Genomic DNA, 67,086 nt, shown 5'->3' on the forward strand with positions numbered 1-67,086 from the left:
TTACCCATAGAGGTGAGGCCCCCACTCTCCCGGCCTTTAGAAGGGGAGTTAAGACCTGGCTTTGCCACTTCCGTGGGGCAAGAGGGGGGACAGTTGATTGTGGAGGTGGCTAGCACCGTGATGTGGCCCCGGGAAATTCCATCATGACCATCTTGGATTTTATATTTAAATGTTATATTTTACGTTTTATATTTTCTATTTATTTATATTATATCAGATAAAAGAATAAAAATTCATTATACATCGTAAGCCACACAGAGTCATCACTGAATGAGATTGGGAAGTGGATAAACTTAATAAATACATACATACATACATACATACATACATACGTACATACATACCAGAGGGAGATCCCAGGCCCATCCAACTGCAGCCGGGGGCAGGCTAGATGGAGGCCCCGACGTGCTTAACCTGGGGGCTGAATCCATCCAGGTGCAGGCTCTGCACGGTGCAGCGAACCACGAATGAAGCAGAATTCACACAACGTGCTCCTAACCATGGACAGCCTCAAGCCAGCTCCCCGCTGGGGCAGACCCATCAGCAGGGGTCCGACTCCTGTGCACGTGCCATGGGAAGACAGTGCTCCAAGATCCAAACCAAAGGCCCGATGCCCCTACTTTGAGTCAAGCAGGGGCCTTGGCCGGAGGCCCCTGGGCAAACCGTCCTTCAGCCCCTCACCCTTAAACACAGCCCTCACAGCTGCCAGGGCAGAAGCCCAGGCCACACAGAGCACCTGCCAGGAGGCCACCCAGGAATGGCCATGCCAGAGAGCCAGCAAGGCAGGCCAGAGCGTGTGCCCCAGCTAGGGCGCTCCTGGCCTGCCCCCTCCCAGCCCCAAGCAGAAGCAGCTGGGCTCCCTCCCGGAGGGGCTCCTGCTGCGGACCCCAGGCCAGGCAGAGGCCAAAGCTGCTCAAGGCACCCCGAGGCCCTGCCCTGCCCCCCCTCCACCTGGGGAGGGCAGACGCACCTCCAGCTCCACCAGACACCTCCCCCCAAGCCCTCCTTCCCGGCTGGTTCTCTGAAGCCACCCACAAGCATCCTTCAGCTCAGACGGCCTCTCTGGAAGGCAAAGGGAGGCTGTGCTCAGACACATGAGCACATGGTGGCAGGGTCAACTGGCATTCAGGACAGTATCTTTGAAAAAGCACTGGCTGAGTTCACCCGAAGCACATCTCCTCCTGCAAACAAGGCAGCTCAGGCTTTGTGGGGAAGGGCTGGGCCACAGGAGATCACACACCTCCCCCAGGAACCGAGGACTCCCCCACCCGCAGGATGGGGGGCTGGGCCCCACCACGCGGATCTCCCCAGCAGCCTGCTGGTTGAAGCAAAGTGCAGGCAGGCTGGCCGGGCAACCTCTCGGCCAAGGCGGGGAAGCTGAGCCATCGAGGGGCGCGTTTCAGAGGACCAGGTTGCCCGGAGGGACTCCTGACTGGAATACGCAGCACGGGCCATCGGAGTCATCAGTCGGCGGCTGGTTTAGATGCCTGGCAGCTGCCAGACCCAAGGAGGGCAAATGAAATCCGCCCGTGATCCGCATCTCACCCCGCTCGCAACTGGCTGGAGCAGGCGCTGTGCTGGCCTTTGGCCAGAAGGACCGGCCAGCCTCGCGGGGAAGCCCGGAGCTGGGCTGCCGCACTCAGTCCTACTGCCCCTGACGCTGTAGGCTCTGGAGCCTCTCCAAACTGGCCGCCGTCAGCAGCCTTCTCCCCACCTCCCTTTCAAAACCCTCCGAACAGCCTCTGCAAGAAGCGGCCCGTCCTCCTTCGGCTGCCCGCGGCTTGGCAACGCCGCCACGGGGCTGACGACGGGGCTCGGCGGGCCTTCTGGGGGCAGCTCGCCCGGGCCAAGCCGGCCGCTCGGGAACCGCGCCCCTCTCGCCCTCCGCCGGCGCGGGGAAGAGGGCGAGGGCCCGTGCCCGCGCCGAGATTTGGCCGGCCGCCGGCGACGGAAGTCTGGCCGCGCCCGGCCCCGCTCTGCCCTGCGCCGCCGCCGCCGCCGCCGCCGCCGCCGCGAAGGGGAGCCGCTGCCCTGCAGCCCCGCGACAGCCACCGGGCACGTGCACCCGCGCCGCCGCTTTCTGGACGCCTCTCTCCCTGGTGCGCATGCGCGCCCGTCTCCGGCTCGCCCCCGGAACTCCGCGCACCTCGCCCGCCCCAGGGATGCTCCAGGGGGCCGGCCTGAGCGAAGCGGGCTGCACCTGGCAAGCCGCGGGGCTCGTCCCCCGCAGTCCCCGAGGAGCAGCGGCGGCTCGCGGAAGGATGCCGGGGCGGCGCTCGGCCTCCCGCCGCCGGCTTCCGGGGCGCCGCCACGTGGTGCCAACCGGGATGAGACTCGCCCTCCCCGCCCGGCCGCCAGAGAGGGGCGGGGCGGGGCGCCGGGGATTCGCGAGGGGCCGGGAATGTCAGGCTAGCCCCTCCGGCCTGCCCGGGCTTGATGCGCTCGCCGCCCCCGCAGCTGCGCTCCCGACGCGGGGCCAGCCGGGCTCCGGGCTCCAAGCCGCGCGCCGCGCTCCGGGCTGCTGCCGGCGGGGAGAGGCGCCCGCTGGCTTGGGGGCTCCTGGAGGACGAGGGGCGCGCGGCCTCGGCGGCTCCGGCGGGAGGCCCGCGGGCAGGAGAGGGTTACAGGCGCACCAGGGGGCCGGACCCGCTCGGGGTGTGGGCAGATGAATCAGCATCCGCTCGCTCGGCGCGCCTGCGGCGGGAGCACCACCTGGCCGCCTCCCTAAGCCGCGTCGGGCCAGATCGGGACGTCGAGGGCCGCCCGGGGGCCGCAGGGAGAGGCCGGGCGGAAAGCGGGGCTGCTCGCCCGCCGCGGGGGCGGTCCCACGCGCTCTCCGCCTCTGCCCCCGCAGGCCCCGCGCTGCTGCCCGGGAACTGACCGGCCTCGGACCGCCGCCCAGAGCCCACCATGCACCCAGCCCAGCATGGAGCCTGCCGGGAGCCTCCTGCGCGGCAAGCCCTTCTACTGCCGGGAGTGGGCGCTGGGCCGGCTGGCGCTCAGCCTGGAGCGGGGCGGCGGGGTGCTGGTCACCGGGGGGCCCGGCAGCGGCAAGACGGCGCTGTGCACCGAAGCCCTGTGGCCCACCTCTGAGCCGGGCCTTCGCGTGGGTCTGGGCGACTCTGCCCTGGCTTGGCACTTTTGCCAGGCGCACGATGCCACTACCTGCACTCCCCAGGGCTTTCTGATCCGGCTGGTGGGACAGATCGAGCGCTGCCCTCTGCTGCCCGGCTACGCTGAGCGCCTCTGCCGGGTCAGGGGCCGCCACGCCTTAGAGCCGGCCATGTGCAAGGACCCGGACGACATCTTCCGCAGGTAAGGAGCACCCCCGCTCCCCTTGCCTGCCCCCCCCTCCACCTGAGAACGATCTTGCAGCCTTTGCGGGGAGAGGGGCAGCTGCACCGCCTGAGGAAGTGAGGTCCAGGCACAGCCCCTCTAGCTGGCTCTGGCTTCCTTCCTGGGCCTCATTAGGGGCGGAAGCCGGGCATGGCCCCCACCAGCCGAGAGCAGGGAGGGCAACCCCGCCCACCTCTGGCCATCCAAACTTTTTGGCCGCTTGGGATCCCAGGCGCTTTACTTTGTTGCCCTGCAGCACTGGAAGGTATAGGGATGGCTGCCAGTGAGGGGCGGGGGGGCAGTTGCAGAGAGTGGAGGTCTTCCTGGCCATTGGCGACCCCCAGCGACACAAGCAGCACCAGTGCCGCCAGCCTCAAAAGACCCCACCCAGGTGCTTCGGGGGTTGCCTGATCAAGGCGGTGCTGGACTTCCTGGAGGAGCACAGCTGATGCAGGAGCATTTCCTGCGTCCATTTCCACCAACGGTCCTGGGCTGGCTCCTCTTTCCTGCTCAGCTCTGCCTCTGCCATGTGCTCTGCCTGGAATGCTAGAAGCCTCTGTTGGTGGACCGCTGGCCAGAGCAGGGGCCTTCAGTCACAGGACAGCCGTGCTTAGTCTCAGTCCCTTTCTTCAGCCCGGCGCTGAAGGCTGCCTGTCCCTTTAAGGAAGCTGCCAGGCGGCAGGTCTGCAGAGCCAGCCTGCCCAGTGGGGGCTGCGTCCAGGGTCCCCCCTCTGGCTCCCCAGGTTCTACAGTTGTTCTGCTGGCAGGGCTTTCTCAGAAAGGAGATTGAAGCATGTCTGTTCACGCAATGGTTGTACTAATTGGTGGGCGTTTTATTGGTTTTACCCAGTTGGCTCTCTTTGCTTTTAATTGCGTTTTAATTCACCGGCTGGTGATAGGCGTTCTCTCATTGTTCACTATGTCCGAATGCCAATTCCTTTCCTCCAAAATAGGCCAGAAATCTACAGAGCGAACAGAGAAAGGAAGCTACAAGGTCCTGAGGCTGGTGGCCAGGGCGCAGGTTGTGCCTGGCCTAGACCAGCTGGCGCCAGCTGCAGAGCACTTTGGGGTCCCCTGCGCTGGGCATTTGGTGATGCTGCTGCCTGCCCCCAATGAATGCTGCGTGGGTCCGTGGGAGACCGTCAACTTTCCCCCTTCTCCCCCCAGAGCAGTGCTGCTGCCCTTGCTGGACCTGCCACCCCCCGTAAAGCCTCTGCTGATGGTGGTGGATGCGCTGGATGTGGGCAAGAGAGACCGGGAGGAGGAGGACGACGAGGAGAGGGGCCCCGCTCCAGGGCCCAGCCAGTCCATTGCCCAACTTCTGGGAAGCCACCTGCGGCTGCTGCCCCCCTGGCTGCTCCTGATCTGCAGCGCCCGCTCTCACAGCAAGGGGGTGCTGCGCCTCTTTCCTGGTGAGGAGGGCCCTTGGGGTGGGGGGGGCAGGGCTTAAGGCTCTTGCAGCTGCCAGTTGTATGCTGCAGCTACCTGGAGCAGGTTCTGAGCAGAGCTTTCCAAGGAGGGGGTCCTTGGACCGTTCACAGCTAGGGGTGGGGGGACCAGAAGAGCAAACAGGAGAGGCCTCTGTACCCAGATGCAACGCACAGTCCAGCTAACCCTGGTGCATTTTGGGAGCAGCTTGCCTGTGATACAGGGGCAAGCCATCTCTCCCTTGAGAACAGGCGCCCAATGCATTTTGCTTGCCCTTTGGGGTGGGAAGGGTGGGCATTAGGTTGCCGAGTGCTATTTCCTTGCTGAGGTGTGTCACCTTCCTCCTCTGCCACTGCTGAGGGAGGGGGTTTGGGGCTGACCCTTCTCTCATCCCACCTCTTCCTGCACAGGGTTCCGACAGCTGTGCCTCGATGACCTCCGGAGGGAACCCGTTGTCGGTGACGTTCAGCAATACATCCTCGCCCGGCTGGATCGGGAGGAAGCACTCCGACAGCACTTCGCCCCGGACACAACTGGAGCCCTGAGCCAGCTGCACATTAAGAGCAACGGGTGCCTCCTGTACCTGGAGCGGGTGTTAGACGGAGTGGCGGAAGAGCTGGTCGCCCTGCGTGAAGTCTGCCACATCCCAGGGACGCTCTGCGGACTCTACCTTTGGCTGTGCCAGCGCCTCTTCGCCCACAACCAGTTTGCCCTGGTCCGCCCTCTGCTAGAGGCCCTGCTGGCAGCGCCTCGCCCGCTGAGGCCTCGTGAGCTTCATGCTGCCGTCTGGACGTGCCATCCGGTGTCCTGGGAGGGCTTTGAGGACCGTCTGGCAGCCTTAGCCGGACTCCTTCAAAAGGGCCCAGGGGACACTTGTGTTTTCTTCCACACCAGCTTTGCCGAGTGGCTGTGTGACATCAAGCATTGTACACAGAAGTACCTCTGCTGCCCAGCCTGTGGGCATGCCCTGCTCGCCATAAGTGCCTCCTGCCGGGCACCAGAACTGAGCCCAGAAGAAGTGATCGAACTGGCCCGACACTTGCTGGCGGCCAAGCTCAGCCTGGAGGGCTGGCAGCTGGCACTGTGGCTGGTGTGGTGCAGGGTGCCCGTGGAGCGCTGCTTGGAGTCGGAGCTGCTGACGCCACTGGAGCCAGCCGTGGTGGAGCTCCTGGTGCTGGCAGGGGCTCGCTTGGGGGACCGAGGGCCAGCCCCCCCCCTCCGGTACGCCCTGGAACGCGAAGACTCTGTGCGGCTGTCGCTAGGAAACGGCACCAGCGTCAACCAGCAGGACGGGGACGGGTGCACTTTGCTGGCCAGCGCTGCCCACAGTGGCAACCATGAAGTGGTTGGGCTGCTCTTGACTCACGGGGCGCGGCCTGAAGCCCCCGATCAGCACGGACAGACGCCCATGACCTTGGCTGCCCGCCAGGGGCACACAAAGGTCCTGCTTTGCCTGCTGGCCCACAGGGCCAACGTCGATTGCTCAGACCACAAAGGCTGGACCGCTCTGCGGGCAGCTGCCTGGGGGGGTCACAGCGAGGCTGTGGATGTGTTGCTGCGAGCCGGGGCCAGCGTGGATTGCGCCGACACAGAGGGGAGAACGGCACTGAGGGCGGCTGCCTGGGGTGGCCACGAGGACATCGTGGCCACCCTGTTGGGACGTGGGGCAGATGTCAACCTGGCTGATTCTGAGGGGCGCACTCCGCTCATTGCTGCTGCCTACATGGGACAGGGAGGGATTGTGGCTGTACTGCTGGCCCGTGGGGCTCATGTTGACCATGCTGACGTGGACGGGCGCACAGCCCTCTCCGTGGCAGCTTTATGCATTCCAGCAAGCCGCGGCTGTGCCAAGGTGGTAGAGCTTCTCTTGGATCATGGTGCTTCCCCAGGGCACGCTGACTGGGACAACGTGACCCCCTTGCTGGTAGCTGCCTACGAAGGCCGGGCGGACGTTGTTGAGCTCTTGTTGGAAGCCGGGGCTGATGTGGATGCGGCTGATTCCAGGGGCTGCACCCCACTCTTGGCTGCTTCTGCAACAGGTCACAGGGCAGTCGTAGAGACCTTGCTGCTTTGGGGCGCAGCCACGGACACGCTGGACAGCGAGGGCCGGACTGCTCTGGGCATTGCAGCTGGACAGGGCAGCGAAGCCGTTGTCCGGGCTCTGCTAAAGCGGGGCTTGGATGAGAATCACCGGGATGGGATGGGCTGGACCCCATTGCACCTAGCTGCCTGGCAGGGCCACCACAAGACTTGTGCGGCCCTCCTGGAGGCTGGAGCCCGCGTAGGCGAGCCAAATCAGGATGGACGGGTCCCACTGATGCTGGCAGCCCAGGAGGGGAATGCTGATACTGTGCAGCTCTTGCTTGCGCACTGCTCCCCTATCGACCACCAGGGGTACGATGGGCTTTCTGCCTTGGCTTTGGCTATGCTAGGTGGGCGCCGCAGCACTGCTGAGCTGCTTCTGCGCAAGGGGGCAGATGTCAACTTGTCCGACTCTGAGGGTCGCCCCATGCTCTACCTCCTGATGCTGGAGGGGTGCGTGGAGATGGCCGAATTGTTACTGGAGAACGGGGCCAGCTTGGAGGGGTGCGACGCCCAGGGCCGCACTGCGTTGCACGTCACGTGCTGGCAGGGGCAAGTGGAGGCCGCTCAGCTGCTGCTGAGCTATGGTGCCGACGTGGATGCCCTCGATAAGGAACGCCGCTCAGCCTTGCACCTGGCTGCCTGGCAGGGCCACAGGAGGATTGCACACCTGTTGTTGGAGCAAGGAGCGCAGCCCAACCACAGTTGCAACCAAGGGGCCACAGCCCTGGGTGTGGCAGCGCAGGAAGGCCGAGCTGATTTGGTGAGGGTTTTGTTGGCACATGGTGCCAGCCCCAATGTCCGGGACAAGGCCGGGCGCACCCCCAGGCGGATGGCAGCCAAGCAGGGCCACCAGGTGGTGCTTAAGCTGCTGGAGGGCTACGGGACTTTGCCCATGCCCGCCTCTCCCCAGCCGGGCTCCTCCAGCAGCTCAGCCAGCAGCCCTGCCCCGCCAGGCCAGCAGGACGACTCTCCCTCAGCCTTGCTGGGTTCCACCGGCGAGCCCTGCAAGTCGCAGGCTTCCCGTGGCTCTTCAGCCGCCGCATCCACTTTTCACTCTCTCACTACCCTCCAGACAGTTCCGACCGACATGCTCGCTGGGGCGCAGCAGGTACAGCCGCGCTCCCCAACCCATCGGCACCAGCCAGGCCTCTTGGCACTTCCACCCTCTGTAGCGCAGGATGGGCGTAGCCGGGAATTGGGGAGGCCCCTGATCGCCACTGACACCCTGGCCCCCCACCTGCACCTTAAGGCAGCCATCAAGTTGCAGTTTGAGGGCCCCACTTGTAGTTATCACTATAAGCAGGAAACTCCCCTTTGAACGGTGGGGGCAAATCTCTGCAGGTATCCTCGCAATGCCAGCATGGCAGGTCTGCCAGGGTGCTCTCCTTGGCATGGTGTGCTTTGGCACTCAGGGCTGCCTCTCTGGCAGGCTAGGAATGCCAGTGGGGCTTCCTAGGACACTTCGGGGCCGCCTCCACTGCCCACTCCAATGACCTGCTGCAGGTGCACAGTTGGAAGGATGGGCCCCCTCCAAGGAGGGGGCATTGGGGGTGCCACGATGGTGTCGGGGGGGCATTGCATCCTCCCTGTTCTTCCAGGTCTGCTGAAGCCTGGCGGTGTGGGGGCAGCGCTCTTCCCAGCAGCTGAGAGCCCTCCCCCAGGAAAGGGAGCCGCTGACCCCCAGCTGCCAACGGCTTGCCACACAGCTGCCAGTTAGAAAAGGCAACCTGTGTCGTGGCTGGCTTTGAGCAGCGCGCTAGGCCTAAAGCTAGTTAACCACACACAATGCCTGCACGCGCACAAAATCTGCTATGCACAAAAAGAAAAAAAAATCACAGGTTAGCCTGACGGCCTTGCTCACACTGTGCTGGATCACCTGTTACGCTGGTCTGTTGTCTCATGTGAATCCAACTGCTGTGTCTGGGCTCGTGGCAGATGCTGGAAGTGAAGCATCCGCAGGTGTCTTCGGGTGTCGGAAGGGCTATTGTGCAGGGGATGGCTCAGGGCTGCTGCAGAAGACCGGTCAAGAAACAGGCTTGGATCGCAAGGAACTCAATTTGACTTGACATCGGGAAGCTATTCAAGGGCAGACAGGCTGGTGCTGGGGGCAGCCATCTCTCAGGGAGGCTGCGGTGAAGGGTTCCTGCACGGGGCAAGAGTTCAACTAGGTGATCTCTATTTGATCCCTTTCAGGTCTATGGACAAAGCGCTGCTAAACCTGAAGAGGGCTGGAGAAGAGAGAAATCCCCCGCTTTGTCAGGGTTTCAGGATGGGAAGGAAGGGTGTCCTTCCTGGCACTGTGGCTGACCCATCGTCCACCTGGCAAAAAGCAAATGGCCCAGACCGGGCGGGTCGCCCTTGTCCCCCTGACCCCAAGCCCCCTTAAACTTTACTACCTCCAGCTGCAATCGGGAAGGACACTGGGGAGAAGGGGTAAGGCTGCTTCCGCTTAACGCTTTTCTGCCAAGCAGTCTCCAGAGGCGGTGAAGCAGCCCCCACAAGAGCCCCAGCCGGTCACCCCAGGCTCTGCTGGCTGGAAATGATGGGGATTGGGTGCACAAGGGGGGAGAAAGGGCCGGATGCTGGGTCCTCCCCCCTTTGCACACGTCCACGCCCGGTTCTGTCTGAGTGGCAGAGCCTTGCGGGGGCTGGCAGGCTGGAACCAGGAACCCCTGCAGCATTCTCTGCTCTGTGTAGTCCCAACCACCCATCCCCTGGGTTGGGCCCCAGTTCACCCCCTGCCTTCAGAGCGAGCCGTAGCCCTCCACGCCTGCTTTGGATCAGTCACCCAAGTGAAGTGACTTTGGAACAACTTGATACCAAAACTGCATGTGTGTGTGTGTCTGCGTCTGCCCTTGGGCATTTTCAGCCAGCTGCCTTGGGAGCCAGTCACTCACCCTGCTGTTCCAGACGAGGCCACCCTCCCTTTACCTTGCTGGGGGAGGAGGGGAGCAGGAAAGGCAGCAATTGTACTGCACTGAGATGTGGAAAAGCAGTCTTCAATAAAGGTTCGATTCTGGTGTTCCCGTCTTACTGTGTTGGGGGTGCTCAGGAGGGAGGAAGGAAGGAAGGATTGCCACAGACCAGAATCCCTGAATGGTCTGGAGAAGGTTGGGTGGGCACAACCTCTATGCACACAGGCACACACGCACACGCACCACCCCCACCCCGTGCAAAGGCCCACCAGGAGGCCGGTGGGAACTCACTCCAGCCTTAGATTAACAATTCAGAATAAATGTAAATCAGATGAAAGCTTCCAAACCAAATCAGCAATTCAGGAGTTTTTGGTTCAGATTAAATGGATTTTCTTGATGGACCATCCTAGTTCAAATCACTTGAGTCAAACTGATTTCCTCAATTGAATCATACAACCTGAAAACCAGTCCTGCATGCCTGCTGAGGGCTTTAGATGGGCCCCAAGCACCCCCAGCCCCCCTCCTTCATTTCCATCCCTCTGATTTTCCCAGGGACAGAGAACCCTCAGACCTCAAATCTTTCTGGAGCACCTGCCAGGGTTTCACTTTGCAGTAAGCCCAGCCACCTTGGAGAAGGTGGGGAAAGGGTGCTGCCTCCCCAGCGGCACCTGAGCAAGGGGAGCCACAGGCCAACTGATGGGAGTGCAATGGAGCAGGTAGCAGAGGCAGAGGTCCCAGAGGGTGGACCGGAAAGAAAATTGTTTCCTTTGTGGGGTCAAATGTGTGACACACAATTTTGGGAGGAACCAAAGAGGTGTTCTTTGTGATCAGGCCAGTGGCCATTTGGTGTATCCAGCCATCTTGAGGTGGTGCTCGCCACGGTTTCTTGAGTTTCTGAAGGTTCCTTGGCTCTCCCTGCTGGAGCCAGCCTGGGAATGGGGGCAATCTGATCTGGCAAGCTGGGTCCAGGTTGTCCTCTGTGCCAAGATGTCCCCCCTCCTCTCCAGGACCTAACAGGCCTTCCCATCGCTTGGGACTTGAACCTCCTTTCCTGGCAATGCCACCCTGGAATGGCCTGTGGGTGGTTGGCTGGCTTGCGTGAGCCTCATGTCCTTGAGAGGGCAGGAAAGCAGAACAAAGGGGGGGGGGCAAAAGCCAGAGATGAAAATACAGCTGAGGCTTGGGGCCAGGAAAGCAGAATGCAGAGGAAGAAACAGGAGGCTGCAACCAAGAGGCCCTAAGTGGTGCCACTCAAGTCCTTGGCTGTTTCTGCACCGGGGCACAGACTGTGTAAAGTAAACAAGGCGAATGAAGAGCTTCTAACTCAGGAGGACAATTAACACAGGCTGAACAAGCAGAAAATGCAAGCTTCTTTATCAGTTGACCAGTCTCCCCAACAGGCATGCTGTAGTGATAAGGGGGGAGGCAGTTTCCTGACAATTGCTGGGAATCTAACTCTACCTAAAGTCTTAAGTCCAGCAAAGTGTTGTCTTCAGCCATGAACAACTTTGTCAGAAGACGGGGCAGAGAGGAAGAGGATTTGCTAGCCTGACCAACAGGGAAGAATGGGTTGAGGAAGGGAACCTGACACTGAGGAAAGTGATGCTATCTGTAAGGGGGAAAGTGCCCAGGAAGGATGAGAAACCCTCTCCCTCCAGAACGGGATCCAGAAGACCCCGTCGCAGTACCTCGGCTCCTTGTTTGCCTCTGTCTCCTCTCAGAAGGGGAATGGAGCCTCACCGGGAGAAGTGGGGCTGCAGCTCAGGATACAGGAGGGCGGAGGGGAGACCTTTGCTCATTTTGAGGGGCCGTCTGACCTCTAAAGCAGTGACTTGGACCAGGGAGTTGAGGGGGCATAAAACTGGGCCAGTGGCTCCTACTTCAGAGGAGAGACAGAAGGTCCCCAGGATGTACCCAGGCCTGAGTGATGGGCTGGAGTGAAGAGGATGGAACTGACTGGGAGAAGTGTGAAGGGGTGTGTCTGAGAAGGGAAGACACCAAGGCGCGTGTCTGGGAGTCAGGGACCGAGCAGCATGATGCAGCTGCTAAAAAGGCCAATGCTATCCTGGGGGTCTAATAAAAGGAGCATAGGATCCAGATCCCCTCTCCTCTGCCCTGGCCAGAGTCCAGTGTCCAGCTCTGGGCACTGCAGCTCAGAATAAGCCACGGGGTGAAAGATATGAGGAAGGTGGTCCAGGCAGACATCAGGAGGAGCTTCCTGGCTGTACGATGGAACCGGCTGCTGCACGAAGCGGCGACCACCTCTTGGCTAAAGGCCATCAGGCTGAGGCCGGATGGTCATCTGTCAGAAATGCTGCAGTGGATCCCACCCTTGACTGGACTAGGGGATAGGCTAGATGACCTCCAAAGTTCCTCCCAACTCTAGGATCCTAGAACTCTGTTTCCCATCATTCCCCACTGAAATTTTCAGCCCTGGGCAGGGAGCAGAAGAGATAAAGACTGACTTCCTGCACTTTCACACCCTGCCAGAACTTAACGCATTGCATCTGAAAGCTTTTTAATGCCCTGTGTGTGGAGTTTCTCCTGTTTTGTCCTGAGACAAGCAGGGCAAACATAAATGAGTAAATCTTGCTTTGCGCTATTCCACTACACAACCGGTGAGCTGACAACTCATCCACCTTAGTGGGGACTAGAACCTTGGGAGCTGCTTACAAAGGGGGGCTGAGTCCTCCTGTGGGGGTCCCTTTCCTTCCCCCATTTGTGGTTCCCATAAATTGCTTCCAGCCCCTGTTCTGTGTCAGTGGGACCCCTTTCTGGTGCAGGGGGAGGGTTGTGTTTGTGAGCGTAGACTGAGCAAGGGCATAAATATATTTATCATCCTGTCTCGGTCCTCACTGGCCCTGAGTGACCAAACAGGGATAAAAATTAACACGGGATATGCAAATTCCCTCATGCCTTACAAGCAATTTGCAGGATTTCCTGCAAGTGTCCTGTGATGGCACCTACCGTGAGCTCAGGCCACAGGGGCGACGGACCGCTTGGGAGGTGCGAGGAAGGTGGGGCGAGAGAATTCCACAAAGTGGGGCTGCCACAGGGAAGGCCAGCCACTTGCCCCCTTACTTGGGGGCATTCTCAGCAGGCCTCCGATAATGGCCCCAGGGGACAAACTCCACCCTGACCAGCCACTAGGAATTCTCTGTGGGGGGTGCTTGCAAGGAACCCCCTCGTGCAGGGCCTGGGGAAGCCCCACAGATGTGGATGGGGCAGCGCGGAGCCCGTGGAAGAGAAAGAGCCACCCCACAGCCCCCACCACCCTCCCCGGGCTGGGCCAGTCTGGGGAGGTGGCCAGCTGCCATGGGCAGCTTTGGCTTCCCCAGGGGAAGGCCATGCCCTGCCATGGAGGGGCCGCCTTCCAAAGCTAGACTCCAGGCTGGGTTGGTTCCATCCTACTCCCTGCGAAGGCCTGGCCGTATGGTGCCCCTCCACGGCCTCCGCTGAGGTGCACCATGCCCATCTCCCAGGCTGCTCTCTCCCTTTGGCCAGCCTCGTCAGAGCCTCCCCCCAACAACAGCCCAAAGGAATCAACGAGGTCATTCTGGAGGGCAGAGCAAGGCCTGCCCAAACCTGGAGGAGCCACCTTGGGGGCAGAATGGCCTCCCTCTGCCCCTCTCGGCCTCAGAATGGGCTTTTATGGGGTAGGAGGGCAGGGACCCTTCCTTGGGCTAAAGCCTTCCCCAGTATGATGCCCACTGAGGGGCCCAGGGTAAGCCCACACCAGCCAGAGGGTAAAGTGGAGTCCTTGGTACTCTCTGAGCCTTGTTGTTTTCTTGCAGACGTTTCCTTGCCAGACCAGGCAACATCTTCAGTGCAAAGAGGGAGTGGGCCTTGCTCTCGGTTTATAGACTGTGGCTTGCCCTGCCTGGGTTGGTGGGGGTGTTGTTCTCTCCTTCGGAGTTCCTTGATTGGGCTGTTCTTTGCTGCTTGGTTGATTGACTGAGTTAATAGTACCTTGATTAAGTACTGTTTGATTGTTCATCTGGTGTTAATCCTGGCATTGTTAACCTTTGCATATCTGGGTGTTGATTGCTGGCAAGGAGGTGTTCTGGTCTTTCGGCTTTCCTATTGTCTCTTCTGAATGGTATGTAAATGTTGTTTGCCTCTATGTGCCTGTTGATGGCTGCTCTGTCTGAGTGCCAGGCTTCCAGGAATTCTCTGGCGTTTTTGGATTTGGCTTGGTTTAGGATGCTCTCAGTTTCCCAGCTGAAACTATGGCTGAGTCTGTTCACGTGTTGTGAGATTCAGGAGTTTCCATCGTGTCTTCTGGCTGCTAGTTGGTGTTCGTGGCTGCGCTCTGCTGGTCTTCCACCTGTCTGTCCTACACAGTGGCTGCCACAGTCCTTGCACCGTATGGTGTAGATAACTCCTGTTTGTTCTTTTTGGGCTCCTGGGTCTTTCGGATTACTGAAGATGCTCTGGAGGGCTTTGGTAGGTTTGCGTGCTACGGTGATGCCATGTGCTTGTAACAGTCTGTTGGTGGTTTCTGAGATGCTTCTGATGTATGGCGGTGTTACCCTTCTCAAAGCTTGTGTTGGTTGTGCTGTGGTGGGTTAGGGGTCAGGCGCTTTTTGATAAAGTTGTGTGCATATCCGTTTTGCTGGAAGAGGCTGTATAGGCAGTCCGTTTCCTCTTTCTGGGGTTGCTGCCAGGCATTCGTGCTCGTCTGAATAACGTTCTTACGCAGCTTCTCTCGTGGAAGGTTGGGTTGTTGCTTTGGGAATGGAGCACTTGGTTAGTGTGGATAGCTTTCCGGGAGACTGGCGTTCCTACCTTGCCGTCATTTCCTCTGCTGAGGATGTCCAGGAAGGGTCATGTGTTGTTTTCTTCTTCCCTTGTGAATTTTATTCCATTGAAGATGTTGTTGATAGTTTCATGTGAGGGTGAGATGCAAGGCGTGGGCGAGCAGATCAGCTATTTCCAGAGCCAGCTCTGTCAGCTGCGGGGCCTCCAAGGCTGCCGAAAGGCAGGCGTCGAGGCTGCCAGCTGGCGCAGCAGGAGAGGAGTCACAGCGCTGCCCCTCACACCGCCCACCCGGCCTGCTGGATGGTGGCCAACCTTCCTGCAGCTGCGCCTGCTGCTCCCACAGGTGTGCCCACAGCCGCTCCTCCCCCGCAGCCATGGGACAGCGAGGGCGTGCCCCAGGGCAGGCTGGGCTCTGACAAGCCCACAGCACTGCTCCTGCTGGGCCTTCAGCCAATTCCAGGCACAGCCGAGTGCCAGCCACAGAGAGTGGCATTCAGTGTGCCAGGGAAGGGGGCAACTTGTCCAGAGTGCCCCTGCCTGAGGAGAGGACAGGGCAACTCAGCTGGCATAGACAGGAGCAATTCACATGGCGAGCTTGCCCAGGCCAGATACCCTCATGCCTTGCTCGCCTCCCATTCAGACTAGCGCAATGCCCTCTACGTGGGGCTGTCCTTGAAGGCTGCTCAGAAGCTGCAGCTGGCCCAGAATGGAGCAGCTACAGCAGCTGTGGGCATGCCTCAGTTTCCTGATGCATCACCGCTACTGCAAGAGCTGCCGTGGTTCTCCATTGATGCCGGGTGTTGACCGGTTGCCACTCTTAAAGCCCCTTTAAGGCCAGCAGCTGTGTATCTCTGGGATGGCCTGCTCCCAACAGTCTCTGCCCACCCACCATGATGGGAAGAGGGGACTCCCTCTGGGTTCCCCACCTTAAAGATATCCATCCACAGGATTCTCAGAGGCCAGCTTTCCAGGTTGCTGCCCCCCCCCACAAGCACCACCCTTAACGACTCAACTTGCCCTGATGTTTTTGGCATTTAGGAAGGCGACCAACCCTTCTAGCTGTGAGGAACTGAAACAGGTTCCTTCTGCGAAGGAGTGTGTGATGCAGTTTTCAGATTCCTCAATATTTATATTCCTATAAATACTGCTATTGGCATAGCAGTATTTATTATATAAAATTGTTTACTGTTTGGCTACTTGGGGCTTTTCAAATCTTGGTTATTGGTAGTAAGATGTCATTTGGCAGCTGCTGCAGCATAGAAGCCTGGCAAAGCGACCATCCACCCCACCCTAGGAAGGAGGGAAGGGCAAAGGCAGCCAGCCTTTCAAGATTCTGTTACTGGAGCCGGTATTAATAAACAGCGTTCCAGCCGTTCTTGTGGAGCCCTGATCTTTCCTAAGCTGGCCTACCTCAAAGGGCTGCCTCTCCCTCCCCATCAGCTCCCCGACTTTGGGCTGCAGCCCCAACCCAGGCAGAGGAGGGGTGCTGCTCTCTCCTCCTACTCCCCCCACCCCGCTGATGATGATGGAGGCAGGTTTGTGACCTCACAAGCCGGCCTTGCCTTCTGCTGCTGCTGCTTCTGGCACTGCTGCCTCCAAGGCGCTGGGAAAGACCCCTCCTCCCTCCCCAACTGGCTCCTGCCTCTCTCTCTTGCTTCACTGATGCCCCACCACCACCACCACCACCACCACCCGGATCCCTTGAGGCCCTGTCCCGCAGCAGGCAAGATGGATAGCGGAGGGGCCCCATGTCTCGAGATCAGTGAGGCAGATGCCAATTGGGAACTGATCCGGGACAAGGTGAGAGGGCGGAGCGGGCATTTGGAAGGGCAGTGCCCCTGAGGGCTCTGTGGCCAGCCCTGACTGCAGGGGCAGGCGCAGCAGCAGGGGCAAGCGGGCCCCCAGCAACCTCTTGGCCTGACGGGGGAGGGGCTCATCAGCTGCAGGGGGAAGTTCCAAGGGGCAGCCTCCTCCAGGTGGGGCCTGGACCCTGGGGGTCATTTGGTCACATCTGAGCGAGCTTGCGGTCTAAATGTGTCTCTGGTATTGCGATCCTGATTGCTGGACATGGTTCTCTCTCAAAGGGTCCCCCATCAACTCAGAGAGAGAGAGAGAGAGATGCATTTGCAATCTAAAATGAGGGCAGATCCTGGGGTGGAGACACAGACCATTTCTCCAGGCCAAACTAATGTCCAGTCGGGGTCAAGCTGATCTGCTGGCTGCTGATCCTGCCTGACCACCAGTCAGGGTCCCTGGTCAATAGATGATGACCGTCCAGCCCAAGGCGGGATCCTGAGCCCCTCAGCCCCCCACCAGCGGAAAGCGCTCCCCAAGTCAGCCCTAACCTTAACTCAGGTGGGCTCTGCGGAGGTGAGGAAAGGTGACCCACTGGAGAAGAAAAAACCCAAAGCCACCCTGGAATAAGGCAGTGGGAAGCCACTGTCCGAGTGTAGCTTTTGCCAAGAAAGCTGGGCAGATATGGTTGCGCCATTAAACCAGTTTGGGTAAGAGATGTTGAGAACCCCACCCCCTGGTCCCTCTCTGGAGCACGAGATTTCCACAAGGAGACCTTGTGGATGTGAGCAAGTGGACGGGAAGAGCAAACAGGAATCTGGGAGGGGACCGAGGTGCAGGCCGTTGTTGCTGTGGCTCAAAGGAACCTGGAGGCCAAGGGAACGCCTCTTGGGTCCTGCAGGGGACGTGCCAAGTTTCCCATTCTGCAGACAGCAAGAACCACGTGCAAGCTGGCTGCCCATTCCACCCGTCGAAGAGAAGGTGGAGGGCCAAGAGGCAAAACTGTCTGCTCCCAACCATCAAGGCAGATGGGAAATGCTTGAATTGTGTGCAGGGAGGACTTGCAGAGGGAACACTGCCAAGAAGCCTTCCAGAAGAGGGAGGGCCTGAAGAGATGGGGAGGGAGAGGACCCGAGAGAAGGGCCACTACTCTCTGGAGCTTCAGAGCAGATTCTGGGTCCTCCCTCCCTGCCGAGGAGTTTCTGGGCCCCTGAAAGAAAAGCAGCTGCCCGGGAGGAAGGAGAGACAGGTGCTGGGGATGCTGGGGACTGAGGCCCCCTTCTGGCAGCCTCTCAGCCAGACAGTCTATCAGGTGAGGGGCGAGCCTCCCTGGGCACCCAGCTGGCATGTGACAGAAGACAGAGATCCCTTCCTCTCAACTCTGACCCAGGAAGAGTGGGGAGAATCCTGAAAATGAAGAACAAGTGGGGGCAGCGCCTGGCAAGGAATGGGGTGCGCCTCGTGGGAACTGGGAAGGCTCTAAGCTGAACCCTGTAGTGGAGGGAGAAGACAGCCTGGAGGATAGTCGGACACCAAATCTGGGGCTGCGCTTCAAGGGGTAGGGCAGGTGCGGAGGTGCCAGGAAATGAGCATGGAAATACAGGAAGGGATCGGTCAGGTGGTGTGTCCCAGGGGCCTGTTTCTCTATAAAAGCACACAGTGTCCAACCTTTACGTGGGCCTTTGAGCCTATGGGTCCAGTCAAGAGCATTGGGATAAGAATTCAAGAGAAGAGGGCAGCTGGCTGGGGAGCTGAAGCCCACACACCTCAAACTTGCCGAGGCTGAGAAACACTGGCCTGGAGAAGACATTCTGGCCCCGAATCTGCTTAAGCTCAGGGAATACTTCCCAAGAACGGCAGGAAGGATCTTGGAACCCTCAAGCCGGACGGTCTTCAGTCCAGCCTGCTGCCCAGCTCTTCCGCCCTTTTCCAGACGGTGTCAGGATAATGAAGGGGTTTGGGGAAGTATAATATTAAGTGGAGGCAGTCCCCTTTGCTAACCCACCCCGCTGCTGACAGGACCGTTTTGGAAAGCGCCTCTTGGGGCCCACTCTGCTCTTTCCACCCAGTTCAGAGATGGCTCCTTCTCTTGAAAGGGACAGGGCCAAGCAGTGGCATCTTTCTCAAGGCCCTTGCCAGGATGGGGCTGGCCCTTGCCATCCACCACCTCCCCTTCCTGTCCCCCGTCACCTATCCGGGTGCAGAGCCTCTCTTCCAGCCCACGGGCAGAAGAGGGGAGACTCCCTCGGAGCACAAGCAGCGCTTCAGCTCCCCAAGTCCATAAGGACGGGAAGGGCCACCTTCCCCATGACAGCCTCTCCCTTTGGTCTCCTTGGCAGGTCATCGAGGAGCGCTTTGGGCCCACCGTTGTGCCAGTCCCCTTCCTGGAAGACGCCGCCTCCTACGATCTCCTGACAGTGCTGATCAAGAAGCCGCAGCTGGGGCAGAACCCCCTGCGCAGGCAGTGCTGCCTGGTGCCCATCGGGCCCCTGGAGAGCCTGCTGCCCGGAGGCATGGCCCCGCGGGAGCTGACCCACTGCACCCGCGAGTATAGTGCCCGGGTGAGGGGCGAATCCCGCTACGAGGAGACGCGGCTGGTGGACGGGGCCCTGCGGCACATTCGCCTCAGCATGGCTGGTGTCCACAAGAAAGTGGCCTTCCTGGTGCTGCGCCCTGGGGCAGTGGCCCTGCGCCCTGACCTGCCATGGCTCCGCTCCCAGAGCAGCGTCTATGTGGTCCATGAAGTCTTCTATGCCAGCAGCCTGTCGCTGGCTGTCACCCAGGGAGCCGAGCACCGCCGCTTCCTCCGGGAGCAGCCCCTCCCCGTGGCCTTCTCCTGCCTCAAGTTTGCCCTTGGCCACAAAGGCTTGCTAGGCTCCCAGAAGCCTGTGGGCCGCACCCTGCCCGCCCGGGCCACATGGGTGAGGATGGCGGCGCCGGAGGCCTCCCCCACCACCGGGCCTCTGGAGCCCCCCCTGCCAAGAGACAGCACAGCCATTCGCAAGCGCTGGAGGGCCCTGGGCAGGCCCCTGCGGACAGTGGCAGGTGAGGAAATTGGAGGAGGCTGCCCACGCTTCTGCCAGGGGATGGTGGCGCCGGGCTTTTTGACCACAAAAAATTGAAGCCAGGAGGGTTGGTTTCTCCTCAGGTCTGAAAACCCCAGAGGGCCCCCAAAGCCTCCCAGACATGCTTCAATCAGCTTGCCCAGGATGCCACCTTCCTCTGTGATCCCAGGGGCACAAGGGCACTGCCCTCTCGGCTCAGCTGGCGAGGCTGCCCACATGGCCAAACCGCCTCTTCCATCCTGTGAGCCAATGGGAGCCTTTCCCAGCGTGGCGGGGCAGTCGAGGTAGGCAACGGGCCAGAGAGCAGGCCTGCCTGCTGGACTTCCTCACTCCCTGCCCTCCGCCCGTTGCCAGCAGGGGGAGGGAGGCCCACCCCTATGCCGCCTTTCTCCAGCAACTGTCCACCTGCATGTTCAGGGAGGAGGAGGATGATTCGGGGATTCTTGGGAGGGGCAATGCTCAGGGGGGGGGGCTTGGGGAACTCCCGCAACAACCCCCCTTTGCTCTGCGTCTCCACCAGGGAAATGGCCCTTCAAGCAGCGACGGCCCAGGCTGGGGCCCTCCTGCAGCGGCAGCCTGGCTGATCCCGAGAGGCACTCCATGTCCCTGCCGCTCCTGCAGAGTGTCACGGCCGAGAGTGACACGGAAGAGTGACGCCTGTAGGGGCACCAGCAGTCGCCACTCCGGCAATAAATCGCCTTGTTTTGCATGCAGCAATGCCAAGACTCCGCCTGGCTGGGGGCAGGGGGCTGTTCTCCAGGCGGGGGGCCCTGCACCAGCTTTTTCTTAAATGGGGTAGGCAGCAGGGACCACCCCGGGGGACAGGCGAGACCACCCTGCAAGATGGGTCCCTACCTCAAGACCTTGGCAACCCCGCACCAGGGGGTACCCTCCACGGCACAGGCTGCCTAAAGGCTTGTTCGGCCTACCTCGCATGGGGAGCTTGAGGTGCCCGCCCCCACAGGGAGAGCCCCCACAAAGAGCAAGAGGCTCCCCGGCTTTGCTTAAGGACAGACACCTCTGCAAGAGCCCCAGGAGCAGAGATGGAGAAGGGCAAAGAGCAGCGCCAGGCATCAGGACCTTACTGCCCAAGGAGTCTACATCTGGGCGGGCAGAGCAGGGGCGGCCCCCCCCAGCGCCCAGACACACTGCAGAGGAGAGACGGAAACACCTCCTTATATATATATACACATATATATATATTGCAACAAACAAATTCTCCAGAAAAAAAACATTCATTCCCAATAAATTAAAAAGGTCTGTGTCCTGGTATGGAGTTTTAAAAAGGGGGGCCTCCCTGCAGGGTGCCACACCCCGACCCTGCAGGCCTGGCAGGCCAAGCCAGGGGAGGAGAGGTTCCAGGGGCAGGGGGCACCCCAAACTGTCACTCCACGGGGGGCTCCAGCAGGAAGGGTGAGGTGACGGCGTGGGCCTGGGCAATGGCGGCCAGCTCCTTGAGGAACTCGCTGAAGATGACCGCACAGTAGACGGCGTTCTTCACCCGCAGGGCCTCGCTCTGCTTCTCTGCGGAGCCACGGAAGAAGGAGCCCCCCGACAAGGCCTGCAGCACCTGGCCCTCGCGCACGTGCTGGAGGGCCAGCTGGGCAGCCTGGCGTGCCCGCGTCGGGCTGTTGGTGTGACGCATGATCAGCTCCCCGATGGTCGGCTTCCGGCTCTTCACTGGCAGGAGAGTGGGCATGGATTAAGACCGGTGGGGGCATTGGGTCCCAGGCAGCTTTATGGCCAAAGGCTGGGCCTCCGGGATAGCCTCCTCCTTGCCACGGCCACTGAGGTGCCATGGCCCCCGGCCCTTTAGCAAGCAGCAGCAGCCATTCCAGAGAAGCCCAAAGGACCACCCTCCTGCCCACAACAGGGGCTAAAAAAGGGAGCAACGTGTGACCCCCAGGCCACCCCTTCCTCCCCACAAAAGTCTAACGCCAGCTGTCCACCCTACCCACCACCTCTGGGACCTCCCTCTCCTGGCCATGCCCACAGTTGCTCACCAAGGGCCTCAGAGCGGCGCAGGGAGGGCCCGGTGTTCAGGGCATCGGAGCAGTCCGGCCTGCCACGTGCAATCAGGTACTTCTTGGCCTTGAAAAGCAGGGATGGGAAGTCCTCCTGGCTGGCTGCGAACCCCTCAATTTTGTTCTTCATGGAGCCCAGGACCTGCAGGGAGAAGTGGGAGCCCTCAGCCATTTTCTGCCGGGAGGGGCTTCGGGCGGCGCCTTCCCAGCCCCACCCGCCGCGAGCCTACCTGGAGGAGGGATTTGACGCTGGGCTGGAAGACCATGTTGGTGTTGAGCAGGAAGGAGCGCAGGAGGGGCTGCGGATAGCAGGCCAGCTGAGCGAGGAGCCCCGTGAGCAGGAAGTTCACGTAGAGGGAATTCTGTAGCATGTTCTCCAGCTTGGCCAAGAGGATTCCCAGGAAGGGGCCTGTGGACAAAGCCTGTGGTCAGGCAGGTGGGCCGAGCCCCCAGGCCCACCCAAGGCTCTGGGCTGCTGCTGCAGCAGCAGAACATCCCCCCCCCCCCATGAATCAGGAGAGCACCGGGATCCCCGCCCCCCTCAAAGCATCTCCCAAGAGCTGTGGGAAGCCTCCGGCACAGCCAGCCAAATGGCAGAGCTCAGGAGGTCGGAGGGCACGGCTGGGGTGCGCAGCCCCAGTCTCTAGGTTAACAGAAGGGCCCAGGGGCAGGAGGGGTAGCGATCCTGGCTCTCAGAGGGCCCACGCTGGACTTGGAGAGGCAGCCTGAGATGGGGAGGACCCTCTCCCCTCAGCTTCACTCCACTGCGCTGGCCAGGAACCATTGAAACTAGAGTTTATTTATTACAACCTAGAGGCCACCCGACTCCAGATGACCATGGGCAGCACTTACATTAAAAAAGTAAGAACAATAAAAAAAAACCTAAACAGCTCACAAGTGCCCAAAAGTTTACGAGAGTTTTCCCTGGGATGCCAACAGATAGACAGGCTGGGTCCACGGCACGAGGCCAGCTCGCGGAAGGAAAAGATCCGTGCCTAGGGTCCTGGAGAAACTCACCGGTGGACGGCTGGCTGGGAGGCTGCCCCGAGGTCCGAGGGGGACTGCTGATGATCTGGGCCAGGGGGTCAGCTGGCCGGGCTGATGCCATGCCGTCAGGGTAGGAGGAGAAGCGGTGGTAGGCCTCCTCTTCCTCCCGGGAGAGTGAGTCAGGCTCGGGTGGGGGGGCCGACACCGGGGCCTCCTCAGCTTGGCCCCCGTTGGCCATCTCGTCTTCCAGCTGACACAGTTCCAGGTGGAACTTCTCAACCGTTAATGGCCCTCCATTCTCCAGGGGGACCTGGCTCAGCACCTCATCCACGAGCAGGTCCAGGCAGGATGAGCTCTCCCAAGGGCAAGGAGCAGGGACCGAACCGTTCTCCAATGGGCTCTCCTGGGGGCACCGACGGACCTTCTTGATGCCAGCGTCCATGAGGGCCCCGTTAAGCAGGGTGCTCTTGTCTCTGGGGTCCGGAGGTGGGGGAGTGCTGGGCGGCAGGCTGATGGGGGCCCCTTCTAGGCTTGCTCCCCGCTTTTTAGTCCGGGGGGAGGCAGGCACAGGGTCTGACGGGGCCCCCCTGGGATGGACAGACATGTCGGCAGCCGAGGGGGCGTCCGGAGGCGGAGCTAGGCTGCTGGCACTTGGCTCCTCCCCGTCGTAGGGGGCTGACCAGACGCGGCAGGCCCAGACGCAGTGGTCGACATTGAGCCGTGCATCCCTCAGGTACTCCAGGTAGTTCCCTTCCAGTTCCGAGACCTCCTCCCATCTGCCAGGACGGTGACCGGGGCTCCCGGCGGGCGTCCCTGGAGACCGGGGCGTGGGACTCAGGGCCTCAGTGCTGGAGCTGGACTGGCGGGTGAAGAAGGAGATGCGAGACGGCGTGGAGGGCCTGGGGAGGGTCACCACAGAGGAGGAGTCCACGCTGGGGCTGCCCTGGCCTGGGGGCACAGAGGAGGCGAGGGTCGGCAAGGGTCACCGCCGCTGGGGTCCCAGTGCAAAGCAGCCCAGGAAAGCGCGCCCGTCCTCAACAGGAGGGGGCTGTGTGTGCTCAAGGAAGAGTCCCACCAGGAAGTCCCACTGGGGAGCACCCTCCCCCGCCCCAGGACACAACCCCAGCAGACCCCTCACCCTTAGACCAGGCGGCACGTTCCTCCTCCCGCTCAGGTGCGGGCAGGCTCTCTGGGCAGCAGCAGCAGCGGGGGATCAGCGAGAGGAACTTGGCAGCAGCCTTGCCATACAGGTCCAACTCCTTGACCGCCCTCTTCTGGCTCAGCATGACGTGGCTGCAGGGGATCAGGTACCTGTGCGGGGGACAGCAGCGCATGGGCAGAGTGCTAGGAGCACCGTCTGCAAGGTGCCAGAGGCCCCACCAGGGGGAGCGCCTCATCCAGAGATGCCAAGCAAATGAACTGCACAGATTGCAGGCCTGGTGCCAGGGCAGCTGTTCTAGAGGAGGGAGGGGACTTTCCCACCCCTCCCCGTGAAGGATTGCCCAGACGACTTTCATCTTCCGGCTTCAGCGCTACTGGAGGCCTCCCCCCCACCCCTTTCCCCACAAAGAGGTGCTCTCCCACTTTGGGAGAAGACTACAGGCCCTCCCAGCAGCGAGCCCCCACGTTCTGGCTGGCACTGCCTCCTGGGCAAACAAACACCCAGGCAAACAAGTCCTCGGAGAAGGTTTCTGCCCAGCAAGGAGCCTCCCCCACCAGTACCTCAGCACCAGCTGCAGCAAGACGTCCTCGCAGTGGAGGCTGATTAAAGTCCGGAAGAGGCTGAGGGAGACCATGCAGAGCTGGGGGAGCAAGCAGAAGCCACAGAATGAGGGGAAGCAGACTCGGCAAAGAAGGCCAGCGGCCCCATCCCTTCAGGGTGGGCCTTCTCAGATCCCTGACCTACAACGCAGTCCAGGCAGGTTGAGCTGCTGCTGCTCCTTGGCGGATGGGGGTGGAAGGAGTCCCTGCTCTGGAGACTGACTTGGGGGAACGACTCTTTCCACCCTTCCGTGCTTGTGAGGAACTCCAGGAGAGAACCCAACTCAGGCATTCCTCACAGCCTCAGGCCCCCGCCCCCTGGAGCAGAAGCTGTGGCAGCCACCCCTTTGTGCCCACGCCAGCCTGGCTGCCTCACCCGGGAATTGCTGGCGATCCGCGCCACCAGTGTGTCGAGGATGGTGCTGTTGTCATGGTGGTGGAGCAGCAGGAAACGCAAGAAAGTCTTCAGCAGGGCCATCTCGCTGATGCTGCGCAGGAAGAGGTCCAAGTACGCCGTGCTGGCAATCATTTCTTCAATGGACGTCTGGTGGACAGAGGGACCTCAGCAAAGGCTGCAATCTGTCACCCACCTCCCAGGCCGCTGAAGTGTGCTGACCCCGTGAGATGACGTCCATCTCCACTCAAGAGCAGACCCCACCGCCACCACCCTATTGTAGCTCATGGGTTCCATCTTTGGTGGTAATGGAAGCGCTGGGTGCCCCATCAACCCAGCAACCATCGTTCCATAGCACCACAAGCATCAAGGCTGCAGGTGCCCAACCAAACCTGCTGACCTCCTGCTGCCAGAAGACAAAGCCCACGGAAGGCGATTTACCCAGGTGGTGTTCTGCCTCTCTTCTAAGAGGGAGGGAGAGGGGAAGGCCCACCCTTTACGGGAGAAATTGCTCCAGCTCTCACCTTGTGCAAAGCTGGGCCCATCACTGGCACCAGGAACCCGTTATGGATGTAATCCACCAGCTGCTTCTGGACCAAGGGGTGGGCCACCTGCCAGGGGAAAGGGGCAAGGGTGAGAAGCGGTGCCTGGCCTGGAGCCGAGAGAGGAGAAAAGGCTCAGGGCTGCCAGGGAAGGCCTGCACCTAACTGGTCCAGCTCAGTCATCCTGGGCCTCACCAGAAAGGGCAGCAGCCTCTCCCACAAGTTGTCCCCCAAATACATCCCACCCGCAGGCCTTCATCGGAGGAACAGCTCCAGGCACCCTGATGTTCTACCGCGCAGGGGGACCCCCTTGTTCTGCCCATGGGGTCCTCCAATAAGGGAGGTGAATGGAGCCTCTCTGTAAAACCCCAGAGGAGGAGGGTCCACAGAGACCTGCATCCAAGTGAAAGCCACCCCAACAGAGAGGGGGTTAGCCCCATTCAGGCATGGCCAGCAGCAGAGAGACCCCTGCCCAGGAGCTGCTCTCCAAGCGCTCTCAGCACTAAGAAGCTTCCCTCACGTTCGTTCGGAGTCTGCGAGAGCTGAGACCCAGGATTTTGGGCTCGGCCCTCAGACCCGGAGAGAACTGTTCTGGGTGCTTGAGATTGGGTGGGGCTCCTGGATCCCCCTCTCTTCCCCAACCCGCCCCCCACTCTCCCTGCTCGATGGCAGCCTTACCTGGATGACCGCATTGCAGAACTCCAGCGAGTTCATGAAGAGGACGAGCGAAGGGACCCCGATCCAGTCCTCCCGACGCAAGAAATGCCAGTCATCCCCTCGGACTTCAAGTTTGCGGGGCAGTGAGGAGTAGAGGGCGCTCAGCCCTGTGGCCAGGACCTGGGCAGGATTTAAGCACCTGTCAACATGGGGGGCTGCCATCAATCAGGCCAGAGTGCCAAAACCGGACCAGGCCTTCGAGCTCCAGGGACATGGAAGGACGCTGCAAGAGCACCGGCCCTGCTGCACAGGGACTGACGGGGCTGGAAAGCTGCAGTGCCTGCATCCCTCCGGCACGTGGGAGGGGGAGGGGTGGAACTGCACCTCAGGGCAGACCACCGCCCAATTGTCTGGGAAGCAGTTTTATTTTTATTTATTTGATTTCCACTCTGCCTTTATTTAGTAGAGTTTCTCAATCTTCAGCAACTTGAAGATGTGTGGACTTCCAACTCCCAGAATTCCCCAGCCAGCAATGGGAGACTCCTTCCGGCAGGGATACTGCTGGGAGCTCCCCTCCCCCGCCCGAAAGCTCGGCCTAGAAGAGCCTGATGCCCACCCTGGGCCTAGGACCTGTGCAGACTGGGGCGTGCCAAGCTCCTCTGCACTCATCTGGAGGTGGGGGAAGGGGGCATGGCCCGCCCAGTTGCTTGGCTCATCTTCTTCCAGGCGAACGGCAGCCGCCACCTTGGCTCTGCGTGCAGCACAGAAACGCCCCCTGCAAGTGCCTGCATGGGCTGACGGCTGGATCCAGCTGGGCCTCCCCTCGCAAGAAGCACCTCCCGCACAGCTCAGGCCGGACACCCTTCCGACACCTGGCTCGGGACAGGCGGGCTCAGCCATGCCAGCACAGAACCAAGCCTCCTGTTGCAGAGCAGCAACAGCACGCCAACCCTGCCGATCAGCCCCTGACCCCTGGCGCTGGACTGGGGTCTGCCAAATGCCTGAGTGTGCTAGCCACACAGAGGAACAACAGCCCAAAGACTGCTAAATGAGCAACGTTCTTTGCTATGTCTGGCCAGGCTTTTTAAATCTCTTCTCCTGCACAGCCTACAATTCTCAATCCCAACCCTCTTCTTCATTTCTAAAACTGGTTAATTGCTCTATAGCAACAGCTCTCAGGGTAACAAATATAACCAAAACCTCAGCTCAAAATACATACAGAAGCATTAAAAGAACTCGAACAAAATCACAATCCTAGAAGACAGCTGTTAAATAACAGTTAAAAGATCGTACACAATGCAAGCATGGAAGCTGAAGGCCTACTTTATAAAAACCAAAAGAGGCTCCAAAAGGCACCTGGATGCCAACCAAACCAGAGGGGCAAAGGGCACCAACGCCTCCCCTCAGCTGGCAGAGGAAAAGCCCACTGGCAACTGAGGAGTTGGGAGAACGACCGCCGTGCGCCTTACCGGGCAGAAGTAGGAGTGCTCCGTGATGTACCGCGCGACAGTGTGGCTGCCAGCCGACACAGCCATGAGGAGCAGCAGCGCATCGCGTGCCTGCTGGCCCACGACCCCCTCGTGGTGGATGAAGGGGATGAGGAGGGAGAAGAGCAGCAGGTTGGGGGGGGCCTGTTCAGCGGGGCTGTGGAAGAAGAGCTCCAGCAGCGGGGGGTCCCGGGCCACCGAGACACAGAGCTGGTTCAGCAGCAGCACCAGGTTGCTCTCCAGGAGGGACGAGGCCGGCTCAGCACACTGGCCCAGCAGCCGCAGCAGTGGCACCAGGACGGCTGTGTGGTGCAGCAGCGGCTGATGTGCCTGGCTGATCAGCATCTCGAACAGCTTCAGCAGCTCCACCTTGCGCTCCTCGGGGACGTCCCGCTGCAGGTGCCAGCCCAGCAGATGCTCCAGCACATTCTCCGACACCGCAAACTCCAGGATGGGCCCCATGGCTGTCTCAGCACGCGGGCGTTCCTCTGCCAGCAGTGTCACCATCTGGTAGGTGTTGTTGCGCACAGCACTCAGGTCGTCGGCAGCCCCCGGGGCCACCCGGGGCCCGCGCTTCTCCAGGATCCTGAGCACCTGCAAGGAGAGGAGGCGGGGCTGGGCTCGGTCCCTCCACTGCTGGGCCAGACCCGTCACGGGGGGGTGCTGGCTTGGGGAGGGTCTCCTGCACACCCTGCTCAGTCCCCTCCACACACACATGCCAGCTATGGTCTCACGTGCTCTGCCTGCCCCTCGCACTCACCCTGGCTGCCCAATACCACTGACCTGAGCCACTCACCTGAGCCACTCACCTGAGCCCAGTGGTTCTTGAAGACCATCAGGCAGGTTTCGGGGTCCGCCGTCACCGGGCCCTGCAGGCTGGCACCCCGGCTCACCCGAGGCCCAGGCACCGCCCGCGGGTTCAGTTTGCTCAGCCAGCTCATCTTCTCCATGGGGAGGGGCTTCCCACACCAGAATGGCAGGGAGTGGAGGGCGCTGCAGCAGCTTAAAGGTCGCCTCGCTTCTCCACCAGTGGACGCTGAGCGAGGCAGAGCAGGTGAGAAGCCACCGGTCCACCGGCTGGGGCGTCCATGCTGCTACAGAGGTGACGCCAGGCTGCAGACAGGAGAGACAGAATGTGGGCCGTGAGGGGGGAGCCGAGCTGCCTTTGCCCAGAGCCTCCAGGGCTGGAGAGCCAGTAAAGGAAAGGGGCAGACGCAGCCGGCCGGCAAACAATGCGGAGCCTTTTACACATGGGGACAAGCTGCTCCAGCCCGCAGAGCGGAGGGAGCCCCGCAGTGCACTTGCTGCAGACCCTTCAGGGGAGTAAAAGGAGGCCCTCTAGAGCACAGGGGTGGGGTTAGAAGCAGGTGGCACGTGGCCCTGGCCCTCCCTTCCGAGTGCTCGGACCCTCCTCAGTGGGAAGGAGGGAAAACCAGCTTCCCAGGAAGGGCTCTCCCAGGTGACAGAGGACGAATTCGGCACGTGTGCCTGAAGGTGGCCAAAGGCTTGGCAATCTCCAAGTTGTCTGGCCTGGCAAAGGCTGCATGTTATCGATTAAGGCAGTGTTTCTCAACCTCGGCAACTGGAAGAGGTGTGGATTCCCCATGCTGGCTGGGGAATTCTGGAGTTATTCTGGGAGTTGAAGTCCACACCTCTTCCAGTTGCTGAGGTTGAGAAACACCAGATTAAGGAGCAGGGCTGAAAGCCCAGCCCCAGAACAGGAACTGCACCTGCCAAGGGTTCAATGTGAATAAGCAAAGAGGGAGACGCCGGGTGCATGCCTGGGAAGTCCCTTGCCAATCACCAGCAGGCTACACGGAAGCAACTGCTCAGACTCAGGCGCTGGCAGCACACACATCCCAAGCACCCAGAAGGTCCAGGCACAAACCCGGGAAGGCCGGGGGTCTGCTCTGGGCACCAAGGAAATGGGGGGGGGGGGTCCAAAGAGAAGGGGAGGCAAAAGCTGCATGATGGGCAGTTACCACCTGAGCAGTCCTTGCACCAGAAGGCCCTTGTTCAACACCTTGGTAACGTTGTGCTCCTGCAAGCCGAACTGGGGCTCAGAAATAACTTCATGAATATCATTCTACAAATCGGCAGCACAAGGGTTTATGGGCAGCCAGGTGCCAAGTTCTGAATCGGCCCCTCTCGCTCACCCCAGCTGGAATGGCTACCGTGGTTTCCTCATTCAGGGCATGGCCACAGGCCAGTCCCTTCCTGCAGGAAAAGGCAGATCTCCTCCATGCCCACAAAACCACCTGGGAGAAGCAAAAGAGATTTGTTCCCCGAGATCCGAAATGGACCCCGTGCACCAAAAGTTACAGAAATTGGTCTCTGCATTTCCAGAAGCTGGAATGCCTCCAAGCTCGTGGACAGCCGAGTTTATGTGAGCCAAGGGGGACGGCCTGATTTTTCAGCCGGGTGCTGCCATAGCTGTTCCAGACAAGGATCCTGGCTGCTTCACCAGAGCATCTGCCAGGCGCGCTCCGTTGGCAAGAAAACTCCGTGGAAACCTCAAAAACACAAGGCCCCAGCAGCCACAGCCACACCGAACCAACGTGGGCCCAGCTCCCTGGCCTGAGCTGCTACAGTGGGGAAGTGAGCAGGCCAGCTGAGGCTTCTCCCCACAAGGTTCTGGGCAGCCAGAAGGTATGGGGAGAAGATCCAGTCCTACATTCACCAGATCAGACTGGCATCGCCGGCCTGGGGGTGCTGCAGGAGAAGCCCGTCAGCTCTGCCACCACCCAGGGCCCAGGGCAGATGGCACTTCCCAACAGCCTTCAGAGGCAATGCCACCAAGCGGACACTGCAAGAGGTGTGGTCCATGTCCACCAGCCTAGGCCGAGGGACAGCCCAGGGCAGCAGCACACACAGCAGGCAAGGAGGGAGGGCAGCAGCACAGGCTCCACATTCCAGATTTCACCAGGTGGGCAATCTTCAAGCGTGCCCAGAAGAGGACAGACAGATTCTTCCCTGGGCTTCAAAGAAAGGGGTTTTGGGCTGGCACCTTCCCCTTGGCTTGGGATTCCGACTTTCCCAACCTTTGCTCCCCCCACCCCGAGGGACAGGCTTCTTGCAAGACCCCCCTGGGAGGCTCTCATGTTGCACCCAGCAGGCCCCTCAACCAGTCTTGCCAGTTCATGGGAGAAGCTGCCCTCTGTCTTACAGGTCCTGATGCAAAAGTCCACATCCATTTGCATCCTGATACTTTGACCTGCCCTGGCGTTGGGGGCAGCTCAGCAGCCTCCCTCCAGAAATCGAGAGAGAGGAGCGGCTGGCGCCTGGGTGCCAGCAGTGCAATGCCCTTTGAACTGAGACCCACCTGGCTGCCCCTCTCAGCTCAGCCAGAGAAACAGGAAGACGGATTATTTCAGCTGACCCTGAAGTGTGACTTTCACAATTCTTGAAATATCTGATTAGGTATTCTAACTTTTAAAGTTTGTACTAAAGTATTTTTAGGCGCAGTGCAGCATTCAAGGACATCTGTAGGAATGCAAGCTTGAAATAGACGCGGGAGCCCACCGCTGCTCATGGAGTTCCCATTCCAGCATCTCACCCCAGCAGAGTGCCCCCCTACACAGAGCAGGACCCCCGGCCAAGGGAAGCTAAAAGGGACCGTCCGTCTTGGGTCTCTGTTGTCCTTCATTAGAATGAGATCACCAACAATAACCTGCATCCACATTCATGAGCTGGATCATGAAAGCTGCTCACACGTACTGAAAGGGCCACACATGCTACCTTAAAAGGACACTTTCTTTGAAACAACTATTATCCCAAAGAGCCAGACCAAAACACACCCCATAACAATGCAAGGGAAGGAGAGGGTTTGGCAACACCTCCGGACTTACAAGCCGCTCCACGCATTAACATTGATGCCTGTTTCTACTGCAAAGTGGGGTGGGGTGGAGGGCTTTTGCTCCACAGCAAGAAATCAATCATCTGGCAGCAGCAAATAGCAAGCAGCAGCAAAGTGTCTTCTCTGTGGGGCACGGATAGGCCAGCCCCAGGAGTACTCAGAGGTGGGTTGTGATCCCAGGCGTGCAGCTCGTCAACAGCAGCCACTCAGCTAAGACCAACTCGTCCACATGGCGCAAGAGTCAGGGAGAAGTGCTCCCCATTCTTTGTGGCAGCCCTGTGCCTCGGCCACTGAGGGGCACTGCCTCCCCAGGATTTCCACATGCATCCCAAGACCACGAGAAACGAGGGCTGGGCCATGACCAGCCAAATGGTGCTGGCAGGAGCAGCGCCAGCAGCACCCCTGCGGTCGGCTCCCCTGCCCTGCCCACACAGGAGCACTCCACAGCAGGGGCCCTCCTTAAAACCCTGCAGCCAGGCTCCTCCTCAAGGTGCCACGGCATGCCCAGCATCCCCTAGGAGCAGCAGACCTGCCCCCCTTCCATGGCCACTGACTCTTCCCAGGCTAGGCAGGCACCTGGGGGCACACCCCATCCCGCCCCAGCAGGAGCCTGTCCAAGGGGCTGACTGGCACCCCCTGCCGCCCACCAAGGTCACCTCCCGTCCTCAACGTGGGGAAGGCTTCCTCCAGGCCTACTCACCAGCTGCCAGGACAAGAAGGCGGAAGCAGCTGCCAGGCCACCTCTTTGGACTCTGCCCCTTCCTGGAGCCTCACAGGCACTGCCAGAAGTCCTGAGGCAGTGGCGGAGGCGGCTGAAGCCAGGAGAAACAGCCTTCCCCCACCTCTCCTTGCCTGGAGGCAAAGCACACAACCCCCCACCCAGGACCTTGGCTGGGGGCTGGGAGCAGAAGCGCATGCTTTCGGGCCCTGCAGGAATGCCGCAGCCAAATGGAGGTGGTCCGAGGAGGAATCAGGCTCTCGTGCAAGAACCACCCATTGGCTCCCCGGCAGCGGCCAGACTCTTGGCAGCAGCCCTCCCCAGGCCCGGCAGAGCAGCCCCCGAGATGGCTGCCCACACCTGCTGCGACCGGCCTTCCCCAGGCCACCGAAGCCCACCAGCCTCGTCCTGAACCAGATGGGGGGGTGTTGCTCAGCAAGGGCTGGAATGGGCCACTAAAGACACGGTCCCAGATGAGAAAGGGCGACCCTGCCTGGCATCAGCTCCCAGCCAGCGAGGCAAGTCAATGCTCGCAGCTTTCAGCTTAGGCCTTGTTCCCATGGCTAGGAAAATCTGCCTGCGGTGTCTACTTCCTTTTGATTAGGCTGTGGCTTCTAGGAACTGTAGTTAGCAATGTTTACCTCCACTCAAGATGAACATTAAATAGTGCAGAGGCTGAGGGCTCCCTGGCACCAAAACTCCAAAACGAGTCAGTCCCTGGAGGGGTATCTCTGAGCCCAGGGAGGCTTCCATGGGTCAATCTGGCGGCCCCCGGCCTCGACACGCACCTTTGCGAGCTCCACAAACCAAGGCTTTTCACCTGCACCCGATGGAAAAGCTCGCAGGTGCTTAGGGTTCTCCCCTTTGGAATGGGGGTGGTGGTAATAACAGAGCAGCCCCCCAACCTGATGCCTCTTGAACCTCATCAACCAGACCATCCCAGTTCCCAGGCCCCCAACCCTCCCAGCTGCCCGTGGGGATGTCATGAAGTGTTTCCGCCCTGCAAAATTAAAAACACACACACACACACACAAAAGCAGGCTAAACATAAATATAGTAAAAATGGAAATGCGCCATTATCAAGTTTAGTGGCCAGATTTACACCATTGCTTGGGACATGCTCATGAATTTGCTTAACCAGGCTTTACTGAATAAGCCACAATTCAACAGGTTCACAGACAAAACCAAACCACAAACCATGATGGCTACTTCACATGCTACATTAAGCTACAGACAAACCACATCTTAATTTAGTTTTGAGGAGAAACTTGATTTAAATTGTCCTTTTCCTCATAGATGTGTATGGCCATTGTTATGCCTCTGGGGGGGAAGGAGAACTTTTGAGGCAGAAGACGACATCTTAGCAAATTTTAACAAATTCCATTCTCCAAGACCAGACAGATTAATCCCAGGAAACGAGCAGAAGTGATCCAAAGAAAGAACCACTCCTGGCAACCTTTCAGAAGTCCTGGGCAACTGGTGAGGTCCCAGAAGCCCAGAGGACAGCAAAGCTCACCCCCACCCTCAGAAAGAAGGCAATGGCCCAGGAAACTCCACACCTTTCGTCGGACCTCCGTGCCAGGCAAGGTCTTCCCACTGGCCATAAGCAGCTTGTGAGCACAAGTTACAACTAAGAGGAGCCAACTAAGAGGGGTTTGCTGCAAGCAACCTGGGCCAGGCTAGCCCACTTTGACAAACTTACTAGTTTAGGAGACATGGGGATGCCACAGACATAATGGACCTGGACCTCCACAAAGCTTCCACAGAGTGTCTTGCAATGTTCTCCTTCATAAGATGGCAAAATACAGGCAAGATGATGCCACTGTTAGATGGACTCACAGTTGGCTTGAACGGCTGCACCCAAGATGGCTCAGAAAGAGCAGTGACAAATTGGAGGGAGTTCAGAAGAAAGCCACCCAGAAAGTGAGGTGGCCTGGAGAACCCTGGAGGATCTGGGGGTGTTTGGCCCACAGAACAGACCGAGGGGAGATAGGAGAGCAGACTTCAAGCATCGCGCAGAGGAGGGGGTGGACTTATTCTCTCTTGCCCCAAAGGGCAGGGCCAGAATGAATGGGTGAAAATGCCAAGGAAGGAGGTTCAAGGTGGACATCAGGAGGAAAGTCCTGGCTGCAGGTGCTCTGGCCAGGGAAACAGGCCGCTGTGTGCTACGGTGGGTCCTCCTTCGCTGGAGGTTCTCAGACAGAGGCTGGATGGTCATCTGTCAGAGATGCTGTTCTGGATCCCCCCCCGAACAGGGGATAGGACTAGATGGCCTCTGAAGTCCCTCCCAATTCCATGATTCCTGAGAGTCATTCCTGCTCAGTCAGGAAGTCCTCTGTCTGGGCCAGCTTTCTTGAACAGAAAGGAAGTCTGAAGACAACAACGCCTTCCTGGTCTGGAGCTGCTCCAGAGACCCACTGGGATCAGGGTGAAGACCCACAAGGCTGACCCAGCCACCCCTCCCCTACCTGTTCTCCCTGTACACAACCCGAGATGACCCAATCCTGCTCGGCCTCCCAGGCATCACAAGGCAGCCGGCCCTGCAGCGCTGGGAAAAATACACAGGGGCGTAACTGAGTCTGCATCACCACGGACAGGGCTGGGGGGCCACCACTATTCCCACCCACTCATGGCCAGGGGAGGGTTATAACGGTGTCTAGAGAGGCCAAAGGGCCTCTCCAGGTCTTCCCTTGATCCCAGGCATCAGAGCAAGCAAGGGAGTTTGCCCAGGAAATACACCATTTGGGGTTTAAGCTAACTAGCTGGGCACTGGAATTCACGCAACAGACTCATCCCCCAAACCAGCCAAGGAAGCAGGTCCTCGCAGTCCAGTGGCCAGGCTCCCACAGTGGAAAAGTTCACAGGTGATGTTGGACAGATCCCTCAACCTCTGCCCAGTCTACTCCACAGGGCTGTCATGCAGATAGCACTGGAAGAGGGAATGCTACAGACAGCGCCTCATGGTCCTACGGGAAAGCGGGCTCTAAAACAAGCTGACAAATGGCGGCCTCTTTCTCAGAATGCTCAGCGGATCACTTGGGCCTGGAAGGAAGCATCAGGTGGCCGCTCAACGTGTTTATAAATGAGCTGGATGATTTTCAACAAAGCCCTACATTTATGTAAGAAAAAATCAAAGGCGTGAATGATTTTTCAAGGGATGAGAGACACTGTACTGGGCAGCTGCTCATCTGAAAAGGATTCGGGCGCCTTGGTGAATCACCAGCTGAACTAAGCCAATAGCGTGATGCAGCGGCAAAAAAAGCCAACGCAATCCCACACTGCATCAAGAGTAGCACAGCATCAAGAAAAGCCATGTTCGTTTCTCTTCTACGCTGGTCAACCCCACTTCGAATCTTGCACGTGGGGAAGGACACTAGCAAACCAGAGCATAGCTGGAGGAGAGCAGCCAAGGTGGTAAGGGCCGTGGCTGAAAATTAAGAGGTCACTTGGAGGCCCCGGGCTGGAGAAGAGAAGGCTCCGGGGAGACAATCTGGTTGTCTTCAAAAGGGGCTGCTGTATTAAAGATGGGGCAGGATTGTTCCAAGGTGTTCCAGCAGGAGGTTCAAGAAAACAGATTTCACTTGAAGAGCCATTCGACAGGGGACCACTGGTCATGGGACGCGCGGGCCTCTCCTGTCCTGTTGGCACCTAAACAGGGGCCGGATGGGCATTGGTTGGGGATGCAAGGGTCGGACTGGTCGGTCTCCAAGATCCCTTCCATTCAAGCCCAAGAGACTACCCCTGCGCAAAGCAAGGTGGGGCAGGAAAGGCGGTGTACAAAGGGACCCCGATACTCCCCCTTGGGGGCCTCCTGTCTTCTGAGAGAGTGGCACCAGCCCACCCAGTGACTCCCGTCTCCCAGACTGGGGGTTGCTGGAGGATGGCTGGCCAACCGAGAGCTATACTAGGACTTAGCGTTCGTTGGCTTCCCATTAATTCCAGGAGGGTGAGTCGTCACCAGCAGGCAATTCCCTCTGCAGGAAGCAGCCAAATTCCAGGACACGGAAGATGCAGCCCCCCACGCCCATCTGTCCATCCAGGTCAGCTTTGCCTCACTGGCCGGCAGCTGTTCCCCAGGGCGGCCCGGAGCCTCTGGGGGCCGATCCCAGGGACCACGCGACGGGCTTCTGCAGCAGATGCTGCTCTGCAGGGCCCACTGACAGGCAGGCCCCACTGGAGGATGCCCCCCTTTGTTCTGCCAGGGAGGGGCAGAGGAGAGCAAGCAGGGGGCTCCAGGAGCGGCTGCAACAACACCCTCCCCCAAGGTGGCATAGCATGCTGCATAACTGCCACGCACAGGCTCCCAACAGACTCTGACCACTGAAGGCGCAGGGGGCCCAGCCCACCCCAGGAAGCGGGGAGCCCCGCTTCCTGGGTGGGTGGGAAGGGACAGCTGTCCCCTCTGCCTAGAGGCAATCTGGCCCCCACTCTTCCTCCCTTGCCAACCAGTAGCCCCATGTGCGCCGGTCTCGCCAGAGTTCCTAGCAGTAGGGGCAGCTGCTGCCCCACAGCCCGAGAGAGAACAGGTTGGGGCTGAGGCATCACGGGGGGCGGGGGCTCTCAAGCATTCTGACGGGAGAAGAGAGTGTCCACTGCGCCAGACAGAGACCCTACCCACGCAGATATTGGAATGAAGAGGCGGGACCCCAAGGAGCCCAGAAATTGCCCTCTGCCGGGGGGGGGGCAGGATGGAGGGGAAGGGAAGGGAGGCTGCCAAGGGCTTGCTCTGGCAATGCTTGCCGAGAGCAACTGACCCATGGGATCACCTGGTGACACAAGGAGTTCAAGAAAGTTTGCGCACCAAGAGGAACCCCACAAAATGGGGGGGGGGGGCAAGGAAAGTCCTCAGCCACCATGGGAGGAGTGCAGGGCACAGGGCAAAGTCCTTCCTAGGACCCCACGGAGGCCACTTCCGGCGCAGCCTCCACCTGCTGCCATGCTTCCTTTAGGCCAGATGGGCAGACGCCAGGGCCTCCTTGGGATGGACAAGGGCAGCCGCAGGTCCCACAGGGGTTTCTGGGGAGGGGGAGTCCAGTCAACTTCTCAGCAGCTGGGCAGAAGAACACGGAGCCCTCCTCCCCGGGCAGGGGGCAACTTGACCTCAAGTTTCACCGAGGACTCCTGCCTGGGCCCCACAGAAATCCCTCCACTGAGCCAAGGTGGGGAGGGGCGGAGGACCTGCATTTTCACAGCCTCCAGGCTAAATTTAGCTTCTTTAGCAAGGCCCCTGCAGACCTTGGAAAGAGCAGCGACCAGGGGAACAGAGGCAGGCAACCCCTCCAGAGAAAGACAGGGACCTGGAACATTGCTCTGATGGAAGCCCCCAGCCCGGGGTCCTGGCCTGCAAGCAGGACTCGCCCTGCAGCAAACACCACTTGGCTTGCCTCCTTCTGTGACCTCAGCCACCTCATTGCGAGCCCCACCCTGTTCTGAGCATTCGTTTGGGGGCGCCTCTCTTCCAACCACCACCCCACCCTGGCCACCATTTGGCCTCCAGGCCCCCAAACTTTCTTCTTGTCCTCCACCCTTTCAGAGCAGGAGCCCCTGAGGTGGGGGGGGGGGAGTGGGAGCAAAAGAGGGCAAAGTGAGGGCTCCCTGCCCCTCACCCAAACGTAGCCACCCATGGGGGGGAGGGGATCCGGAGAAGGCCTCAAGCCGGCCAGACAGGCCCCAAGGGCACATCCAGGCAGGCTGGCCTGCCAACACAAGCACTGGCCGGACCCTCCTCCCCCTCTGCAGAAGCAGGACGGCCCCACCAGAGGCCTCCCCAAGGCGGAAAGCTCCCTCTGCAGCCACAAGGACCAGCCCTCGCTCCCTGGCAAGACGATACCCAGCCGGTGCTGGGGAGAATCTGCCCGCCGGAATGGGCGCAACCAACGGGGCTGTTGCCTGGCAGCAGGGCACCCGACTGCGGGCAGGGGACTGCAGCTGCCGCACAAGCAGAGCCCCAGCAACCCCAGGGAGGGGAGGCCCGCGGGAGCCCCCTCGGCAGCAGGGCTGCCGCCCTGCCAAGCAACCGGGAGACGCAGCTGCGCCTGCGGCTGCTGCGTCAGGTCCGGAACAGCCCCGCGGGGCAGCCGAGGCCCCTGCGGGGTCTCAGAAACGCCCTCCGGGGCCCCCGCAAGCGGCGCGGGAGAACCGAGGCCGCAGCCCAGGCAGAAGCGGCGCCGGGGGCCAGAGCCGCAGAGCCCCGCGGGGTCGGGGGGCCCTGCCCTCACCCAGAGGGGCCCATCAAGGAAGCCCCCCCCGAAAGTCTACCGGGCGGGGTTAGGCTGCACAGAGGATCCCCTCCCACCCACCCGGGGCCCCGTCGCCCCCCCATGCCAGGCCTCTCTCTGCAGCCGTCTTGCAGCACCCCCCTTCCTGGCATCTCCGGCCCCAAAGCGGACGTCCCGCACCGCCCGCAAGACGCCGCCAACCCACCCTCCTGCCCGGCGCCAGCAGCCCCGGCACCAGCTTCGCCCTCGCCCTTCCTGCCCGGCTGCGGCGCGGGGCTCCTTCGTGGCCCCGCCAGGACCGGCGGCGAGGAGGCCGCGGGCGGGCCACGGAAGGACCGAACCGAGGGACCGGAGGGCTCCCCAGGAGAGGGGACCCGGCCGCCGCCCGCGGGCGCCCGGTTACCCACCCCGCGCCCCTCCAGCCCAGCCTGGCGCAACGGGAGGGGCGCGGGCAGCGCCGCCCCGGCCTGCAGGACCCCGCCCCCGGGACCCCCGGCGGGCTCCGGCAGGAGCAGGGACACCCACGGCCCAGGTTCCCGCTTACCCGTCCGGGGGGGCGGCCGGCGGAGCTCCCGTCCTGCACGCGCTGCAACTGGGGAGGACAGACAGGCCGGTCAGCGCGGGCGGGGGGGGCTGCCTGCCTCCCACCGCCCGCGGGAAGGCCCCGGTCAGGGGAGGGGAGGGGAGGGAGGCGCGCCGGGGGCCCGAAGCCCCTCCCCGGGCGCGGGGGGGCGGCCTTACCTGGGTGCCGCCGCCGCCGCCATTTTCCCCGCGCCGCCGCCCGCGCAAGCCCCGCCCGCCGGGAGGAGCCCTCCCGCCGCAGTCTCCGCCTCGGCCGCGCCCCCACCTGTAGGCCCCGCCCCGCCCGCAGCGGAGGCGCTCTGCACGCGCCCAGGGGCGGTGCCGGGCGCTGTCCCCTGGGCCCGCGTCGCCGGCGGTTCCCGCGACCCAGCCCCGCATCGGATGGTTCTGCGGAGGCGGCTCGGGAAAAGCCCGCCCGGCCCGACCCCCTTGCCCGGAGGGGCTCCTCCCTCTTGCCCGCGCCCTTCCCTCCCACTGCTGGGGGGGCGCGCTGCGGACCCTCGCCGCTTCTCCCCTGCCCTTGCGGAAGGCCCCTCGCGCCCCCATGCACGGCTGGCCTCGAGGAACCGGGTCCTTTTCTCGGGCGAGGTGATGGCGGTTCCGCCTGGGTCCCACCTGCCTGTGTTTGCGGCTGCTCTTCCGAGTACTGTTTATTCCTCCCCACGGACTGCGCGCCTCCCAGAGCCACCCTGGTGGGAGCTGGGTGGCCACGTCAGTTAATTCAGTCACTTTCGCCGGGCCGTTGGAGCCGGCCAAGGGGGAGAGTCGCGGGCCCTCTTTGACCTGGTTTCTTGAGCACCGCAAAGCGGCTGGATCCACGCCACACCTAAGCCAGTGTTTCTCAACCTGGCAAGTTTAAGATGTGTGGACTACAGCTCCCAGAATTCCCCAGCCAGCGATGCTGTGGGAGGAGGAGACAGGCCGGTGATGGCTGCGGAATTCTGGGAGTTGAAGTCCACACGTTGAACTTGCTGAGGTTGAGGAACACTGCCCCAAGCACTAAGCCACAATGGGGGGTGGAGCTCTTAGCGTGTCACCTGGGCCCATGCAATGGGTGCACTGCTGCTATCCAACGGTTCAGCAGGCAGCGGTTTGGTGTGGCCCCCAGTGAACCCTGCGGTATTGCCTTTCCTGGCAGCCTTGGTTCAAGCCCTTTTCTGCCAAACGACCCTTCCGAGCTTGCAGGGAGAGGAGACAGCAGTGCGCAGTGACAACCCCCCGGGAGATGCCATCATTCCACGTGCACCCTGAGTCTAAAGCAAGCACCCACACAATGATGTCATTGCACCCAGGGTGGCCAGATGATGAACGTGGCGGCATTACACCATGCTGATGCAAGCGCCACAGACAGAGGGGACAGGCTTGTGCTGGGAGAGGGCAGAGCCGCTGTGGTCCCTAGGATGGGCGCGCTGGTCTCGCGGAGGCGCCGGGGAGGAGGCGGCCTGCAGCTCCCTCACTCCCAGCCTCGGTCCTCTGGTGCTCCGCTCTGCTTAGCGGGCACCTTTTGTGCTTGCTTCTCCCACCTTCGTCAAGAGGTTCCTCCTTGAGTCCTCCTCGTTTCCAGGAAGCTGTTTCAATCCCATTTACTTTTATACTCCGTGAAAACTTCCACGTGTTCTACGCTGGGCTTCCTTAAGAAGGGGATAAAGGGGAAGCCTGCCAACATCGAGGCCCCGCTCCTGCAGCCACCCCTGGAAGATGCCAGGGCCCTGGGCCCCCAATCCAAGGGGATGGGGAAGTGAGGTGAAGTAAAGAGGTGGCTGCCCCTTGGGAGGAAGAGGGGGGCAACTCTAGGCAACATATTAAAGGGCAGAGAGGTCACAACTATCATCAACGAAAGTGTGCCCTGCCAAGGCTGTGCTCTTCCCAGCCGCAACCCAGGAAAGGTGGATGGTCAGAAAGCTGGCAGAGAGAAATCAGTATCTTGGACCGAAGACTGCGGTCAAGAAGAGCCTGGACCACACGAAGAGCAAATAACACAGCAGCAGAAGAAGCCAGGCCGGGCAGTTCCCTGGAAGATTTCATTAGGCAGCTTACATGAAACCAGGAGCCGCTGGAGAAGACCCAGCTGCCTGGAAAAGTGCTAGGCGACTGAACCGGAGGCTGGCCAAAGGCAAGGGGGCTTGGGCCAATCGCTGAGGGCACAAGCAGGAGCTTGCAAGAAGCAGGCCCTGACAGGCCCCCCTGGCCAAATGCCCATCAGGTCACCAAGGGTCAGAAGTGCCCAAAACACTGAGCAGCTATGTCCATCGTACCCCGTGATCTCTCTTCTGGTCAAGGCAGGGGCAAAGCTGGGGCTTGGGGCCTGAGTGTGACTGTGTTGGCATGATGCCCCTGCCAGGGGGAAGCACTATTTACCCTGTTAACCAATTTTACGAGCTTGTGCAACACCGAGTACCAGCTAACTGCACAGGATGGGTCACAAAGATCCACTTTTGCAGTCTAATGCCCATTCCTCCAGTTTGAGGAGATTCCCTTAGCTCTACCCGTTTGCTTTAAGTATCCTAAATAAATTGGGGTTTCAATCGAAGTGAATATTTCTAGCTCAAGGCTGAACTGTGGAGTCCTTGGTGCTCTCTGAGCCTTGTGGTTTTCTTGCAGACGTTTTATTGCCAGACCAGGCAACATCTTCAGTGCAAAGAGGGAGTGGGCCTGAGAGCAAGGTCCGCTCCCTCTTCGCACTGAAGATGTTGCCTAGTCTGGCAATGAAACGTCTGCAAGAAAACAACAAGGCTCAGAGAGCACCAAGGACTCCACAAATTGGGGTTTATTAAGGCAGATCTGGCCACCCCCAGTTCCAGATCCCAGAGGCCCCTCCTGGTCACACGGGTTCACCATAGGGATTCTGCCCCTGTGAGAAGAGGAAGGACCAGAGGACCAGCACAGGACCCTCCCCCCAGACATAGTCTTTTGGGCACCCCCTCCCTCCAAGCTCTACCACCTGAGGGGGTGACCAGGGGCACTTCCACCCTGGCCTTTCCTCTTTCCATGGAGGAAGGAAATGGGGTGGAAACAGTTGTGCACCCACACCCACACACAGTGGGGAGGGGGGGTCTGATACGCCCAGCAGTCTTCCAAAAGGCTGCAGGACAGCATCAAAAATGGCACCCACCCCACCCCACTGCTCAGCTGCTGTGACTGATCTACCAGGGCTGGGGGGGCAGCTCTGCCCACAGGTGGCAGCTGCTTCGCCTCACATCCCTTCCTAGCAGGTCTCTGATCCACAGAACACTGCCATGGCACAGGAGTATTTGTGGCTACAGATCCCCTCCCCACCCTCCAAGTCCTGCCAGCCACTGGAGGAATCTGCTGGAGCACTGAGGCTTGCAGGAGGGGTCTGGGGGCATCTCCAATCCCTGGTTAGGGCTAGGATTGGGTTAGGATGTGCAGGGTAGCCTCTAGGCTGGGCTGTTGATTCTTACAACAGATTCAGACATGGATTTCAGTGCCCCTGGTCTTTTCCTATTCTGCCTACTTGGTGGGGGGGTGGATCTTGTGGAGGACAGAGTGGCAGAAAATCCTGGTCCCACAATGTGGCTGTTGGTTGGACAGGGCAGCTTTATTATATGCTGCCAAAAATATGCCATATAATACAATTTGTCCAGGAGACTGACCCTCAGCTCTTCCACGGCATTCCCTGGAGGCAGGAAATGGAGAAGGCCCTCCTGCAGGAACCTGTTTTACACCTGGAGGGGCCCAGCCCAGCCCCACCAAGCCCCACCACCAGCTCTTGATTCCAGGACTCCCCACTGGATCCCCGCTGAAGGCAAGGGGGCCACATAAATAGAGCCGGGGGGCTCAAGAGCAGGTCTGGAGGCCTAAATAGCAGCCGAACCTCCCCGATTTTGCTGCTCAGGTCCACACATGTGAAGTCCAAATCAATTATTTATTATTTATTTATCAAATTTGTTACTGCCCATCTTCTCCCACCAGAGGGACTCTAGGCGGTTTACAACAAAATGGTCAATAAAACAATAAATATACCATATTACCAATTACAGTATATATAAATACTCTATATAAAATACAATTACAAATAACTAATAAGTGTAGATAAAAATAAAGTCCAGATGGCTATGATCCAATTCAGTCCTTGCATTTGAGGAGCATTTTAGGGCACTAGCCATCCCGAGGATCAGTACAACCAGAGATATGTCGGTATACCATCAGAAGATGAGACCCCCAGGTCGGAAGGTGGTCAAAATGCTACTGAGGAGGAACAGAGGATGAGCTCAACTAGCCCCAGACGTGATGACGCAGCTAGCTCAAAGCCGAAAGGACGGCTAGCGGCCGACGGTGCTGGTGGTGAACAGCGAATCTGATGTTCTAAGGATCAACACACCATTGGAACCTGGAATGTAAGATCTATGAGCCAGGGCAAATTGGATGTGGTTATTGGTGAGATGTCAAGATTAAAGATAGACATTCTGGGCGTCAGTGAACTGAAATGGACTGGAATGGGCCACTTCACATCAAATGACCACCAGATCTACTACTGTGGACAAGAGGACCACAGAAGAAATGGAGTAGCCTTCACAATTAATAGTAAAGTGGCTAAAGCAGTGCTTGGATACAACCCAAAAAACGACAGAATGATCTCAATTCGAATTCAGGGCAAGCCATCTAACATCACAGTGATCCAAATATACGCCCCAACCACAAATGCTGAAGAAGCTGAAGTAGAGCAGTTCTATGAGGATCTGCAGCACCTACTGGACAACACGCCTAAAAGAGATGTTATTTTCATCACGGGAGACTGGAATGCTAAGGTGGGCAGTCAAATGACACCTCGAATTACAGGTAAGTATGGCCTGGGAGAACAAAATGAAGCAGGACATAGGCTGATAGAATTTTGCCAAGACAATTCACTCTGCATAACAAACACTCTCTTCCAGCAACCTAAGAGACGGCTTTATACATGGACTTCACCAGATGGACAACACCGAAATCAGATTGACTACATCCTTTGCAGCCAAAGGTGGCGGACATCTGTACAGTCAGTAAAAACAAGGCCTGGAGCTGACTGTAGTTCCGATCACGAACTTCTTCTTGCACAATTTAGGATCAGACTAAAGAGATTAGGGAAGACCCACAGATCAGCTAGATATGAGCTCACTAATATTCCTAAGGAATATGCAGTGGAGGTGAAGAATAGATTTAAGGGACTGGACTTAGTAGATAGGGTCCCGGAAGAACTCTGGACAGAAGTTGGCAGCATTGTTCAGGAGGCGGCAACAAAATACATCCCAAAGAAAGAGAAAACCAAGAAGGCAAAATGGCTGTCTGCTGAGACACTAGAAGTAGCCCAAGAAAGAAGGAAAGCAAAAGGCAACAGTGATAGGGGGAGATATGCCCAATTAAATGCAAAATTCCAGAGGTTAGCCAGAAGAGATAAGGAATTATTTTTAAACAAGCAATGCACGGAAGTGGAAGAAGACAATAGAATAGGAAGGACGAGAGACCTCTTCCAGAAAATTAGAAACATTGGAGGTAAATTCCAGGCCAAAATGGGTATGATCAAAAACAAAGATGGCAAGGACCTAACAGAAGAAGAAGAGATCAAGAAAAGGTGGCAAGAATATACAGACGACCTGTGTAGGAAGGATAACAATATCGGGGATAGCTTTGACGGTGTGGTCAGTGAGCTAGAGCCAGACATCCTGAAGAGTGAGGTTGAGTGGGCCTTAAGAAGCATTGCTAATAACAAGGAAGCAGGAGACAACGGCATCCCAGCTGAACTGTTCAAAATCTTGCAAGATGATGCTGTCAAGGTAATGCATGCTATATGCCAGCAAATTTGGAAAACACAAGAATGGCCATCAGATTGGAAAAAATCAACTTATATCCCCATACCAAAAAAGGGAAACACTAAAGAATGTTCAAACTATCGAACAGTGGCACTCATTTCGCATGCCAGTAAGGTAATGCTCAAGATCCTGCAAGGTAGACTTCAGCAGTTCATGGAGCGAGAATTGCCAGATGTACAAGATGGGTTTAGAAAAGGCAGAGGAACTAGAGACCAAATTGCCAATATCCGCTGGATAATGGAAAAAGCCAGGGAGTTTCAGAAAAACATCTATTTCTGTTTTATTGACTATTCTAAAGCCTTTGACTGTGTGGACCATAACAAATTGTGGCAAGTTCTTAGTGGTATGGGGACACCAAGTCATCTTGTCTGCCTCCTGAGGAATCTCTATAACGACCAAGTAGCAACAGTAAGAACAGACCACGGAACAACGGACTGGTTTAAGATTGGGAAAGGAGTATGGCAGGGCTGTATACTCTCACCCTACCTATTCAACTTGTATGCAGAACACATCATGCCACAAGCTGGCCTTGAGGAATCCAAGGCTGGAGTTAAAATCTCTGGAAGAAATATTAACAATCTCAGATATGCAGATGATACCACTTTGATGGCTGAAAGTGAAGAGGAACTGAGGAGCCTTATGATGAAGGTGAAAGAAGAAAGTGCAAAAGCTGGTTTGCAGCTAAACCTCAAAAAAACCAAGATTATGGCAACCAGCTTGATTGATAACTGGCAAATAGAGGGAGAAAATGTAGAAGCAGTGAAAGACTTTGTATTCCTAGGTGCAAAGATTACTGCAGATGCTGACTGCAGTCAGGAAATCAGAAGACGCTTAATCCTTGGGAGAAGAGCAATGACCAATCTCGATCAAATAGTTAAGAGCAGAGACATTACACTGACAACAAAGGCCTGCATAGTTAAAGCAATGGCGTTCCCCGTAGTAACATATGGCTGCGAGAGCTGGACCATAAGGAAGGCTGAGCAAAGGAAGATCGATGCTTTTGAACTGTGGTGTTGGAGGAAAATTCTGAGAGTGCCTTGGACTGCAAGAAGATCAAACCAGTCCATCCTCCAGGAAATAAAGCCAGACTGCTCACTTGAGGGAATGATATTAAAGGCAAAACTGAAATACTTTGGCCACATAATGAGAAGACAGGACACCCTGGAGAAGATGCTGATGCTGGGGAGAGCGGAAGGCAAAAGGAAGAGGGGCCGACCAAGGGCAAGGTGGATGGATGATATTCTAGAGGTGACGGACTCGTCCCTGGGAAAGCTGTGGGTGTTGACGACCGACAGGAAGCTCTGACGTGGGCTGGTCCATGAAGTCACAAAGAGTCGGAAGCAACTAAAGGAATAAACAACAACAAGCCATCCCGAGGCACGACTATTCTCCTGCCCGCCCCAGGCCAGGTGGCAGAGCCAGGTCCAGAAGGCAGGAGCGATGTGGCTAACCTCATCTTTGGGGGTAGGATGTTCCAGAGGGCGGGAGCCAACGCAGACAAGGCCTGCCTCCTGGACCCTGCCAGGCAGAATTCCCTTACCGGCGGGGTCCGCAACACGCCCTCTCTGCATGATCCGGTGGGATGGGTTGGTGTATCGGGGAAGAGGCGGTCCCCCAGGTAGCCTGGTCCCATGCCATGTAGGGCTTTAAAGGTGATAACCAACACCTTGAATTGGACCGCGAAGCAAACTGGCACCCAGTGCAGCTCGCGTAGTAGAGGTTTTACACGTGCCCTTCTAGGGGCACCAAAGACAGCCCGCACAGCCGCATTCTGGACCAGCTGGAGCTTCCGGATACTCTTCAAGGGTAGCCCCATGTAGAGCGCACTGCAATGGTCTATATGGGAGATGACAAGGGCATGAGTGACTGTTCGAAGGGCCTCCCAGTCCAGGAAAGGGTGTAACTGGTGCACAACACAAAGCTGCAAGGCCCTCCTGGCCACGGCTGCCATCTGCTCTTTGAGCAGGAGCCATGGCCAGGAGGACCCCCAATTACACACTGGGTCTGTTTGGGGCAGTGCAACACCATCCAGAACCAAAGATGGCACTACCCCGGATATGGAAGAGCCATTAACCCACAACCACTCGATCTTATCAGGGTTCAGCTGAAGCCTGTTGTCCCCCAGTTACCGGCACCACGACTGAACCTGATGAACCAACCCTTAGGACGCAGCAGGGATTCAGCGCCGCCACCGCCGCTACATGGAAACCCGGCTCAGGCTGCGGGGGGGGGGGGGGGGGGGGTTGGGCGAGGTCAGTTCCGACCGCCCGGCAGAGTTTCTGGGGCCTCCGCGCCCCAGGTTTCCCCAGACCCGCCGCCCCGCCCCGACGGCGTGGCGTCCCTGATTGGGCCGTTTAGAGTCTCACCTGCCTAGCGGACCCGGGGGAGCCGCGTTGCTACGAGCGGCCCAGGCGCGCGGCGGAGGGGGCACTTTGCTCCAGAAGCCGCCCGCATCCCGCCATGAACGGGGTGGCCCCGGGCGCCCCCAGGAGGGGGGCCAAGGCCGCGCTCCCCGAGACAGCCGACCCCCAGGCGCCACGGTACAGGGGGCTCGCGAGGGCGGGGGCGCGGGGGCTCTGCAGCCCCGGGGACCACGTCTGGGACCAGGGCGCGCGGCGGTGCCGGAGGACGAGAGGGAAGCGCGGGGCCGCTGGCCGGACCCGAAGCCTCGCAGCCCGCCGGGGGGGGGGGGGGCTCCCAAGGGAGAGGGGGCGCGGGCGCATTTGCGGCAGGCACCAGCTTCGACCCTTCGACCCTGCCTTGCCTAGAGGGCGACAGCACCGCAGGGAAAGCCATTCCGGGAGGGACCCCCGGCGCTTTCCTTAGTCCCTAAGGGTGGCATTCCCACAACACCGGTGGCACCGTGTCAGTGAGAGGCCGGGCATTCTCCCCACTCCCCAGCGTGGCAAGTTTCACCCTGGTTATTTCTGCTTCGGATTTGTGGCTTAGCTGTTGGACTGGCTTAAGAGGAGTGCCTGAGCTGCCAATGGGCCACTTTGGCCATTTTGGGGTGCGGTGGTGTGCAAACTGCCATCTGGGTACTCCCTGGAAGCAGGGCTTCGGATGCTGCCAGCCCTTCTGAAGGCCCATCTTTCTTCTAGGGAAGATTGCAAGGTCAGTGAGAAGCTGCCCGGGTTTTGCACTGGGCAAACGCCACTCCTTGCTGGCACCTCAGATGCATCTGAGCAGTCTGGCCCACAGAGCAGTGCTGCAGGGCCCCCTTTACAGTGTGGCATCCTTAGAAGCTCCCTGGGCATCCCTTCTTTCTTCGCCTCTGGGCACTGGCCAAGGCCCCCGACCAAAGGAGCCAAGTGGAGGGGTTCAGCTTTCAAAGGTTAAGCTGCCTGCAGGCGGAGAAGAACCTGTGCTGATAGAACTTGCTGCCCCCCAGCACTTCCTCTCTTGTCACCAACGCAAGCGAGCAGGTGGTGCCGTCCTAATTTATGGCGTGCATTAAAGAGCGGGGATGGTGGATTCCCCTGCCTTGTTTCCCTCCCCTCCCACCAAACCTCATCAGCTGGCAGGAAAACCACTGAGCAGGGCAGGGGCTGGGAGAGGAGATGGCTAGACCTGCCAAAACCTGGCAAGGGTTTTGCCTGGTTGCCTTCAGAGGGAGGGAAGGTGCCATCAGCTGACTTTTGGGCTCCTTGGAGACATAGCTTTAGCAACAAAAGCACTTTCTCTCCCCCCCCCCTCTCTCTCTGTGCCAAAGGAGTTAATGCTAGCTTGGTGCTATTCCAGAGAAGCACCAATCCCCAGGAGAAGCTGGCAGGGGCAAAGAGAGTGATACTGTGAGGCAGCAGAGGGAGCCCTCCATTCCGCCTCTGAGTGCCACCACTGGTCAGCCCACTGCAGTCTTTCCTGCAGACTGATCCATCCCCAAGCAGGGATCCCCTCAAAGCCTGCCAGGTGCAGAGAGTCTGAAATCGGGTGCCCAGGCCAGAACGGCCCTGAGGACAGCGCCCAGCTACCAGAGGGGCAGGGGTGGGCTGGTTGGAGCTGGGATGGCCCCTGTTCCTAAGAACCCCCAAAGTGGGTCAACCGCAGAGTGCTTTGGGGGGAAGCACACCACGTTGTACCAAGCAAGAAAACTTCTTTAAATCTGGCCCTGCTAAGGCTGCCTCTGGTTTGGGGTGAGGATCGGATGGTGGCCACACAAGGACCACGGCATTCACTTGCGATGCAGCGCAAGCGAGGAAAGGCTGCGTCAGTGGCAATGGCCATATTCTGGGGCAGCCTGAGAGCCACAACTCCCCGTGGAGGGAGACCAGGAGCCCCCTCCCAGAGTACTGCCCACTGTGGTCCCCTTTCACGGACATGCTTGCTCCCTTGCGGGTCCTAAGGGCTGTTCTCTCGGCTTTCTGCTCCCCAGCAAGGACCCGGGCAGGAGGAGCTACGTCCTGGACCCCTCTGGAGATCAATATTACTACTGGCTCGTCCTCATGGTGCCTCCCATCCTCTACAACTGGGTCATCCTCATCTGCAGGTGAGGGACTGGAGGGGCACGGGGTCTGCCCCAGCACAGTGCGCAAGGCACGAAGGAGCTTGCAAGCTGCACCAGACAGTCAGTGAAGGGGAAAAGAAAAGCCCAGCAGAATCCATGCCTGTTAAAGGAGTGCATTTCATAAGCCAAGCAGTCGCAGCCAGGAAAAGAAGCCGCGTAGGAGCCCTTCCACCTTATGGGGGGGAGGAAGGAAGGCATGGCCAGGCCAGGGCGGGGCGGGGCGGCCCTGCATGAGAGGCCACCCCAAGAAGGCAGAACAGGGGAGAGGACTTTGAGGGGTTTCCTGGGGAGAAGAAGGCTGCAGAATGGAGAGGAAAGAAGGCAGCTCAGCCAGGGACGGAGCAGGGCAGCTGACCAGTTCCCTGCGGTTTGGGGGCTGGGCCAGAGCAGAAGGTGCAGGGCCCTCACACGCCTTGTGTCCTCCTCAGGTTCTGCTTTCCCGAGCTGCAGCAGCAGTACCTGCTGCTGTGGCTGGCCCTGGACTACCTCTGCGACCTGCTCTACCTGGCGGATATTGTGGTGCATTTCCATACTGGTTAGTCATCCCATCCTCACCTGCAGAGAGAGGTCCTCACAAGGTGGCAGCAGCTGCCCAGCTGGGGGCCCCGAAGAAGCCTGGGAGGGGAGGGGAGCCCTGCAGAGGGAGGAGAGCTTGGAGGGCCTGCTCCATCCCTGCCACGTGCTCCTGCCCCCTGGCCTCTGCGAGGACCCAATGCAGGAGGGTGTGAGATGAGGCAGGGCGGGATGGGATGGCCTTGAGCAGAGATCTTCCTGCCCTGCTTCCACCTCTGTGGAGTGCTGTGTCCCCACAAAGTGGCTGGGCCTTCTCCACCCTCCCTCCCAAAGATCTTGCAGGGCATTTGGCAACTCCAAGCATGTTCAGGTCCCCCGATCAAGGACAGGGTTGCCAGTGGGTGCCACCAGCAGTGCTCAGCACCCCTGTGCAGACCCTCATGCTAAATGCGGGGAGATCTTTGGGAATCCAGGGCTCCCAGGCCAGCTGAAACTCATGTATCACACATCAGAAGAGCTGGGTTGTGATTCCTCCCCCAAAGTGTTTGTAAATACCCCCAGACTCGGCTCCGAGCCCCTTGGATACCAGGAGTGAGCAGTGTGGCAGGGAACAGGGTCCGTAGCATAATCCCCATGGGAGGTGACCAAGGTGCCAGAGGAAGGCGGGCTCTGCCTCGGACCCCGAAGGGGAAGCGGTCCCTGGAAGGGCCCTCGCTCAAAAGTGGCCAGACCAGCAGCTGAACCAGCAGAGAGTTGCCAATGGAGGACTGTTTGTTTGTTTACTAGATGTGTAAGGCCATCCAGCTCAACAATGGGACTCCCCTCTGGGGAGGGGAGAGGAAAAACCTCTTGCTAGGCTTCCTGACCCTGAAGAGGGAGACTGGGCCACAGAGTTTGGAAAGCTTCAGAATTTTTGCACAGATTTATGTCTGTCCTGCGCAGGAACAAGGAGCACTTGTGGTGGCACGCACTGACAGCCCTCAAGACTCTGGGAGTTTGCATCCAAAATGAATACCAAACACACCCTTAGAAGTTACAGAAGCAGTCCAGGTCCCCCAAAGCTGCTTCTTAGATTTCAGCTGCTTTGCAAAATGTCAGCCAGGAGAGGGCTCCCTCTGGCAGGCAAGGTGTTCAGAAATGTTTTATTGAATTTCGAGGCTGCTCAGCTCCCTTCCGAGGTCGGTGAAATGAGCACCTGGCTTGCTGGGGAAGGGGACGGCCAACCACCCCGCTCTATAGTCTGCCGAGAAAACGTCGCAAAAGCAGCGTCCCCCTAAAGGGTCAGACATGGCTCGGTGCTTGCACAGGGGACCTTTCACCTTTCACCTTCAGCTCCAGACAGCAATGGAGCATAAGCAAGGAACATAAAGCCTGCAAAAAAAGAACCATGAATGTCCAGAAAACATACAATATCGCCACTACCACCCCAACTCGACAGAGGCTCAGCAGCCACCCTTGCTCCAGGCCCGGCAGAACAGATAGGTCTTCAGGGACTTTGGGGAGTGTGAGCGCCATAGCGATCTCTGGTGGGATGATGTTCCAGAGGACAGGTGCACAACAGGGAAAGTGCGCTTCCTGGGTCCCAACAGACGACATTGTGCAAAGGGACCAGGTTGGGTTGGGCCCAGATCCCAACCGGTTACCAGTGAAGGGACCCCACCACAATTGTGGTGCTGCTGAACCTCCCCCTTCCCCCCTCCAGTCAGCCATCAGACCACTGCACTGTCGGCCAGTGGTGCTTCTGGCCATCCTTGGGAGCAGGCTCATCTCAGCATCTCGCAGTTGTCGTACCATGCGATTATAGTGGCATGAGACAATTTGCCAGGGCATTCTGATCCAAAAAGGCTTGCAGCTGGCACACCAGCCAAAGCTGAGCCTCTCAGCCATGGTTGACACAGCAGGAACATGAGACCAAGAGGACCCCAGGGCACAGTTAGCCTCTGTGGGGGGAGCGGCCCCTCATCCGCAGCCAACCCAGAGATTGGAACTGATTGCCCACAAGCCGCAGGTCTTCCTGACGAGACTTAATTTACATCCCCAGCAGAGTGCAGAGTTCAATGTCGTCAGCATCCTGGCGATACCTCACCCAGACTGACAGATTATCTTTCCAACAGTTTCATGTAGATCCTAATGAGGCTGGGGAAGGGAGCCTGGCCTCACAGCACGCCGCACTGACGGCTCTTCCCCCTGTCCTCTGACTGGACCTGCCCATGATAGAAGGCACAGAACACCGTCCCACAGGGCCTCCCCTCCCGGGCACTCACAGCACTGTTCTGTGTCATCAAAAGGGACCGGAAGCACTGCACTCCCAACACAGCTCTCCGGCCGGGGGACCAACGCAGTTTCCATCCCATGACTTCACTTCTGACTGAAAGGGGTCCAGCTTTTCCACTTCCTTTAGCTGAAGTCCCACCACCTTCTCCAGGATCCTTCCCCAAACACTAGATCAGAGGTTGGGGAGAGCTCTCCAGTCAGCTGGACTGAGAGACATCTCCTTCAAGGCAGGCAGTGACTCTCCCTTCCTCAGAGGGAGGGATCACTTTCCCAGCCCAGCTGCACACACACACACACACAGCTGCCCGGAGGAGCCAGTGGGGTCCAACCCACAGGCGGTGGGGCACCCTGAGCACTCCTTGGTTTCTCCGAGTCCAAAGCACCTTGTTCAACCTTGCCAGATGTAACCCAATTGCAGAATAGATGCTCAATAGCCTTACTTGTCCCGAGAGGAAGACCACCTAGCTCTTCCGAGGGACACCTGCCTGCTCTACCGTCAGGAGCAGCCATGGCTGTGGAGGGAGCAGTTTAATTAGGGCCTTGAGGTGGGGCAGCAGAGGGCTTTCCCCAAAGGCCCCTGGCCAAGCACCTCTCCTCCTGTCCCCCAAGCTGATAGGCCCCCATTCCTCTGCCAGGCTTCCTGGAAGAAGGCTTCCTCATTCAAGACCACTCCCAGATCTCTCGGCGGTACCGGCGCTCCTCTGCCTTCCTCTGGGACTTCCTCTCTGTGCTGCCCACAGACCTCCTCTACTTGCGTGTGGGGCTGGGCAGACCTGCAGTCCGGGCCAATCGCTTCTTGCGGAGTCCCCGGCTGTTTGAGGCCTTTGACCGGATCGAAACCCGTACAGCACACCCCAACTCCTTTCGCATCTCCAAACTGATGCTGTACGTCTTCATCACCATCCACTGGAACAGCTGCATCTACTTTGCGCTGTCGAACTTCATTGGCTTTGGGACGGACGAGTGGGTCTACCCCAACAGCAGCTTGCCCGGATTTGACCGGCTGCTTCGCCAGTACCTCTACAGTTTCTACTTCTCCACACTCATCTTGACCACGGTGGGTGACACCCCCATGCCCCAACGTGAAGAAGAGTTCCTCTTCATGGCCATTGACTTCCTTCTTGCCGTCATGGGCTTCGCCACCATCATGGGAAGCATGACTTCGGTCATCTCCAACATGAACCACGCCGACGCGGCCTTCTACCCCAACTATGACCTGGTGAAGGACTACCTGCACACACACCGTGTCGGCCGGGGGCTCCAGCGCCGGGTGGTTGATTGGCAGCAGCATCTGCAGATGAATAAGAAGATGACGAATGAGCTGCAGATCCTCCAGCACCTCCCAGCACGCCTGCGAGCCGAGGTGGCCATCAGTGTCCACTTGCCCACCCTCCGCAAGGTCCAGATCTTCCAGAATTGCGAGCAGAGCCTGCTGGAGGAGCTGGTGCTGAAGCTGAAGCCCCAGGTCTACAGCCCCGGCGAGTACGTGTGCAGGAAGGGAGACGTCGGGCGAGAGATGTACTTCATCCGTGAAGGGCAGCTGGCAGTGGTGGCTGATGATGGTGTGACCCAGTATGCCGTGCTGGGCGAGGGGCTGTACTTTGGAGAGATCAGCATCATCAGCATCAAAGGTGAGGGGAGGGGAGGGGAGGGGTCCCCCTGGGTACCTCTTGAGTTGCAAAGCAGCAGGGCAGGAGACTCCCCAGTTCAGAACTCAGAACAACCACCAGAGGGTCTACCTTGAAGGGCTGACAGTGAATCCCTAAGGTAGGCCAGAACTGAGAAACAAAACTGACCTCTGTTCCAGGTTCATGGGAGAAATGCGAGGTCCGTGGAGGGGGACCCGCTCTAGGCCTGCATATGGCCAGCCGGTGGAAGGGTTGTCCCTGGGCGATACGGCTCAGGCCTTGAAGGGGATACAGGTAGTCCTCACTTAACAACCACAATAGGGGAAGAAAAGCTGATTGTTAAGAGGTACAGTTGTTCAGTGAGTCACCATGTGACTGGACCCAATTTTACGACCATTTTTACAACGGTCATTAAGCGAATCCAGCTTCTCCAGCGGACGTATTTTTGCCAGAAACTCCGCAAACATGCTCGCAACTCGCAATCACGTGACCGCAGGACGCTGCAGCTGGCTGTAAATGTGAGCTGGCTGCCAAGTGCCCGAATTGCGATCACGTGACTGCGGGGGTGGTGTGACGTTTTGCACAGTCGTGTAAGTACAGGTCATGAAGCACTTTTTCCAAGGCTGTCGTAACTTTGGACCATCGCTAAACGAGCCCTAACCCCAGCGTTAACTCGGGCTGTGCAGATCTGCGAGGAGCACTTTGATGGGGGTTTGAGAGAAACGCCCCCGTCCCACGCCTCGGCTGCAGTCTTCAGCGCGCGCAGCAGCCCCTCCCAGCCAGTCCTAGCCCACTTCCCGCTCGCCACAGGGAACAAGTCCGGGAACCGCCGCACAGCCAACATCAAAAGCATCGGCTACTCAGACCTGTTCCGCCTGTCCAAGGAGGACCTGAAGGAGGTGCTGGCTGAATTCCCCGACGCCAAGGCGGTGATGGAGGCCAAGGGCCGGGAGATCCTGCTCAAGATGGACAAGCTGGACGTCAACGCCGAGGCGGCCGAGATCGCCAAGCGGCAGGAGGAGGAGCGGCGGACGGCGGCCCTGGAGGAAGGGCTGGGCGCCCTGCAGACGAAGCTGGCCCGCGTCCTGGCTGGGCTGGAGTCCAGCGCCTTCAAGACGGCCCTGCGCCTGGAGCGCCTGGAGTGGCAGCTGCAGGACTGGGGGGAGGGGGAGGGGTGGGGAGGGGGCACGGAGCAGGGGGCCGAGCCTTAGCCGGCCCCCAGCCCCCCTTCCCCAGTGGGCCTGGCGGGCTGCGGCTTCTGCTTGCCCAGTGCCTGCCAGGGGGGCCGCCTTTAGGGAAGCAGTCCTCCTGGGCCTGGAGTCTTCCACTTCTGACTGAGGGGGGAGGAGGAGAGGCCAGTTGGAAAGAAACAGAACCCACAGCAGCATTCCCCACGTGCAGGGCACACTGGAGGAGATCCTGACCCAGCAGCCACTAGTTTTCTATCTGCAGGGAAGAGAACTCCCCCCTGCCACACTGCACCCCAACCTCTGCACCTCGCTGCTAAGCAAGGCGGCTTCAGAACACTCCCTGGGGCTCAGCAGCACCTGCCTGCCTCCCTCCCTGTCTTCCTGAGTGCGGGGCAGGCAGACCCCCCCCCCAGTCGCCCCTGCGGCTCCCGTACAGACTTTGGGGGGACAGCCGACGAAGAGACAGACTGCTAGGAGCAGAAGAGCCCCCCAAGGGAGTGGGTGGCAGAGAGGTGCCTCTAGGGCAGCGTTTCTCCACCTTGGCAGCCGGAAGACGTGTGGACTTCAACTCCCAGGATTCTTCCAGCTGCCACGGTTGAAAAGCACTGCTCCAGGGGAACAGAGGAACCCCTTGGGCAGCCCTTGGCATCGATGGCATCCCGCGCTACAGGGCCATGAGGCCGAGGGAGGCCTCCCACAGCAGGCAGGGAATGGGGTGCCCTGCAGTTGCCCCAGTCCCTCCTCCAGACAGCAGGCGAGGCCCAGCCCCATGGGAAAGGAAGGAGGCGTGCTCACAGTCGCACTTCGCACCGGGCCCCTCCTTCCGGCAACCGCCTGCTGGGGGTCACGGTGGCTTGGAGGGAGAGAAGGCCATGGGGTGGGGTTTTGCTGCAGGCTGCCAGCTGCCTTCCCCAGCGCCCCACGCAAGCCTCGTGGGGAGAGGGGAGGCGGCAAGAGGGGAAACCTCAGGTGGGCTTCAACCTCGCTCTCTGGTCCTGGGGAAGGAGGAGGGCAGATCAGGGGGTGTTTGCCGGGGGGCGTCAATCTCTGGGACGTTTGGGGTGGAGGGGAAGGCCAGCAGCGGCTGCTGGCCCGGCAGGGGTGGGTTAAACGCTTGGGGGCGGGGAGGATGGAGCAACAGTTAAATATCGGTACTGCATACCACGTGTAGCCACATAATATAATCCTAGGTCCAAACATGGTGTGATTCAGCTAAGGCAAATTACGACATTTAACGTGGCCGTTTTCCACGGAGGCTGCAGGCAACATAATCTCCTGGCTTCCCCTTAAGGTTGCTTTCCAGGCCACGATCCAGCAGCAGCGCCCTGAGTTCCCCTGGACTGAGCGCCTGCCTCCGAGGGAGGATGGGCTCCCTTCTTCGCAAAAGGTGAGGCTGAGCTGTTTGTAATATTAGCAGCAACTGGGACTCTTAGGGAAATTCACGGGGTGGAAGATGGCCTGGGGGGAGTCAAGGGGCTGAGGCCGGGGGGGAGGGGGGCAGGCTGGTTCATGTCCCAGTTTGTGCCAGCCCTGGCTGAGGGCTGAGGTTTCTGCCTGGCAGACCGGCTCTGCCCATCATGCCCTCAGCATGATTCCCGCGGTCCCAGCAGAGCCATACCTGCAGCCTTCGGGGCCATCATGGACTCATGTAATGCAAGGCTTGGAAGGGACCTTGGAGGTCATCTAGTCCAACCTCACACACCATGTGACATTCCCTACAGAAGGCCATCCAGCCTCTCTTCAAAGGGGAGTCTGCCTCCTCCAGGGGCAGTTTGGCCCACCAGTCTTGCTGGCGGGAAACTCAGATCTGTTGCCTTGTAATTTAAGCCCATTGTTCTGTTCTTGTGTTCTGGACCAGCTCTGAAGAATTCTGCCCTTTGCTCTAGGAGAGCCCTCCAACCCTTCCGGGCCCCTGGTCAGCTTCGCTGCTCCACCTCCCCGTGGCTCTGGGCAGAGTGAGACTGACCTCGGCGCCCCAGAGAGCCACCTGCCTGCCCTGCTCCTTGGCAGCCCGCGAGGGTGGGGGAGTGGCCTGGCCTGGGTCACATAGCCCAGCCAGCCAGCCTTTGGGCTCTGCTGCTTTCCAGAGCTTGCTTGCTGCTGCTGCTTCAGAGAGTAGAGGGGGACAAAGGGGGGTCTCTCCGGAAGTGGGGCTGGAAAGTCTGCATGGGGCTTTTCTCCCCAGTCCATCCACAGGGAGAAAAGGAGGCCTGCATGCTGCCCCCCCCCCCCCGCTTTCCATGCGCTCCCTGGGCCAGGGCCGCAACCAGGGGTTGTGTCACCCGGGGCAAACATGGATTCCACGCCCATTTTGGCGCCCCCCCCAGCACGGTGCCCAGGGCACATGGCCAGCTTGCCTCCCCCGCCCTGCCCAGTTGCAGCCCTGCCCTGGGCTGCTTCCACTTGGCATTCAGCAAGCACCTGAGTTGCCGCAAAGGTCTGCCACGCTGCAGGGCTCCAGCCTGAACGAGAAGCAGAAAAGGTGGAGTTTCAGATTCCTGGCCTGCTGCCAGGCAGCAAATTCCCCTGGCTTGCAAACACCCCGGGCCCGGGGATTGAAGGAGCTTGGATAAACTCTGGGAGACCCAAGGCAGGAGCTTTTGGGGGGCCCTGGCCTCTAGTCTTGGGGACCACAGAGACATGCTTTGCTTGATAGGCCTGGTTTTTCCTCTGAATGGACCTGGCTTGTTTTTTTGGTTTTTCCTTGCTGTTCCTTGCTTTTTTACAGTACAAGTCACTAGGAGGCATCTGGAGCCAGGCAGCCTCTAAATTGTACAAACAAAGAAATATGTAATTCATGATTTTGGCCAGGGACGGTATTGGCCACCTGCAATAAAATTGAATTGTTAAGATGAAAGCTTCCCCCGTGAATCCTGTCATTCGGTTGATGGCTTCTGGAAGTTGGCGCTTCTGCAAATGGAGTGCAGGTTGTCCTGATGAAGCCCCCTTGGCATTTCTCTCCATTGTCTGTTTACGCAGAGAGGCAGGAAGATGACCTTGATGGAGGTGTGTAAGTGCCGTTGCCGAGGCAACAAGGTTAAAACATTTCCTTACGTCCAGAACATCCAGATAACATTCAGAAGTGGCTCAGACAGGCACCCCCTAATTCACTGAACTGGAAGGAGGAGGGGGAGGAGGAGGTACAGCATAATCAGCTTTGCAAGGTTCTGCTATGGCAGCCAGCCTCTGCCAAAGGAGTTCCAGCCTTCCCACAGAGCTGATCTCTTGGCCTGGTCTACCTCGTGGTTCTGTTCGGTTTGCTTGCAAGTCCTCGGGGTGCCCCACATTTAGGGCCAAAGGGATTCGTAAATGAATCCAAGAGGAGACCTCTGCTGATCCCCCCAGCTTCCTCTGGGTCCACCCAGCATGAGGGCAGGGGGCAGTTAGGCACAGGCTGTGTGAGGGGAAGAGGGAGTTGGCCCACACTGGGAAGAACCGGGGCTCATTTCCCTATCCAATAAAGCGGAAAGGAGCACAGTGCCTGCCTCCTCCCAGCTGCTTTGAGATGACCGCCTTCCACCCAACGGTCTGGAAGGGTCTACGGCAGTTGAAGTCCCGGAGGCACACACCCACAGCTCTGGGGGGGTCCAAGCACACGCGCGTGCCCTTTGTTCTGCAGCCAAAGGCCTTTCCTTCAGTGGAGGGCGCAGGCACCAACTCTGCAGTGCGCAGGGGGCTGGATTCCTCCGCGGCCTTTGCTGGACCCCTCCAGTGGGCTTTGTGCTGCCCTCCACCGCCGCAGCCTGCTCCCTGCCTCAGTCCCGCCTCCCCCGACAGTCTATGGCCCACCAGTCATTAAAGCTGCTTTACTGAAATTGGCTCAGTGGCAAGGCAGGCCACGGAGGAGTCGTAAACCTCACAAAACTGGCATTGTGAGCAAATCTGGAGTGCGGCTGCTAATGGTGGAACTGTGACCTCTCGCAAGGGACCCCGAAGGAGATAAGATGATGAGCCGCCCAGGGCTTCATGGGCCGGAGGTCCGCTCCCTTCCCCTGCCTCCGAGATTCCTCGTTGTAAGGGCGAGGTGGGCGAGGCAGGAGCCAGCGGTGCCCAGGCCGGAGAGGGCCATGAGGCAAACATGCAACGGTCACGTGGAGTCCATCAATCTACGGGACGACTGGAGAAAAGCAGGGTAATAGGCTTCCCTGGGTCCACGAGACGCAATGTGAAACTCCTTTTGCAAATGTCTCCCCCTTTTATTAAGATGGCAAGTAAAACAAGCAGACCTTTTTCCAGTTTTCATAGCTCACGTTCACAGTGAACGCATTTTGTACTCAAGATCTGGAAGCGCAGCATTGGCTTAATGCAGCGGTGCGCCCCGGGCCTTACAGGTGAGGAAGGGGCCAACCCTACTGGCCAGCGAGAGCCCCGGAGGCGGGAGGGAAGAGGCACCTCCTCGGCTCTCTCCGGAGGGATCTTCAACGAGAGGAGGGGCCCCGCCTGCCCCTCTCAGTTCTTCCTGACTGGCAAAGGGAAAGAAGGAAGTTCCTCACTGCTTGAAGAAACACCAGCGCAGAAGGCCACAAGGTGGCAGGAGAGAGCTCCCGCAGCCCTTGCTGCCCCCTTAGTAACCAAGCCTTCATATGCTACCCAGCCCTGGCTGCACCTCTGCTGCTGCCGCCAGAGGGAAGCAGGCAGTTCCCGGTGCACCCTGAGGTGAGGATCCAGGTTGCCCCAAGGCTCGTGCCCTCCCCACAGGCCAAATTGTCCCCAAACCCAGCCAGCAGTTTGGAGGGTTCATAGACTTCGCCTCTCCAGACATTTGAACTCTTTGGATGTCCACCAGCAGGTCACTGTCACTCATAGTCGGGGGGAGGCATCCTCAAGAGGAGAAGGCCCATGCTCCTGTGCATGTGCAGCGTGACCTCCCCTACAGCCAACCTCTGTGAGCATTCTGTCTCCAGCTCCTAAGAACACAAGAGCAGAGCAGAGACCGGCACCGAGTGGGCTCCCTTTCCCTTCTGCTGCTGCTTTTGAGCGGCTGCACTGGAGCCCAGCCCCAGCAGCCTGTCTGTCCCTGCCCCCACCACACATCATTCTGTGTCAAAGCACAACCCCCATGCGTGCACACACACACACACACACATGGCACACTATACTATCATCTGGCAAAGCTGGTAGGGGCTGGCAGGGCCAGGCCTTGAAATGCCCAGCCGCTTCGGTGCTGCTTGGGAATGCACTCGCACCCAGATCAGAAAAAGACATCTGATCCTCCTGCAGAAAATGTGGTGACAGGTGGGAAGCTAAAAATAGCCCGGGCTGGGGCAGAATGTGGAGTGGGGAGGCTTGCCGAAAGAGCCATTGCACCATAAGCTGGCAGGGGCAGCGGGGAATGATGGAGAAGGTGCCCCCCAACCTGCCAACCATGAGCCTCCCCCCTCCCTGCCAGAAAGCCGATGCACACAGCCCCACCCTTCTCTTGGGAGGTTTGTGTGCATCCAGCCAACGCGTTGAGTCCTCTTGTGGGTTATTTGCTGGGGCACGAAGACCATGTTTGGTTAAGCCCCCACACACACACACACATTTGTGGGATTCGACCAGGGGGCTGACAGCGCCCTGGCTGAAGCTTGGCTTCTCATTCCTCTGCCAGGGTGCCCCTTGACCTGCCGACCTGCTGCACCAAGCTCCCTTTGGGCTGGTGCATTGCCTGGCATTTCCCTGCTGAGGAGGAGGAGGAGGAGGAAGGGGGAGGGGAGGGGAGGGGGGAGGATCCAAGAGCCATTGGATGTCTGTGCCAGGGAGCAGGACAAGCACAGATGCAGTTACTGGTCACATTCACACAGCATGTATAACCAGGTCAAGGAAAGATGTAGTGGCTCCATTCCCTTAACATACTCAGCTGGGTTAATCCTGGTTGGTTATGGCTAAGCTTGTTGTGGAAACCTGGCCTGTTTGGTTACTTTAGGGTGTTAGAGTCTGTTAACCATGGGTAATCCCCTGAATTCATGACTCCTGCATCATTTGACTGATGCCAGAATATGTCACCAGCATATAATACCAATCACTAGTGATAATGGGCAGCTGTGTGTGAATGGACGGGGGTCAAAGACAGTGCACGCAAGACCCAGCCGGAACAGCCTCAGGGGCAGGAAGGTTCAATCAGGACGATCCCAGCTTGAGCGGCTGGTGGGGAAAGATGCAAAGGAGTGCTGGAAGAAGGCCCAAGAACCAGATGTGGACAAGTCCCTGCAGAGGCGGCAAAGGGCCAGGGGGGAATCGGCCAAATCTCAGCGGAAGGTGTACAAGCATATGGGAACTGTAGTCCTCGGGAGCCATCACGCAGGACAAAATGTGGGCGTCCAGCCTCCACTCTTGTGGAACAAAAGCCTGGCCAGCTGGAAGGGATGCACTGGTGCGTGGGTGTGTGTGTGAACCAGTTGAGCTTTTAGTCCAGAGAGTGAACAACAACAGTTGCAGAGCACATTTGTTTTTATGTGCCTGTCCCCCAACAGAGTGTGCAAGAGCAGTTTTCCAGCCCTCGGCGTGCCAAAGATTTTGCTGCATTGCACAAATGCGGTGATGTGAGTTTTACGTACCTAGCCAAAGCCGGCTTGTTGACACGCAGGGGTCTCCGAGGCTCCTGTGCTTGGGGGCCGTCCCCCGGGGGGGGGGGTGAGAAGCTGCATCAGCCACCTCCCTCTCCTCCATCTGAGCATCAGGGCAGCATCAGACAGGCCACTGACTCCAGCCGGAGCCCCTGGCCTCTCCCGTGTCAGTGGCCAACCCCAGCACAACCCAGAACTGGGAAGGGGCCACTCCCAGTCACCTCCTCTGGAACCCACCAGTCTGCGAGGCCTTCTGGCACACAGCAGCCTTTTCAAGAAGTCTAAATTGACTCAGATGACTCAGTCACTGCACTTAGGAACTCCCCCCACCGGACAGGAGGAGGGGGAGGCCGAGGTGGCGGAGCAAAAGATGTCCCACGTCCAGGAAAAGAGTGCTGGGAAGGGAGTTGGTCCTTGGCTTCTCTGCAACCCACACGAGAGGACACTTAGGCAGCACCGGTAAAGCGCGGGGGGGGGGCATCTTCTCTCCCCCCCTGCCCCCCCGCCCGCCAGAGTTATGGGTGGCTCCTACTCTCCTGGGATTTGAAAAGGAGCCGAGGCAGCAACTGGGGTTCCTACAGGTGAAAGCTGCCTATTAGGGCTGGATCTTTCCTGGTAATTTTAATAATTTGTACTGTATGCAATTAGTAATGCTTTCCTTTGGTTCTGGCTTTGTGGTGCCCATTCCGCCCAGAGCCTGCTTGTGTGCTCGGGTTCAGATTTAGTGATGGCAGCAAGATTGGTCAGTAAACCCAAGTCAACTGGGGGAACAACCAGTCTGTATTCTCCAGAACAGGAATGCTCACAAAATAAGGCAACAATTACACAGATTGTTATTTACAGGGCATTTATGTCTTCCTAAGCCGCTCTTTTGATTCTTCAGGGACTCAGAAAAAGAAATAGGGTTTTTTCTCCTTCCACCAAAATTCCTCAGGTGTCTTCTTATCTCAGTGTGCTTACTGATTTAGCTATTGAATTTCTAGGCCACCCAGCTCCAAAGTGACTCTGGGCAATTTCATAAATTAGAAAAGCGAAAGAGAAAACATGATTTCAAAAGAGCCGCAGTTGCCAAGGAAATGAACACAGCCTTCTCCCCGCATCATCCCCAGCCTGGAGGGGCCAGTCACACCCCCAACCCAAAGCCTGAAGAAGCAGCCAAGTTTTTAGAGCTTGTGCAAAGCTGGGTATGGTTACATGGACCAACATCCTTTATTATGAAGGACAGTCCTTTGTCTCAGAATGCCATCTTTTGGTTTTTTATTTTAAATAATTGGTTTTGCTCTTGAATTGTCTCTTGTAAAGCAAAGTTATAAACTCTGTTTTTTTATCCTTATGAACCTCTTTCAGATTTGCCCCTTTTTCAGGTTTGCCCTTTATTTTTTCCAAGAAAATATGGCCTTTGTAGGTATGGTGGGAGCCATCTGGACCTCTGGGGACTGCTGCTCCAGAGGGCAACCTGGTCACTGGCCGAGAAGGGTTCTGCTTCTGGGGTCCTGCTAGGGGACATTGCTCAGTCAAAGGAAGTGAAACATGCTGAGTCTGTCTGATCCCACAGGACAGGCAGATGCTCTGGGACACAGTCTCTCAAACTGCCTTTTTATGCTTTGCTTCTGAAAATCAGGCGCCTGGGAGCACACTCTCTAACTAATACCTTTTATTTAAGGCATGAGCTGCAACTCCCTTCATCAGCTGTACAGAGTGGCTGGACTGATGTAGGGTCTGAATTGGGATGAGGCGGGGTGGGGAGAAAAAGGGGGAAGACAGGTTGGTTATTCCACGCGAGGCAGGTTACAAGTGCCTTATCGATGAATCACTGTAACGGGTTAAAATCCATTGTGTTTCCAAGGAACCCTTCACCAGGTGTCTTCAGTTACACCGACCACCAGGAGGCGCCACCGGCCACTTTCATCCTATTGGGACTCATCAGAGGTGGGTTGCCTGATGTTATTCTATGGGGTTCAAGGCTTCTGCTCCAGGAAGGGATCTCCAGAAGCTCTCAGAATGGCCTATACAGTCCACCTTCCCTTAAGCCCTATACAATTCGTAAAACCCCATATATGGAGGGATGACATGAAATCACATCTGTATCTCTGTGCTTTGGGAGCTTAAGGGAAGGTGGACTCCACAGGCTGTTCTGAGAGCTTCACCATATGCTGATTTAATTTACAGTTCTTCCCTCCCTCCCCCCCATCAAGTTCTCTTAATTTTCAGGTAGTTAAACAAGCTTTGGGGCTATTTTCCACCCAACCTCCATCCAGATGGAACATGGCAAAAGAGATTGGCTGAGCAACGTAGAGATTTATTTATCCAAAATATACACTGAATAAATTAAGGGAAGTTGGATTGGAAGAAGATGAGTGAGGTTTTAAAACTGGAGGAAGAAATATCAATAATCTGCGCTAAGCTGATGACGCTACCCCGATAGCTGAAAACACAAAGGATCTGCAAGCTTTAGTAGTGAAAACAAGGAGCACAGTGAAAAAATGGGGCTAAAATTAAATTTAAAGAAGGCCAAACTAATGACACCAGGTACAGCAACCAGCCTTAGAACCAATCATTAACAAATCGCAGTGCTGGAGAGCTTCAGCCTTTGAGGATCAACCATCAGCCGTATAGGAACCAGCAGTCAAGAAATATGCCGCTGACCAGCACTTGGTAGAGCAGCCGTGAAGGCCTTGGGAAAATATTCCAGTCATATGTACAATGAACGAATCATGCAGGCACTGGTTTTCCCCGTGATACTTGATGGAAGCAAAAGCCGGGCTTTGAAGAAGCAGGAGAGGAAGAGAATCATGCTTTCGAACTTTGGTGTGGGAGAAGGCTCCTGAGAACACCTTGGACAGCCCAGGAAACAAACCGATGGCTCATCGAACACATCAGGCCAGAGTTCTCCCTCGAGGCACAAGGGAGCAGGCTCGGATTATCCTCCTCCGGACAGACGGTGCAAAGACCCATAATTCTCCCTGGAGAAGGCTCTAAGGCAGAAGGAAAGAGAAGCAGCAGCAAGCTGGAGGGACTCAGTGACAGATACGGAAGACGATGAAGGACCAGGTTAGCGTCTGATCCCCCGGGAAGATCCATCTGTGTGGTTGCTAAGAGTTGATCCTGACTTGACGGCACATTATCAAGTCAGATCAACACATAAAAGGGTTTGAGACTCAAAGGAAAGCAAGAAGCCGCAAAGGAGGGAAAATGGATGTAGCCACCAAGAAGGGCTACCAGCAAAGCGAGAATCTGCAGGATGTGGATGAGGAGCCCCAAAGCACAGACGTAGCCTCAGTTCACCAGGGAGGCTGACAGACAAAAGGGGCTTTTGGGCCATCAGTAGGAAAAGGAAGAGAATGGAAAGGCTGGGCCCATTGCTTCAAGAGGATGCTCACCCCACTCCGGTGGCTTTTCACGTGACTGTTCATGCTAATAAAGTATTACTATTACTATTACTATTACTATTATTCCTTTAGCAAGGCATGGTACAGATTAAAGTTACAAAATTCTGTCCAATTGAATTAGTTCACAGAGTAATGGCTAATCCAGTTAACAAATACCCATGCTACCACCGACGAAACACCAACAACCACACACATTTAAAATAGCACCCTGTGATACGAGGAGCACGTCATGTAATTAAATTGAAACAGGTGTTTATGAGGAACTATCCAGACTAAGGAGTGTGAGACGGGGTAACCAAACTCCACACAAGCCCACGAATCGAGTCGGACCTTTTGGTTGGCTTGGGGTGTCCTAAGACCTTCAAACTTCCACAGGGATGAAGGAAGAGAAAGAGCATTGCAGAGGGTGGGGTCCGCCCCGCCCCCGAAGGCCTGGAACTGGGAACAGCAAGAAGCACAGAGGCTGAATAAGTAATGGGAGAGGGTACAGCCTTGGCCCCCTCCTTTGCCAGCCGGGAGCCGGCCCTTTTCTCCCAGACAGAGGCTTCCTATCCTGTGTGTAGGATGCCTGAAGACAATGAGGTGTTCCAGCACTCTCATTTTCCTAAGGAGGTTCCACAGCTTGATATGGCTGGTGCAGTCGAGGGCCTTTCTCTGATCGCCACTGCCTGTCCTCCCCCTCTTCAGAAACATCGCAGCAGAGAGTGAGGTCCCGAGATCTGTTCCAAAGCTCCAGAGGGCAGGCGGGCCACCATCCTCCAGTTTGCCTCCTCCCTCCCTCCGGGAGCACTCGTCTGACCCGAGCACTGGGTGGGGCACAGCACCCTCATGCTGGATGCCCAACAACCTAGGCTCCTGGAACAGCCCATCAGCTGGGCCACCCTCCCTCATTGGCAAGTTATGCCCGAACAGAGCACACCGTGCGTGAAGCAGCCCCACACGGGACAGCTTCTGAATTGGTCAGGGGTCCACTGATTGCCCTTCAGAATCCAAAAACTTCTCTCCTCCCTCAACAGAGCCAGGAAAAAGCAGAGGATTGCGATGCTCGTTTTCCCAAACAGCAGAAAGAAAGACAGGGTCTCCTGTCTCATGCCTCCCAGGCAGACTGTCCCAACTGGACCCCTTCCAGGTCAGACACACCCCCAGAAAAGTCCCAGGCACTGAGACCAGGCCCCAGGCGGGCACCACTGGGTCAAAGCGAGGGGGCATGCCAGCCACACTCCTCAGCTGGCAAACTGCCTGGTGCTCTGGAGCTGAGCAGAGCCTGAGGGGGCCTCCAGCCACAGGGCCCCTGCAAGCGTGGAAGGAAGGTGGTCCCTCTTCCCAGCAGGCAGGCAGGGGTGAGATCCAAAGTCATCCCTGCTCCTGCCTGGTCCGTGGGTGCAGCTTCTACTCCATGGCTGGCCCAGCGGGGCCTGCAGGGCTGCCCTATCCATCCTGCCACCAGGAGTTCTCAGAGGGGATTCCCAGCAAAGCCCCCCATAGGGCTGCCTCCCCCAGACCTGCTTCTGCCACAGGCAATAGAAGGGGACCATTGCAGGGAAGCAGAAGCTGAAGACAGGTGGGGGGGGGGCAGCCGAAGCCAAAGGCCTGACATTGACAGTGAAAGCCCAAGCCACCTTGTCCTGCTGACCCCTCGGCTTTGGGCTGGCCGTTGCTCTCATGTTCTTTCACTCACAACTGACCCCTTTGGAGGCACCCAGAATAGCCCCCCAGGAAAAGCCACAGGAAGGCGACTCCTGCACCCGCCTGTAGCCCTCTGCGCTCAGGGGCTGGGGTCACTTCACATGAAGTGAGCTCTGCTGCCCACTTCCCCATGATCACCGAGAAGGGGAGGGCCAGCAGCCTCTGAGATGCAGCAGAAACAGACCAGGGGCAAAACCACACTGGCCATAACCATGGCTAATCAACTAGACCATGTTCTAGCTACATGCCAAGCCACAAACAGCGTGTGCCATGTCTGCTGCTGGCATCCAAGCACTGTGGGAGGGGCACGTTTTGGAGAAGGTGAAATGGGGCTGAAGTTGCTGTAAGGCCTAAGGAGCCCATGTTGTCCCTTGACCACCACACCCCAAACTCCAAATATACAAAAGGGAATGAAGCCAAAGCGTTTGGCCTCATTCAATGAATGCTGCAACCAGGGCTGGAGTCAGAAACCACAACGGCCGGGTTGACACATCAGACTAAGCTGAGAACTATCTATCCAACGTGGCAGCGCTAAATGTGTTAGCCAGCTTCTGGCGCAGGTGTTGTGTGAACCCAGCCGAGGTGCTGACTGTCTGGCCCTGTGGGATGTGAGAGAACAGCTACCCTGGTTCGTTCAGTAACCCCGGGAAGCCTCTCCCTAGCCTGCTGCATGGTATGACCAGGCCTTGGCAAGGGGCCAGGGAAGGTGGGGATCTAAGGAGCCCACTTGGCCAGGGGGATACAGCCCCGAGGGCAGCCCCAGCCCAAACAAGTGGGTCCACCAGCAGCCGACCACACAGGGGACCAGGCCCAGCCCTTGGGTGGAGCCTGCGAGCAGGTCCAGAGAGCTCCAGGAGGGGGCAACAAGGCTCCTGGGCGCTTGTGCCACAGGGCCCTCCTGGCACGGGGCTCTGGCCACTGGGCGCTCCAGGGCGGCTTA

At 58.6% G+C, this 67,086-nt stretch overlaps 4 protein-coding genes across 9 annotated transcripts; 3 read left to right on the top strand and 1 right to left on the bottom strand.

Annotated features, from left to right (window-relative positions):
* The first annotated feature begins 2,851 nt into the window (after positions 1-2,851).
* LOC134499368 (ankyrin repeat domain-containing protein 50-like) lies at positions 2,852-8,286 on the top strand. Its single transcript, XM_063306064.1, has 3 exons — positions 2,852-3,315; positions 4,504-4,748; positions 5,175-8,286. The coding sequence occupies exons 1-3, from the start codon at positions 2,927-2,929 to the stop codon at positions 8,165-8,167; spliced, it is 3,627 nt and encodes a 1,208-aa protein (XP_063162134.1). The 5' UTR covers positions 2,852-2,926; the 3' UTR covers positions 8,168-8,286.
* A 7,967-nt stretch (positions 8,287-16,253) lies between these two features.
* C5H11orf42 (chromosome 5 C11orf42 homolog) lies at positions 16,254-20,038 on the top strand. Its single transcript, XM_063306072.1, has 3 exons — positions 16,254-16,325; positions 18,659-19,364; positions 19,905-20,038. The coding sequence occupies exons 1-3, from the start codon at positions 16,254-16,256 to the stop codon at positions 20,036-20,038; spliced, it is 912 nt and encodes a 303-aa protein (XP_063162142.1).
* A 537-nt stretch (positions 20,039-20,575) lies between these two features.
* FHIP1B (FHF complex subunit HOOK interacting protein 1B) lies at positions 20,576-38,838 on the bottom strand. 6 transcript variants are annotated; one of them, XM_063306065.1, is made up of 13 exons: positions 38,770-38,838; positions 38,573-38,620; positions 28,046-28,349; positions 27,219-27,830; positions 25,771-25,929; positions 25,075-25,161; positions 24,533-24,700; positions 24,118-24,197; positions 23,534-23,706; positions 22,426-23,343; positions 21,639-21,817; positions 21,388-21,550; positions 20,576-21,059 (listed from the first exon to the last, which is right to left on the bottom strand). In XM_063306065.1, exons 3-13 carry the CDS (start codon positions 28,184-28,186, stop codon positions 20,620-20,622), a joined length of 3,120 nt encoding a protein of 1,039 aa, XP_063162135.1. In that variant the 5' UTR covers positions 28,187-28,349; positions 38,573-38,620; positions 38,770-38,838; the 3' UTR covers positions 20,576-20,619. The 6 variants fall into 6 exon arrangements, with proteins under 6 accessions (XP_063162135.1, XP_063162138.1, XP_063162136.1 ...); XM_063306068.1 differs by having other exon boundaries at positions 20,576-21,064; positions 38,770-38,837; XM_063306066.1 differs by lacking the exon at positions 38,573-38,620 and having other exon boundaries at positions 38,770-38,793.
* A 9,956-nt stretch (positions 38,839-48,794) lies between these two features.
* Positions 48,795-54,547, top strand: CNGA4 (cyclic nucleotide gated channel subunit alpha 4). The gene is made up of 4 exons (XM_063304796.1): positions 48,795-48,903; positions 49,350-49,456; positions 52,344-53,339; positions 54,147-54,547. The coding sequence occupies exons 1-4, from the start codon at positions 48,860-48,862 to the stop codon at positions 54,545-54,547; spliced, it is 1,548 nt and encodes a 515-aa protein (XP_063160866.1). The 5' UTR covers positions 48,795-48,859.
* Positions 54,548-67,086: the final 12,539 nt, after the last annotated feature.

The sequence above is a fragment of the Candoia aspera genome, chromosome 5, assembly GCF_035149785.1.
Source record: "Candoia aspera isolate rCanAsp1 chromosome 5, rCanAsp1.hap2, whole genome shotgun sequence".
NCBI classification, from domain to species: Eukaryota; Metazoa; Chordata; class Lepidosauria; order Squamata; family Boidae; genus Candoia; species Candoia aspera.

Excerpts from the sequence above, each read along its gene's own strand:
- C5H11orf42 (XM_063306072.1), top strand. The coding sequence starts at position 16,254 with ATGGATAGCGGAGGGGCCCCATGTCTCGAGATCAGTGAGGCAGATGCC. Across the intron at positions 16,326-18,658 it reads GGGAACTGATCCGGGACAAG|GTCATCGAGGAGCGCTTTGG; the intron begins GTGAGAGGGCGG and ends TCTCCTTGGCAG. Across the intron at positions 19,365-19,904 it reads GCCCCTGCGGACAGTGGCAG|GGAAATGGCCCTTCAAGCAG; the intron begins GTGAGGAAATTG and ends CGTCTCCACCAG.
- FHIP1B (XM_063306065.1), bottom strand. The coding sequence starts at position 28,186 with ATGGAGAAGATGAGCTGGCTGAGCAAACTGAACCCGCGGGCGGTGCCT. Across the intron at positions 25,930-27,218 it reads AGCACTCCTACTTCTGCCCG|GTCCTGGCCACAGGGCTGAG; the intron begins GTAAGGCGCACG and ends AATCCTGCCCAG. Across the intron at positions 21,818-22,425 it reads TCCCAGCCAGCCGTCCACCG|GCCCCTTCCTGGGAATCCTC; the intron begins GTGAGTTTCTCC and ends CTTTGTCCACAG.
- CNGA4 (XM_063304796.1), top strand. The coding sequence starts at position 48,860 with ATGGTGCCTCCCATCCTCTACAACTGGGTCATCCTCATCTGCAG. Across the intron at positions 48,904-49,349 it reads TGGGTCATCCTCATCTGCAG|GTTCTGCTTTCCCGAGCTGC; the intron begins GTGAGGGACTGG and ends TGTCCTCCTCAG. Across the intron at positions 49,457-52,343 it reads TGTGGTGCATTTCCATACTG|GCTTCCTGGAAGAAGGCTTC; the intron begins GTTAGTCATCCC and ends TTCCTCTGCCAG.
- LOC134499368 (XM_063306064.1), top strand. The coding sequence starts at position 2,927 with ATGGAGCCTGCCGGGAGCCTCCTGCGCGGCAAGCCCTTCTACTGCCGG. Across the intron at positions 3,316-4,503 it reads CCGGACGACATCTTCCGCAG|AGCAGTGCTGCTGCCCTTGC; the intron begins GTAAGGAGCACC and ends TTCTCCCCCCAG. Across the intron at positions 4,749-5,174 it reads GGTGCTGCGCCTCTTTCCTG|GGTTCCGACAGCTGTGCCTC; the intron begins GTGAGGAGGGCC and ends CTTCCTGCACAG.